Source organism: Lagopus leucura, unplaced genomic scaffold, assembly GCF_019238085.1.
Source record: "Lagopus leucura isolate 7727_CA_CO unplaced genomic scaffold, USGS_WTPT01 Super-Scaffold_806, whole genome shotgun sequence".
NCBI lineage: Eukaryota > Metazoa > Chordata > Aves > Galliformes > Phasianidae > Lagopus > Lagopus leucura.
In genome coordinates this window covers 526715-592825 of record NW_024962260.1, presented here as the reverse complement: position 1 = coordinate 592825, position 66111 = coordinate 526715, and the positions used below count along the sequence as shown (strand labels likewise).

At 47.1% G+C, this 66111-nt stretch overlaps 10 protein-coding genes and 1 long non-coding RNA gene across 13 annotated transcripts; 4 read left to right on the top strand and 7 right to left on the bottom strand.

Annotated features, from left to right (window-relative positions):
• Positions 1–7886: 7886 nt before the first annotated feature.
• Positions 7887–9615, top strand: POP5 (POP5 homolog, ribonuclease P/MRP subunit). Of its 3 annotated transcripts, none has more exons than XR_006177822.1 (7): positions 7887–7917; positions 7984–8126; positions 8196–8345; positions 8512–8595; positions 8664–8852; positions 8959–9015; positions 9114–9615. XR_006177822.1 is itself a non-coding variant. In XM_042865537.1 (5 exons), the coding sequence occupies exons 1-5, from the start codon at positions 7898–7900 to the stop codon at positions 8765–8767; spliced, it is 501 nt and encodes a 166-aa protein (XP_042721471.1). In that variant the 5' UTR covers positions 7887–7897; the 3' UTR covers positions 8768–8924. The 3 variants fall into 3 exon arrangements, 1 of the variants encoding a protein (XP_042721471.1); XR_006177821.1 differs by having other exon boundaries at positions 8959–9039; positions 9119–9615; XM_042865537.1 differs by lacking the exons at positions 8959–9015; positions 9114–9615 and having other exon boundaries at positions 8664–8924.
• RNF10 (ring finger protein 10) lies at positions 9255–25054 on the bottom strand. The gene is made up of 17 exons (XM_042865536.1): positions 25003–25054; positions 21341–21543; positions 20123–20322; positions 19328–19418; positions 18138–18322; positions 17925–18061; positions 16228–16388; positions 15586–15714; positions 15174–15432; positions 14829–14962; positions 14216–14333; positions 13807–13908; positions 13229–13363; positions 12447–12544; positions 12184–12244; positions 11878–12036; positions 9255–11601 (listed from the first exon to the last, which is right to left on the bottom strand). The coding sequence occupies exons 1-17, from the start codon at positions 25037–25039 to the stop codon at positions 11525–11527; spliced, it is 2286 nt and encodes a 761-aa protein (XP_042721470.1). The 5' UTR covers positions 25040–25054; the 3' UTR covers positions 9255–11524.
• A 1844-nt stretch (positions 25055–26898) lies between these two features.
• On the bottom strand, positions 26899–27547 carry LOC122176756 (dynein light chain LC6, flagellar outer arm-like). Its single transcript, XM_042865603.1, has 2 exons — positions 27368–27547; positions 26899–27270 (listed from the first exon to the last, which is right to left on the bottom strand). The coding sequence occupies exons 1-2, from the start codon at positions 27497–27499 to the stop codon at positions 27133–27135; spliced, it is 270 nt and encodes an 89-aa protein (XP_042721537.1). The 5' UTR covers positions 27500–27547; the 3' UTR covers positions 26899–27132.
• A 368-nt stretch (positions 27548–27915) lies between these two features.
• Positions 27916–29352, bottom strand: LOC122176757 (dynein light chain 2, cytoplasmic-like). The gene is made up of 2 exons (XM_042865604.1): positions 29157–29352; positions 27916–28110 (listed from the first exon to the last, which is right to left on the bottom strand). The coding sequence occupies exons 1-2, from the start codon at positions 29286–29288 to the stop codon at positions 27973–27975; spliced, it is 270 nt and encodes an 89-aa protein (XP_042721538.1). The 5' UTR covers positions 29289–29352; the 3' UTR covers positions 27916–27972.
• A 149-nt stretch (positions 29353–29501) lies between these two features.
• Positions 29502–31925, bottom strand: LOC122176706 (dynein light chain 1, cytoplasmic-like). The gene is made up of 3 exons (XM_042865482.1): positions 31815–31925; positions 31395–31532; positions 29502–30101 (listed from the first exon to the last, which is right to left on the bottom strand). The coding sequence occupies exons 2-3, from the start codon at positions 31524–31526 to the stop codon at positions 29964–29966; spliced, it is 270 nt and encodes an 89-aa protein (XP_042721416.1). The 5' UTR covers positions 31527–31532; positions 31815–31925; the 3' UTR covers positions 29502–29963.
• On the bottom strand, positions 29502–40309 carry LOC122176707 (dynein light chain 1, cytoplasmic). Its single transcript, XM_042865483.1, has 4 exons — positions 40243–40309; positions 39937–40074; positions 38922–39061; positions 29502–29961 (listed from the first exon to the last, which is right to left on the bottom strand). The coding sequence occupies exons 2-3, from the start codon at positions 40066–40068 to the stop codon at positions 38924–38926; spliced, it is 270 nt and encodes an 89-aa protein (XP_042721417.1). The 5' UTR covers positions 40069–40074; positions 40243–40309; the 3' UTR covers positions 29502–29961; positions 38922–38923.
• On the top strand, positions 32525–38048 carry COQ5 (coenzyme Q5, methyltransferase). Its single transcript, XM_042865481.1, has 7 exons — positions 32525–32675; positions 33045–33194; positions 33495–33719; positions 35216–35322; positions 36957–37045; positions 37243–37354; positions 37471–38048. Exons 1-7 carry the CDS (start codon positions 32525–32527, stop codon positions 37570–37572), a joined length of 936 nt encoding a protein of 311 aa, XP_042721415.1. The 3' UTR covers positions 37573–38048.
• A 2154-nt stretch (positions 40310–42463) lies between the features above and the next one.
• Positions 42464–44500, bottom strand: GATC (glutamyl-tRNA amidotransferase subunit C). Its single transcript, XM_042865881.1, has 4 exons — positions 44318–44500; positions 44073–44239; positions 43856–43959; positions 42464–43487 (listed from the first exon to the last, which is right to left on the bottom strand). Exons 1-4 carry the CDS (start codon positions 44498–44500, stop codon positions 43432–43434), a joined length of 510 nt encoding a protein of 169 aa, XP_042721815.1. The 3' UTR covers positions 42464–43431.
• TRIAP1 (TP53 regulated inhibitor of apoptosis 1) lies at positions 44450–45471 on the top strand. Its single transcript, XM_042865484.1, has 2 exons — positions 44450–44645; positions 44834–45471. The coding sequence occupies exons 1-2, from the start codon at positions 44499–44501 to the stop codon at positions 44915–44917; spliced, it is 231 nt and encodes a 76-aa protein (XP_042721418.1). The 5' UTR covers positions 44450–44498; the 3' UTR covers positions 44918–45471.
• Positions 45472–47083: 1612 nt separating this feature from the next.
• Positions 47084–48338, bottom strand: LOC122176870 (cytochrome c oxidase subunit 6A2, mitochondrial). Its single transcript, XM_042865827.1, has 3 exons — positions 48202–48338; positions 47858–47997; positions 47084–47340 (listed from the first exon to the last, which is right to left on the bottom strand). Exons 1-3 carry the CDS (start codon positions 48299–48301, stop codon positions 47254–47256), a joined length of 327 nt encoding a protein of 108 aa, XP_042721761.1. The 5' UTR covers positions 48302–48338; the 3' UTR covers positions 47084–47253.
• Positions 48339–48525: 187 nt separating this feature from the next.
• LOC122176888 lies at positions 48526–55248 on the top strand. The gene is made up of 4 exons (XR_006177869.1): positions 48526–48984; positions 53972–54108; positions 54459–54584; positions 55165–55248. It is a non-coding gene; the product is annotated as an uncharacterized LOC122176888 (long non-coding RNA).
• The last annotated feature ends 10863 nt before the right edge of the window (positions 55249–66111 follow it).

Sequence of the window (66111 nt, the reverse complement as noted above, 5' to 3'; positions counted from 1 at the left end):
GCTCCCCCAGCTCCCTTCCCTGGGCCAGGGGGCATAGCAGCCTGCTCTGCGGTCCACAGCTATGGCTTGAAATTGAGCCCCAAACTGTCCTTTTGATTTCTAAAGCTGCAGAAGTGAACGGGCAGGAGGTAAGAGCATCCCAGAGGAAACGAGGCTCCTCCGGCACAGTGCTGCAGCAGCAAAGCTATTAATAAATGTTTGCAATCTTTTAATCGTTCTGCTAAATTGCCATCGTGTTCCTGCAAACCCCATAGTGTGTCAGTGCAGCTGCCTCCCCCCGCCTGCCTGCCCGTGTTTGTGCATGTGATGAGGGGGAACATCAGGAACACGCTCATATCCGAGGGCTGCTGCAGCGTTAGAGGGAGAATGATTTTGACAAGTGACTTTTAAAGTCTTCTCGGCTCCAAAGTAAGCGGCCCTATTAGTTACATCTATTAACCACACTTTCACTTCTTTTCCTTCACCAGCGTATCCTGCTTGCTCACTGCAGATGTTGCACTTTTCTTCATGAAAATATCACACCAGATCTGTCGCGGCTTGGGATGCAGTACCTGGGAGGACGCATCTCTTGCCATATGACTGCACTGTGGTTGCAGTCAGTTAGCAGCCACTCTGCCTTCGAGATATTCTCAGCAACAGAACATTTTTGCCCACTTCATCCAGCCCACCACTGAGCTGAAAATCCTCAGGATACGACACAAACATGCATTGCTTTTCAGGCTTTTACTGCAGGGCCGGTTAACCAAGTGGACGAGAAAGATGTGATCCTATTTATGGTAACAGACAGCATTTCCGGATGAAAAGGATTAATACTTTTAAACAAATTGCCTATTCTCCCCTCCACGTGGCTGAAGCACAGCCATTATTGCCCAAGCTGGCGCACAGCAGACAAAGAAACCCTCCGACGTCACGGTGGAGATCAGCTTCATCCTTTGTCTGCTCCCTCCCCCAGCTCAAACTCTCGTCTTTGTCCTAATTATAATAGCGTTGGAAATTATCATGGTTTAAAAAAAGATGCCAGCTTATATAATATTCTTACTGCTTATTAATGATTTCAGAAGGGAGAGCGAGTTGCCTTGCACTGTGGGAATTATGCAAACTGAGGCTGAGCCGCACCTTGCTGGGCTCCACCAGTCTCTTATTTGGAAGCTTGATGCATGAGGATTACCATGTAATAACAGATGTAAAGGCTTTTAGTGAATGACAGGCCTGCCACACACACTTGAACAAGAAGACATGACAGGCATCACATGTCACACTGATTAGCCCTGGGCATTTTTCAGAGGCAGAAGACTGAAGGCGCAGTGACTTTAGCCGCCCGGCAATGTGATAATCCCCAGGGCGGCACAGCCTGACGAGTTTGATTGCTGTTTGGAATGGGAGCTTATGAATAATAATAAAGAAAACATCAGACTGGGTTTTGGTGACACACTTACACAGCGCTGACAGCCAGAAAGACAGTCTGCTTGAATGCAGAGTCCTTCAGTCCATTACTTAATCTAAAATTACTTACATCCTGTCCTCTAAACATCATCCTCTTCCATAAAGCTATAACGTGTGAAAGACTTAATAAGGAACTGAACTTGAGATTTAGTATGTGCTCCACATGAAATATTCTGTGTCTTTGTCACTATGGCATCTTTCAGTCAGAGAATGCAGGGTAGAGTAGGAGGGAACGTGAATGGGAGCAGGAGCTCTGGATGCATGCTATCAACTCCTGCTGTTTTATTGGAAAACGAGCTTCAGTATAAGGTGACACCATCAGTCTATGATGCTGAGATATCAAAAGACTAATTCAGTTTCTTGCCCCCACACTTACAGAGAAACACCTGCACCCAGCAAGCCCCCAAAATAAAAGAGCTCCGTACGTATAATTTAAGAAAATTAATTAAATAAAATGATTTTAAAATGATTTTGTTGATGTCTGTGATCTGACTCACAGATGCTCATCATCTTACAATGCTGATTATATAATAGGAAGTAGATGTGCTTCTCAAAGCAAGAGATGTGCATATGCAGCAGTGTGCATTAAAATACCGAGAGCTGAAGCTGAGAATGTGTTTTAGGGGATATCTAACAACCTCAAATCCATTTCCTTTTTTTTTTCTTTTTTAAATCCTATATCGTACCAAAAAAAAAAACAAAAAACAAAAAACCAACTCCACAGTTTTTTTACTTAAATGTCTGTCCATCTGTTTGCCACATGCAGAGCTGAGGGAGTTCTCCTTTGGCCAAGCAATTGGGGTAGGAAAAGGGGCAGAGAAGGGACACGTTAAATGAATCAATCCATCTACCGGAGACCAACTGGCCATGGCTTAGTTTCTCAACCTGCATGCGCACACTGGTTTGAAGCTGTGTACACCACAACGCCAGTTCTTCAAACAGCTCCCATTGCATCTCCAGCACCATCTAGGGCTTTGCTGGCAGGAAGAGTGCTCCCTGGCTTGGCATCGAGGCAGTCCTGGGGGCTGGCATACAACAGGCACATGCTGAAATGTGGGGAAAAGTGAGCTTCCTTAGGAAAGGTGGAAAATGAAACCAGATGCCACCGATGCTGAGAGAAAGAAGAAACCAGATCTGATCCTTTAGATGACTTGATGGAGGCTGCTCGTGTTCAGAGGCAGAAGGACCAAATTCAGCTCTAATTAAGTCACTAATGTTACAGTGGAACAAACATGATCTTTTGTGCATCGCAGGTATGAAACAGGGACACAGAAGGTCACACAGCAACAAGTGCTTGAGTTCAGCAGGTGCACTGTTGAGTTTTACCAAGGTGGTTTGAGGGATGTGCCCTCAGCGTTCCCAGAGCACTGCAGGAAGGGTGCCATGTCTGCCACCATGAGCTTCAGCTTGGGACACACCAACAGCAGGCAGAAGTCATCCCCAGTGCCAGCTCGAGCTCCAGTGCCCTCAGGGCACCTGGTGGGATCAGCCTAGCAAATGCAGCAAGACATTTTTTGTTTGTTTCTGTCTTCACAGTGTGCATAGTTAGGAAAAGTGACAAATGTTTACAGCCTTTAACTAAGGTGCAAACATGTCCTTAAAAAAAAAAATAAATGAATAAAATCAAGAAGCTCCAGCAAGCTTCCTAAAATAGGTCAGATGCTTCCCATGCTGTTTGTCTTCTTCAGCCTATAGCAGCCATGGCCCCCAGAAATGTGTTTGCACTTACTGGTCACTGCAAGTACCCCCAGCCAGCATGGCACAAATCAAAGAGCTGCAATTGATTTTTGCCCCACTCAAATCTGCACTTTCATACTGCACCCCGTTTTGCTTTTGGGGGGCTTTCAATTAGTGTGCTGGGCAGCTGGATGGATGGAGGCTGGAACAGAGCGGTGCGGAGGCCTCCAGCAGATTGGGTCAGGCAGAGCAGAGATCCACGTGCCCTAAGTGGGTGACTGACACACTCCTTGCACCGAGCTGACACCAGGACAAGCTGAGCCCCCCGGCAGCCAGCCACAGCCCCAGCCTTACCTCCTGCACGCCGTGCTGCTCTGCCAGAGCCATGCAGCAGGCACGCCTTATGTAAGGTTGCTCCGGGATGCCTGTCCTCTTGCTCAGCGTCGCAGCTGCAGAGTGATGGATGTGCTGGAAAATGCTTTTCATTTGTCTCTCTCATTAGGGAGACAAGAGCTCTACAGAAGGCATCTCTGATCCTATGCTGCTCGAGGCTGCTGGAGTTCAACACAAAGCCACGTAGAAAAAGGGCTGTACGGCATATGGCACTGTAAGCAGATGTACTGATGGGGCTGTGGCTTGCCCTGCACACGGGGATGCAGGGGAAAGAAAAAGCAAAGAGCAAAGATCTGCTCTACCCAGGTAAAAAACACATTTTGTTTCTTCACCTGATTCAAACATCACGGTCTTGTCTCTTTGGCAGACAGCACTGACCCACACCTGAGGTGCTGGTTACTCAAGACTTGCAGGTTTTTCTTGCTTTTCTTTCAGAAGCTTCCTTCACAGATAGGCACACTGGAGGGTTTTTGTTTATTTGAAATGTTTTCCCTTTCCTTTATCTGCGGTTGTTCCACGGGTTCCTGGAAACTTAGTGATGAAAAGCCTCTCAGCATCAGCAGTGAAAGCTGCCTCGCAGATTGCATCTCCTGCCTCAGTGCCTTTCAGCACAGCACAGATGAGGAGCCCTGTCTCATTGCCATGCTCTGAGATGTGCTCTATCTCAACGTACTGCTCTCGAGTGCAGGCTGGAAATCCAGTAGAACTCTGAGCCATTCCGAGGCTGATGTCAGTCTTTGCTGTAACTTATGGAACGCCGTCCTCCTCCCAATAGGTGGCAAGAAGAGAAAATCCTGCTAATGCTATTGGGTTCTTTGAGAAGAAGCATTTTTTCAATTAAACGTAATTAAGAGAAATTACCCTTTATCTTCAGAGACCAGAACAAAGAATAATTAATCCATCCTAACACCCCTGTTAAGGAGGCTTTACGTATGGTTTCTTCACATAGCAGATCACACGGTAACTTCTGTGGCCTGCTGCTCCCTCTGCTCTCATAGGCAGGAAGGAAAGAGAAAAGAGGATCCTGACCTAGCTGAACTGATACTCCAGGTTCTGCCTTAAGCAGTGAGCTCAGAGCTCAGCAGCAGCTGTTTGCTCCTTGCAGCAGCTTGCTGCAAACAAAAAGGGTGCTGCCCACAGATTTCCTATTTAGAAGCAGTTTTACTGCATTTGATAATTAAGAGCACATGGTCACCATTAATCTAAAGAGAATGATCCTGTTCTTGACTGTTCCAACAAAGAAATCTGCAAATTTCATTCTTTCATTATGCGTTGATTATATTTGCATTAGCATTTATATGCTAAGGTGATAAAAAAGGATAGCTTTATTCCTAAGTATATTGACCTGAGGGCTCCTGAGCTAAAAAGGAAGGAGGGGAAATACAGAAAATGAGAGTAAAAAGGAAGGGACCAAAGTGAGAGAGAACACGTCCCAAATATTCATTCCTTTAAAGCATCTACATGAAAGGCTCCAGGCCAACATGCTTACAGAATGCACTCTTCTGTGTCAGTGACCTTGTGAAGATAAACTGAACAAAAAGCTTCGGGCAGCATCACACAGAGGATTTAAGAAGCAGTTTTAATTTTAGGCAGATTGTTTTGTGTTCAACCACAGGGTTATCTGGGGATGCAATGTGCATGCAGTGGAACAAAACATAGCTGTCACCCTCATACCACACCTGATGGCAAGTTCAGCTCAGTGCTTCCAGGGGGAAGGGAAGCCATGGCTTTGGCTGTGCGAGGAAGATCAAATTGTGGTATCACCAGGATGGAGCACCAGCACGCCTAATTTTACTCCAGAACATAATTAATTACTTGGCTACATTATGTGTGAGCAACATACAAGACTGAGACTCCAACACAGTATGCTCTAACACGCTGGCTCCCTCTGCTCCCATTGTGTCCTTGCTCCCCATCTCCAGCCTGACAGCTATTTACCACAAATGATGTGTTGATTCCTTTTGTACCCCTGCTTCCTTGTCTACAAAATGCAAACATCCTACCTAAAAAGGACGAAGATTCACTAACTGATCTCTGTCTTTTCAGTGAACGCATATGCTGGTGATTTTAAATATAGCAAAAAGTTATGAATTCTAAGAGCTGGCTGCATGCAATAAAGGGTGTACATCAATCACACTGTTTACTGCAGCTTATTAGCACAATTAATTCCATACGATACAAATATGACTTAGCCCGTAATCTGGAGATTACATATGTTGTGTAAACCCAACACAAAGGTCTGGATCCCAAAGGCCCAGCTCTCAAAGGCCAACCCCATCTGGAGCCAACAGAACAGAGCCACTTCAGAGGACACCAGGGCTCCATTCCTACAGCAGATGTAACCTCCCCCATTTTCTAGCCCCATCCTGCTTTTCAGGATGATCAGGCAGGGCACGGCTGACAGGTTCAAAAGCCCCTCGGCCATTTCTGATAAGTGTAAGGTATTTGGTTCACCGCCTGGGTTGGGTGAATTTGGCACCTCTTCCCAAAACTCATCCTCCCAATATGCATCAGCAGCTTGAGTCCAAATCTACAACTGCCCACATGGCCACCCAGCATCTGGGCAGGATCCACGGGATATGGATGGAAGAAAACCTCAACAGGGAATCCTCTGAGGCCCCTGAAGCATCTGGCAGTGACAGCAACACAAGACCCAAAGGACTCTGAAACATGCTTTGTCCTGCTCTCTAAAACACATCAATTAATATCAGCCATTTGTAGCCTTTACTGTATTATTCTCAAAATAAAATCATTATGTGAACCAAGATCAGAAAAAATCAGCCCAGGAGTTTATTGGACTCACCCCTTTGTAGGACAATCATTGATGAAGCTATCATTCTTTATACACTGATTAAGAGCCTTCTATCCAAAGTTCTCAAAAAGCTTTACAAATCATTTCTAATGCACCTAGAGTGCATGTTACTTGCCCCTGTCCTAGCACACTCTGACCTCCATAATTTCTATTTGATAAGCTATTCCAAGGCCATATAGTCTCTCTAGGTCTGCAGGAGAGACACCCATCCTCCTTCTTCGCAGCTCTCTGCAGCCAATCTTCAACTCAAATTGCATTTTCCAAATTTTTCTCTCTCCAACCCTATTTCAGAAGACAGTTCTTTCCCACCTTGGCCATGTAACTCAGTGTCTCTTATGATTGCTTCTTGAATCACTGACACAAATCAATACAGCAAAGCTTGCAGAGGACAGGGCGAGGAGGAAAGAAAACAAACGAGGAGGTGTTAGAATCTTTTAGTCCTGGGCTGTCAGCTCAGCAAACCGTGAAGCCTGACCAGATCTGCACGCCTTGTGCTGACACGAGCGCTGTCTGCAGGGAGCTGTGGTGGCTCAGGGCTGCTCTGCGCATCATCCAAATCAACAACAGGGAACTGAAGGCCATATCCTACGTCAAATGAAGCAGGACGGCGCTCTCTCACCACACTGCTCTCTCTTTGCACTGTGTCTCTCCTAATCAGCTTTCTGGACCGAAAACTGAGGCTTTCACAATGCACGGGGCCGTGCCTGTAGCATGCACAGTGCACACGTCCTATTGGATTATAGGGCACAGTGCACTCAGGCGGGCTGCTCGTCCAGCCCCAGCTGTGCCTCTGCAAGAACAGGGAAACGAGGAGGGCAGCAGTGACAGCAATCTGAACAGGTCGGAAGGCAGGGAGGGGAACAGCACTGCACTGACAGCTGCCGGCTCCTCACTGCACAGCAAAACCACACGGGAACCCCACAGAGAGATGCCTTTGGTAGCACACAGAGATGTGAGAGCACAGAACGGAGCCCAGGCAGCTGTCAGAGCACAGAGCAATGCAGGAAAGGCCTGCTACCTGCACCACAGGCTGGCATATATCCACATTGCCTCTGTTCACAGCACACAGGTAAAGGCCTCGCAGCAGACTTGGTGCTTTTCTCCCCGAGAAATTCTCATTAACGCCTGCCTGAAGGCGACGGAGGGGAGTCAGGACAGAGCGGGAGCAGCAGAGCCGGCAGCCAGCAGCACCTGTGTACCGGGGCAGGAGTTTAACACCCAGGACAGAAATTGCTCTGCCTTTATCACTGCTTTGTCCACAATTAAGGCCGTTAAGGGCGACGTTTCCACTCCCAATGAGCCGTGAGGCGCGCGGACGCCCCTCGACGCCTCGCACCGCGCCTCGAGCGCCCCCGCGCGGCGGCTGTGGCGAAATCGGCGAAGCGCGGGAAGCAGCGCGCATGCGCAAAGCCACAGCCAGCCGAGGGAGGAAGGAACGCGACGCGCAGGCTGAGCGAGGACGGGAAGTCCTTCCTCTTTCCCCGCCCCTGCGCCGTGGCGATTGGCTGCGGTGAGCGGAGGCCGCTCGCTCATTGGCTGAGCATCATCCGCGCGGAGGGGCCCGGCGGCGGCATGGTTCGCTTCAAGAACAGGTGAGGCTGCGGTGTGGCGGAGCGGTGCGACTCCGCCGGCAGCTCACAGCGGCCTGCCGCCCGCAGGTACGTGCTGTGCGAGGTGCTCTCGGAGGACCCGCGGTGCCGGCAGTGCATCGAGGACCGCGCGGTGGGCCTCGCCGTCAGGGACGCCGTCGCGCGGGCGCACGGGGACTACGGGCTGGGCTGCTGCTGCGTGTCCTTCACAGGTAGCGGGGCGGGGCCGCGGGGGGCTCGGCGGGGCGGCGCGGGCGCTGACGGCTGCGTTCGGCCCGCAGTGAAGTACCTGAACGCGTACACCGGCACCGTGCTGCTGCGCTGCCGCAAGGACTTCCAGCGCCTGCTGAGCTCGGCGCTGCCGCTCGTCCGGCACCTGGAGAGCCGCGGGCAGCGCTTCCCCTGCGCGCTGCGCACGCTGCACGTGGGCGGTGAGTGCGGTACCTGCGGGGGGAACGGATCCGTCCGTAGCGCGGCCGCTCGGCACCTGAGCTGACGGAGGGGTGCCGTTAATGGGCGGCAGGGCGGCCTGCGCACGGGTGCCGCGTGCTACAACAACGCTCGGTTCCAAACGCGCCGCTCTCGCGGCTCCCGCAGGTACCATCAGAACCTGTCAGAAGTTTCTCATCCAGTATAACAGAAGGCAGCTGCTGCTGCTGCTGCAGAAGTGTACGAGTGAAGGTGAGTTCCTCCGGCCCCGCGGCTCTGCTCGTGGGGCTGCGGCACAACTCTGCTGTGTCTTTTGGCAGAGGAGAGGCGCAGCGTGCGGCAGGCGGTGCTGAGCTGCTCCCTCACAGAAGAGCAGGCGCAGAGCGGGGAGGAGGAGGAGGAGGATGGCACAGAGACAGACTGAGCAGCACTTGTTCGCCTTTGTTCTGGACCTGGCTATCATCAAAGCGATACCAAGTATCCTCCTGTGTTAAGTAAAGCAAGTAAAGGTGCTTTTCCTGGCTCTACTTAGATTTCAAGTGTTCTTAAATAAAATGCATTCAAAAAACCACAGAAGATTACATTTAAGTAGGTTTCTTGCCTCTTTTATTCCAGGATTCAAACCTTTGACTGCTCCAAAGGAGCGAAGCTCAACGTGATCTTTGTGCTGAGGTAGAAGTGAGCTTCAGGCAGTTGGTATGGGAAAGAAATGTAGTTATGCTCCCTCGGTACAGAGAGCAATAACTTTAGTTTTTGCCCTTATCTTCCAGTGCAGCTGTTCTTGAAAGGGTTGTCTGGTGTTTCAAGTCACAAAAGCACTGATTGTCTACAGGAGCATGGACTACAGGGAACACAAGGTGGAACTACATGGCTCAGCTCCATCCAACCCCTTTTAAAACTCATAGGTACAATTACTGCTTAGATATTTATTGAGGTTACACCAATCAGTTACAGGAAAGTAGCACTGCTGCTCACATCTCTTGAATCCATTGGAAAACAAAACACAACTTGAAGATCTGCCCAATGGAGGCTGCCCCTGCACACAGGAGAGCCTTCATTGCCTGCGTTCTTCCCTTGTTACAGTGCCTGTGAGACAGGGAGGTGAGTTGTACCAGCTCCAACTCCTCTTTCTTGTCAACTCAAAGAAAACTTGACTGTAACAGTGTAGGAGATAATAAACAATATAATGGTTAGACACTCAAGTAGTTACTCCTGTTCCATGGCTTAAAATAACTGTTACAAGTAAGAAACAATACCATTGTGAAAACAGTTAACTGCATACTTGAATTTTTTTTTTTTATTTAATGGCTTTCTGTGCCCTCACCAACAATTTTCCAATGTGCATTTGAAGCATTAACAGCAAGCTGTGTGCCACTCCTAGGCACTTTGTTTCTTTATATTCCCTTGACAAGCTGTGCTCTTTCCCTCAAGTGTAGTTAATTGTGACCAAGTGTGAAATTAAGCTGCTTTCAAAGAATGTTTTGCCAGTGTTTCCTCTGTTCTCCCCTAGTAATAGAAACATTCTTGTCCTCCCCAGTCTCCCCCCTCTTTCTGGCTCACAGCTGCAGACAGTTTTTTGTGCCCTTTGGTACCCGGGTGCCTGGAGGAAACACCTGTAGAAGGAGCCTCTTTTTTTGACATGAAGCAGCAATACACTGACAGACTTTTCAAGGTAGGAATAAAACCAGTGAACATATCAGTGGTGTGAGGATACCTAATAACAGAAGTTTCAAATCCATGGGATCCTTGCTCAAACTGGTCACAGCACAGAAGAGAGAGAGGGCAGAGGCTGCTTCTTAAAGGAAGCCCATAAGCTTTTGGAAAGCTATGTGAACACTCCTGGTACAGGTGGGGCTGAATATAACAGAAGACACCTGTCACTATGTTACGTGTTACTTCATAGCAGCTTCCTGAAAGGAAATCTGTAGCATTAGTATGATGTTAAACTTGCTTGTGTTACCAAAAGTGGTGTGACACTGTGGTGATACAAACTTGGAGCTCAAAAAGTCTGCAGTATTGTAAGTGTGCGCATATGATTTATTGCGACTGGTGGCCTTGACTGGTACATTACACCTACAGTTCATTTTATTTAACAAAATCCACACCACTTAACTCATTAGCTTCAAATCAAACCACAAGCAGTGCAGAATGCAACCACCCAAAGAAAGAGGGAGGAGGGGTCCAGAAGAGGCATGGTTATAGCCGAGGTGCTTACTGCAAATCAGCTCGCATCCCAGAACCAAGCAGATACAGAACTTTATCCCAGTGCAAGAGATCCATGTTTCTTGCTGAGGGATAAGAGTCTATACACTCCAGCTATCAGTTGTTCCTCCAATTCAACAGCAGCCAGCGTCAAAATGTAGTTCACCTATTTACCAAGAGCCCTAGGGTGGAGTGTTTGCTCTGGATGATCATCAGGTTACAAAGAATTTGTCAGCCGTGGTTGGCAAAAGGAGAAAAAAAAATTAGCAGCCTCATTCAACCCACATTAAAACAGAGTTAAACAACTGAGATAAGCCAGGAGTTCCTTCTACCACAGTGCCAGCATGCACTTTGAAATACACAGTTTCAGCAACAGTCACTTCAAAGCCAAGTAGCCAAGTTCTTTACACTCACCTCAGCTTTAAGCCTTTCAAAGCCAGGAGAACAGAAGGAATTCTTGCTCTTTAGAAGAAGAACAGATAGCAGCTAACACTTGAAAGCCAGAAAGCTCTTTTGCCCCAGTGCAGAGGAAACCAGTTTCCAAAGAAAGCAGTTTAATAGCTTTACTGAAACAGCACTCACAATCAGACAGACTTCTGTCTGTGCATTTCTGGGGGAGGTAAAGACTCTGCCTCTTCACTTAGGCAATATTGCAGCACTCTGGCAGTACCATTCAGATGTAAACACTTTCATACTGCTTACTAGGCCAAAAGAACTCATGTGGTACAGACTAGAAGCCTTGGCTGAATAATCTCTGGGTTTTTTCTTTCAAAACTTTGTTTCAGTATAAACCAATTTGGTAAGCTGGAATAAAAAAAGAAATCTTCAACATATACTGTCATGGTTTCCTCCTGAAACACCCTAGAAGCCCTGGAAAAACAAGTTTAGTCTGTTCAAATTTAAATACTTAAACTATAGCAGCAAAACAAAGCAAAATGAAAAGAAAACCAGGAGAGGAAACTTCTCTTGAATAGCAGAATCACTTTGTGTGAACAACAGAGGTGCTGAACAGTAGCTTCTGCTTCTGTTTCTTTCTTTTCTTCCCTCCTTTTTCCTCTGTGAAGAATGAAAAAGACACTGTCATTCTTCTTGTGGAACAGGGATAGCACACAAGAAACCAGTGCTAACTGAGATCTTCTAAGCTCCCTCTAAGATAACTGCTTTAAGCTACCAGAAGCCCTAACCAAGTGCTTCATAAACCACGACCTGATACTTTTCAGACCTGCTCTGCAGCTGATTTTTGATCCCCAAAATTGCTTCTCTTCCTTCTCCCGGAGGGAGAAATACTCATTTTTTCTTGCTTCAGAATTTTCAGAAGCCTCCCCTCCTCACCTGACAAATGATCAGCTGTGGACGGTTTGTCCAGTTTCAGGAGGGCAGCTTCAATAGCTTGGCTGAAGGAATTCTGGAAGCTGGGCACAGGTATGCGGTCAGAGCTGTCACTTTCTGCATCGCTCTCCACTGGCACAGGCAGTGCCAGAGTGTTCTCATCTGAAAGAAAGAGAAGGGATGTGTGAGACTTCCACAGTGCAAATGCCTTCCCCCCCCACTCCAGGTGTCTCTCATTAAGCTACAAAACGTCCTTAAGATTTAGATGCACAGTAAAGAAGCCAATGTAGTAATATTAAGTTTTCTTACCCTTTGTCTTTGGAGCAGGTTTGGGCCACGTTTCAGGTTTTGCCCTTCCAACCCTCAACATCTATCAAAAAAGTGGTAAGATCTGATTAAATCCCATGCATCAGAACAATCCTGCTTATGCCCTAAGTAGCAAGAAAACCCAGGAATACATTCAGCCTCCAAACCCTACATCTTCTTCAGATTTATCCCAGATTGCAATTGTGTTTTCAGACTCATCCACTAAGATACAAGTAGTTCTGACAAGATTTACTCTTGTCTCTTACCTGGGCAAAGGATGGGAATGGAGACTCTTCTTCTAAACTCCCACAGAGTGACGGGCTGGCCTGGCTGGCAGCAGGAGAAAATGGAGTTGGAATAGAATCTACCAAGAAAAAGAAGTTGGTTAAAGCCAGGTGCATTTTAGCAAAGGCACTTATGCAGCTCATAAATACGAAACAGAAATAAAGGATTTTATTATCTTCCATTTTCTCTCACTGGTTCCATCCCTTAATCACATAGAGGGAAGTTCTGAATTTGCTCAATATTTAAATTAAAGATTGTGGGATGGTTTTTTTTTTTGTTTTGTTTCATTTCTGAGTTTTGTTTACTTCAAAAACAGCACTTATTAATAATTTCTACTTAATGTTTTTTCAGAACTGCAAGATATAACATTTGGAGATGCATCACCAGATAACAAATGGGGTGCTTATCAGTTATGTTTTGCTATGTTTTTGCTACACCATGGCGGAAAATGAAGAAAGAAGAAATGCCAGTGGAGTGTTCCTGGCACACATGCATTTCTGCCTTTCCCCAACTCTGTCCCCTTTATTCTCTTCCGTGTCAGCAAAGATTTAAAAGATGCAGTAACTACAGTGTAGATATCGTTGTCATTACAGTACAGGAAAAAGCAAATCCCTTAGCAGTGTTAGTCATTCCAGTACAATCTTTTAGGCCACCTAAGAAAGTAGTCATTGGTCAGTATTAAGAAACCTTAGCTTGAACTGAGCAGCAGATCCCCAGAGAACTGACCAAGAGCTAGATGTAGTAAGTTTCTCCAGATGCTCACCTGTCTGAAACACAGGGCTTCTGCCAAGAGGAGAGAGACAGAAGCTCTGATGATCAGTGCTGGTAGTTTCTCTATGGCAAGAGGTAAAGGCAGGGAACTGCTGCAGATTCTCTAAAGCAATATGGACTTCTGGATCTAGAAAGAGGTTTCAATTAAAGTAGTACACAATGTGGGGGAAGACTGTCAAGCAAGTTGTTTCAGGATGCTAGTAGGTGCCACCTCAGAAATTTTCTTTCCATCCTCTATTTTACAAGCTCTGCTGCTGGATGGAAGCAGCTTTCAGGCTTCTCCTCCCCCCCTCCCCCACCTTCTACACTTTCTACTATAAAAACAGAAGTCAAAAATCCTGAGAGCTAGATGGAGACAACGGTGCCCTCAAATGCTCTCTCTCCAATAACATATAAGTATGCAGGAACGGAATCACATCATTTAGCACCCTAAAAACACTTTGTCACTCAGAACCATTTCTAAGTACACACTACAAACTAAAGGCCTTACAATTCATCCCACAGCTCAAGAAATCAGCTCAGCACTAAAGATGACCGTGAACCCACCAGTTACGCTCGAGCAAAACTTACACTTGCCCTGTTTCTTGTTTTCCTCTATCTCAATTCTGCGTTCCCGACGCCGCTCATCGCGAGCCTTCTTCTGCCGCAGGCGCTTCCTCTTCTCAATGTCATCTAGGAGCAACACGCAGCATTGGATATAAAAGAACCACACCAATGCTTTGGCAATGTTTCCTCCAGCTTTGTGAACAATGTGCTCAGTTATATTAGTAACAAGACATGCTTACAAACTACATACACTCTTGCAAGCAGTCAAGCCTTTTTATTCTTTGTGTAGTTGTCGTCACAGCAGTGAGTACAGGTTGTTCTGTCTTGCAGTCAGCAGCCAGTTATAAAGCTGCTACTTTTGTAATTTTTCCTGCTATGAAGGGATAGGAAAGATTCCCCCCTTACCAAGATTTTTAGAAAGGTAAATACCAACCTGAGAACAGCTCTAAGGTCTCCTTAGAGATGATGGGTGGCTTCAGAGCCAGTTCACAAATGCTGAACTCGCAGGTGAGGGGCAAGTGACAGAGGTAACGATGACGCTGTCTTATATCCTGATTAAGAAAAAACGTAGACATACAATTGCAAAATCTAGAGACTGCCATACTGATGAACAGTAGAGACTGAGTGCCCATCCTTCATCAAATCAAATGGGGGGGAAAAAAAAACAAACAACATAGCAACACAATAATTGTTTCATGAACTACAAAAATGTGAATGATGCCTTGGGTCAGAACCAAATACTCCAAAATCTCCAACAAATGCATCATACCCATACCTGGATGAGGTTATCCCAGATTTTTTATTTTTATGATAGCTCTAAGAACAAACCAACACCAAGCTGCAACTCTCTTACTCCTACAACTTCTTACCTTCTAGAAGAAAGCAAGCCAAACTGCAGCCATGCATCAAAAACAACTTAAAGTATTGCAACTTACACAGATGCCTTTCACAGATTAGCACACCCATCCATTTCCTTCTTATTACTGAAGAGAAACATCTCACCTATCAGAGATCAAATTGCTAAAACGTGGAAGTAAAATAACTACCTCTGTCATTGAGTATCCAGCTATCTCCACCACAGCTGCAGTTATCTTCTCCGGGCTCTTCTCCAAGCTGCCATATTCACGAACGAGGCATCGAACGTTCACAGGGTGAAGATACATGCACTGTCCATCCTCCGCTGCAACATAAGACACCATCAGTTGTTCTTCACCTGTTAATTTTTAAAAGGCTTCTCCCCACCTCAGTCCACTCAACTGTAATGAAAATGAAGTTCCTTTCTGAGGGTGTGGGAGTTTTACTGCACAGACTTTAGCTGAACCTAACAAAGTGACAAGAGCCCCAAAGGAGGCATCTCTGCCCCCATGACTCCAGGATTTCATTGCACTGACCTTGATAGAAATAGTAAAAAGGAGAGCTGTTAAGATGTCCGCTGCTAACTGTTTCTTTAGACTCCTGGTAGCTTGTTTCAGCTGGATTTGATTCTCCTCTAGTGTTCACTTCAGGTTCCCCTATGTTATCCACCTCATGTATTTCCTCTTCATCCAACACCGCCTCTTCTGACTCAGCAGGAGGCAAAAAGGAACTTGCTACATCAGAGCAAGGCTCCACAAGCTCCTCGTCAAACGCAGAGAGATACTCCACATCACACTAATACAGCAGAGAGCACACAGTTAGAACCACATCACCTCCTTCAAAAGATAATCACCGCCGCAAAAATCTTTGGTACCAGTTCGCCCTGCATTGCAGCGTAAAGTGGCAGAACTAGATATTAAGATCTGTCTGATCAGAGCTGTCACTCACCTTTTTCTCTTGGGAAACTGCAGGCTCCATTGGCTTGGAGCTGTCTAGGACCAATTCTTCCACAGCTGCACTAATTCCAGCAACACCACTGTTTTTATCCTGGTCAGCAGAGAGCGCCGCTTCTCGCTCCTGCAGGTCATCAAAAGAGAACAAAAGTCAGCTTCCTATTTTAGACAGGAGACTGTCACCACAATTATTTTCAGCCCTGGCCTATGCTCAGGTTTTCAAAGACCTTTAATCCATCTGTGATAAAAGGTGATCATTGAAGAGAGGTCCCCTCCCACTGCATGGCACCTAAAGGCTTTGAAAAAGAATACTCTACAGGTTTGCTCATATTTGTGGCACAGAATTTACCCCAGAAATTACTAGATTTCTTTTGAGAGCAAAACCCTTCCACATTTTTTGAAGGAATCCCATTTAGTGAAATGCATTCTATTATCACGTGAAGGCATCACACCAGGTACCTGGAGCCCAAAGGCTACAGCCTCCTCCAAGATTTCTATCACTCCTCTAGCAGCAAACATTACCACTTGGATAGCATGTCTATCACAGAGACCAGAACAATCACAGCCACTTCAGTGGCAGAATGCTCAGCATACTGTTAAAAATAAAGTTACTAAAAACACCCAGAAAGGCTCTCACCTTCAGTTCCTGGATGGCTGCCTCAATGAAGCATGCCTCAGGAGTATGTTTTTCCTCCTCATACTGCTTTAGCAATGCTGCTTTCTCCTCCAGAATCACCAGCTGCAAGACCTGCTCCCTGGATGCCAGGAGCAGCTTTGAATACTGGCTGTGCTGGTCATCTAACAGAAGCAGCAGAAACATTAGTATCTTCAAGGAGAGACACCAGTTTGAATAGGCATAGGGAATTACAATTTCTTCTGAAGTTTCACTACTGCTCAATTTTGTGAGTTAAACCACTGTGAGGTGGACAATACTTAGAATGTGCTTGATACAAACTCTGCACGTTACTGTTCTATTACTGATGGCACAAACTGGTGCCAAATGCCTGCCCTGCTACATGGATCTCTGCTACAGCACTTCTATCTGCCACTTTCAACCTGCCAATTCACCACCTGATTGCTTAGCATCAAAAAATTGCATCCAAGCTTCTTTTCTGTGGAAGCATCAGCCCTGTAAAGCCCACAGTGGTCACAGCTTCCTGAACATCCAGTCTGCAGCTTCTTCCTCTTCTCTGCATACTCACACATACTGCAACTGTTTTGTCTTAAATAAGGTCATAATCCCTTACATATTCAAAACCCATAGACTGTTAACAGTCTAATAATAATTAGCCCAATAACAATTAGTCTGATAATTAGGTTTTTTTACAGTAAGCACAGCAGAAATAATAGATAAACTAAAGAAACTTAGCAAAATGTACTCATCCTGTTACTAAAGTGCTTAACTATAAGCTTTACAGCAGGAACAGCAGCACACACTGGTACAGTCTGTATTCACTGCTTTCTAAGGTCCAACATGTGCATAGCTTTGTCTACACAACACCCCATTAATGCTGAACTTTCTGGGTTTGGAATAATCTCACAGCCAGTACTGGGTTTTTATAGAAGGATTTGTTCTTTTGTAAGAGGATTTAAAGTCTTTTACTCTCAGAGGCCAGGGAAATGTAAGCACACATTCTGCATACTTGGATACACATCATAAGCTGTGAAGCTTGACTTTTTAGAGAGCTTAAATGCATGCAGCTTTTCACAAACACGGCTGCAAAACGAAGTGAGCCAATACAGCCCCAAAACAGCAATGTTAACTAAAATCATTTAATCAAAGAATTTTCACAATATTAACAGATAAGTCGATGTCTTCGTCACACATCACTCGAGTGGAGAAAACTGAAGAAGTCAGGCAACAGATGTTTGCAGTGGGTCTGCAAGAATTTTTACTATTTCCCCAAATTGTTCACAGATCTTAGTGGATAAGTGAAGATGGTGAAAACCTTGTTGAAAAATACATCCTTGAAATAGTTCAGACACAGAGACTAAGCCGTAGAATTGAGGAGCCAGAAGGCAAAGTTAAGGCCACCAAAAAGCCAAAGCAGTCAGTGACACTCGTGACTAAACAGTACAGAATGCACAAAGTAATAACAAAAGTACAGGAAGCCTGCTTGCAGGAAAACAGAACTCATGTTTAAGCCTTACACAAAGTCAAGCGTGAGTAGAAGGATAATTAAGATGTGATCATTATGGTTTTCAGATGCTAAAACACATGCTTTGGTCTGAACTACTGCAAGATGGCAGCATGGAACTTTCATGGGAAATCTTTAGGCAAGTCCTAATGACAGCTCAGAACAGGATGCCAGCCAGCAGGACCGAGACACTCACCTCCAACATAAACAGGCTGCACCATATTCATCCACTGAGATTTGGGCAGTGCTATCAGAACACCTTTCTCTCTTCTCATCAGTTGCATTGTGATGACATCACCGATTGCATACTGACGTGTTGCCATAGCTACAACACTGCAATGCAAGGACGAGGTTAGCAGGGTAAAACTGACATTTCAAAAGACTTATCACTTAATAAATATCATCTCACCTCTTGAGATCCTTCTTGTGAACCGAGCCGTAACAAATAGGACATTTACTCCAGGTCTTTTCACTCAAGGAGAGATAATGAAGGATGCAGGCCCAGCAGAAGATATGCCCGCAGCGGGTGATCTTTGCTGCTGTGGGTGGGTACAGACAGATTGGGCAGGAGGGCACCTCATGGCTGCAGATTCGCTGAAACGGCACATGAGAAGAACAGCACAAGTTACAGACTTGGGAATCATTCTGTAGCACAGAAATAAACCACCCATGAGATCTTCTCTAACATGTTAGACTCCCAGCTCTTTAGGTTCTGCTCGTGTATCAAGAAATGAATTACACTGTGGACTAAACACCTACAGTCTATACACACAATAACCCACAAAGTCACCCATCTGGCATTTTTATCCTAATAACATTGAAATAGCAACTTCTTCTCATGTTTTCCTTCATTTGCCATCTCTTAAGAGTTAATGACATCATCTGAATTCAGATACGTGGAAGATAGCAAAGGAATCATGTTACCTCACTTCCACAGCACCCATGTGCAGTCCTGAGAGACTGAACTTACCTATTTCCATGAACATACTACTTTAGTCAGATGCTCTGTTAGCGTCTGGATGTTGCGGGGACAAATCAGCCACACAAGCATCTTACTTATCAGATCTCTCAGGGTCACACAGCAATAAACAAACATACCTGCCCATCACCTAGATAACACACCAGGACTGATCTTTGCAGACTGTAAGTTTCTACTTGAGGCGACCTAAAGTTATGGGCACAATTATCAGAAGATTTTCCACTTTGTTGCTAGGCAAGATGGGCCACGTATGCACACAATAATTCTTCAAAACTCTACACTGTAGTCCTGTTTCATGGACTCATGCCCAGCTTTTCTGTTAATATCTTGATCACAAGGACTGAGTCTATAGAATGTCAGATACTATTTTTGATGAGCTTCCATCTGCAAAAGCAAGAAGCTGCTAATTTTCCTAATAGATTTTAGCACTTCTCTTTTCCTGTCAAAGTACTTCATAACATATTCCATGACAGATCTTCCCCAGTATTGTGGGAGTGACAGAAAAGGCCTCAAGCTCAGAAGCAGCTGAGTTTTACGTAACATCACAAAGAAACAGTTAAAAACAAGTTGAGTTTCTAAATAAAGAGGGAGAAAAAAAGATCCATCCCATCACAACTGACCACTTGCTCCACAAAGTCCCAGTTGACCAAGGTATCTGGATCAGCAAAGTGGACTGTGTAGTCCTGTTCTTCAGAGACAACAAACTGGCAGCTGGGGAAAGGCAAAGAGACAGATGATGTACTCAGTTGTTTCTAAGAATTCTTTGAAAACTACCCCATAGGACTCTCAGAGCTTCTTCTTTGCACAAGACTGCTGGACGCAGTTGCTAATCTCTACCAATAAAAAAAATGATGTTCAGTTCACGATCGGATTCCCAGGATACAGGTATGTCTAACTGCAGTTAGAAACAGCATCACAGAGCGAGCCACACAGAGTGGTCTTAAAAAAAAACCAAAACAAACAAACAAACACAAAAACCAAAACCCATAAGAAACAGAGTGAGGGTCTTTGCTTCTGGGACTTACAAATTCAGACTGGCTTTGATTCAGCAATTGCCACATCCCTACCATCTCAACATGCTGAGTTTTGGAAGAAAGGAACATCTTCCGTAAGGAAGCTACATAGGTCCTCCCAAATGGAGTGTCAGATTCCACTGATGCTAGAAAATTAAGGTGGAAGTCTAACAGGTTTGTGCCTAAAGGACTCAATTAGATATCCTGTCAATAGGCAAAGAAGGGAACTTGATATATTTTTCTCTCTTCCAAGTACAGTTGTGACCTCTAAAAAGTACAGAGGTAATTTCACCCTGAGGAAGTCAATACAAGTATGCATGGTCAGACAATTCCCTGGCTCCTCAACCCTCGCAGCTTACTGTCTCTGTAGAAATCTAACAGCCCTGCCAGTCTTCCACTCACTTGGCCTGTAGGAAGAGCTCCTTGTTGAAAGGCTTATGTCCCCACTTGTTCCTTTTCCCCCAGTTGCCATGTCCATTCCCGTCAAAATGACCAGTCTGGCCACGGGGTTCAAAAGTGAAGTTCAGCAAGTGGTTCAGATTAATCTTCTTGGGACCAGAGAATTGGGCAGGACTGAACTCTGCCCGTTGAGCCTCTGCTACCTAAGAGACAACAGCATTTATTAGAACTTGTCAGAATTTACTGCAAAAGCATCAGTACAAGTGGATACCCAGGCTCCATCAATGATTAAGTACAGAACGTGCAGCACTCACTCACTTACCTTCTCCCATTCCCACCGTGCAAATCAAGCACTGCAGCATAAGAAGGGCATGAGAACCTGAAAGTTAGAGCTGAGCGGTCTTACCCCACACTGATCAAATGGAGGAGAGTATAAAATCAACCTCCGTGATGAAAAGTAAAAGCCAACAATACCCAGCAGCCAAGGTTAATAACAGAAGGAAGTTGTTCAGATCCTCACAGTATTCTCTCAGATAGCCAGCAATACAAGTTTGATTCCTATTTACACAGATCATATTTGTTTTTGTTAGTTTTCATATAACAAAGCAGAGAATGAGAATTCAAGAGACAGCCAATGACTTTTGACAGTTAGCACTTCAAGCAAAGGAGCGTTGCTCACCCACTAATACTGACATCAGTGTCTTCTGTATCAATGCAAAACCACCAATACTCTACAGTTTTTACACCCATGTCACCATAAGAAGCCTCAGTCTGGTTTTACTCCATCTTGTTGTCACCAAGGTTAATTTGATTACTTTCCCAATGATGCTACCATGTGCAAATCTGTACACTTAAATGGTTAGATACAATCATCTCAGACCTTTAAAAGCTAGAAATTGTTACCACTACACATTTTCATGGAGGACCTTTCCTTCACGAGATATGTACACAGCCTGCCTAGGTACCCATTCCTCAGATGGCAATTTCACTAGTTTTACTGTTCTTTTTATTGCGAGTCCCTCAGAGCAGACAGCACTCCTCTTCTGTTGTTGAGTGGGAGCAGAACAACCTTGCAATCTGGCATCTCACCGATGTGAGCACCTCTTATTGCTCCTTCCCTTCCCAGCCCAGGAGCTGAACACGGAAGACCTATCTATGCAGGTCAGCGATCCTCTCGTTCCAAGAAAGAAGGCCTTGGAGACACCACGTTACAATTCTCACCTCATCTCGTCTTCCACCATTACTAGAGCTAAAAAGTTTGCCACTTCCACCGCTACCGCCCCTCTGAGGGGGCATCTTGTTAAAAGCTTTGCTTTTCTGTGAATTGGAGCGACGGGACTGGCTGGAAAAGTTCTCATTTTTGGAATATGAAGTTTCTCTTTTCCGATTGTAGCGCTGTTTGGATCCATTCGTATTCTTTCCATCTGAAAGAAAAGAACAACACAAGGATCAGCCAGAGCCCCAGAGACAGCACCACCTTCCCCCCTGGTTTGAGCACTGCTCAGAAGGAGGTCATGCACACAGCCCAACAAACTGGTCAGAACGTAGGGAAGGACTGATCTCCTGTGATTCAGCCCTTACTCAAACAGTTCTCTTAGTTTTATTCATCAGCACGTTCCCTGGTGCGCTCAGCGATCAGCACCAACGCTGTGCCTCCATGGCCCAATACAAGAACTGACAGCAGCCGGGTCATTTTTCATTCCATTTCTGAATATTTGATATCCTTCCCTTAAATAAATGCAGCCACCCGCATCTGCCTTGAAGTCTCCCTCTTTTCAAAACTCCACTGCCAATTTTCACTCTGCCCCCAGCTGATGTGTTTTAAAAATTAATACCCTTTTCTTTCACAAGGCCAACAAACACCCACTGATGCTGACACCTCAGCCTCTCAGTGCACATTCCCAATATCTGAGTACTGAATCCACCACCCACACAACAAGGATGGTTTTCCTGGCAGTGTGCTGAGCACACAGCTGCCATACAGCACAGGAACCGAGCACAGAGCAAAACACTGCAGGCCTGAGGCTCATAAGAGCAGAACAATCAGTCAAGCTCCTGAGAAACGTTTCCTATGTCTACACAGCTACTTCTTAAATGGTTAAACTGAAGTCTAATGCTATGAAGATGTCTCCAGTAGTCTTAACCTACTGCTGGAATTGCCTCAAATACGCAGCAGGCTGCTTTCCCACCACCTGCCATAAGCTTTAGTGGCAGAAGAGCTCTGCTGATGAACTTAGAAGCTGAGCTCCCCAGGCTCAGCAGGTTCTCTGCACAACTGCCATCCCCATGCTGCAGCTACTGAGCACCACACACACCTCATTGGCCATGGCATCCAGCTCTGCTTTGTAAAACAATCCTATTAGTTTCTCCTTACCCACTCCGTAGCCCTTCCCACCCCTTCAGATGAATCTCATATGGCAGCAAACAGGTCAGTGTACCTCACAATGGCATTGCTCACACAAATCCCTCAGTTCAGAATAAAACCAACCCCACCAGAACCACAGACATGCAACTCCAACACCTGCTGTGCCCCACAGCCACACGCAGGCTGAAAGGACACAGGTTTAGAGTTATCAGGGAAAAAAACACACCAGAAGCTGCCAAGTGCTCAGGGTGTAACCGGGCCTGGTTTCATGATTAGATAGACCTTTTTTGGAGTGTTTGCAGGAAAGAGGCCATAATCAACACCCTTCAGCCTCTGGTCAAAAATCAAGTTATTTAGAGCAGGTTTGGACCACTGCTTCAGTTGTTTACAAGCAAAGCTCACTGCTTCAGAGCCCTCTGAAAACCACAACTGCAGCCAATGCCACAGAAAGGAACGTTCCTGTTTTGCCTGTAGTGGCTTTGCAGTTTTTCTGCAACCACCAATGGAGAAAAACAAACTCAAGAGGAGACGTTCAGTCTGAAGTGAGTTTTTACATTTCTCTACCAGGTCCAGGAGCAGCTCTCCTATGTGCTGCTAACAGAACTTCCTTCCCCTTGTCGTTTCAATCACATTAGTCATCATCAAGGGCACCAGTGTGTCAGCCAGCTGGTTTACATACATTCCTGCCACACTGCATCACTCCAAACAGGCTCCTCCAAGCTCTACGACTCACAGCAACAGCTCTTACATTTTACAGGAGAGTCCTCCCCACCTGTGCCTCTTCAAGAAGATCTTCACATTACAGCCTGACACCACTTCAAACTTGATTTTACTGATCCCTTTTTCCCCCTCCCAAAGTAACTAACCCCCATGAGGATTCCAGTCCATCAAGGTAGCAATGAAATAAGTCAGCAGACAACCAAGAGTTTAAAATATGCATCTGTAATCTGGAACACCTCTTTTTCCCCCAGCAAAACTAAGCAGTGCCATTCCTGCTGACCTTTACAGCAGGCCACGTGCCAGAGCTCTGCTTTGCATCACCTCTCCCTGCATTCCCTTCAGAGCTGCACAGAGCACAGGGATATCTGCCCTCACGCAGGGAGAAAAGCAAAAGATTCTCACAACAGCCACTCGTTAGTTTTAAGCAGGGTATGTTTGGATTTGGGGTTTATTTTTCCATCTTTTCTTGGCAAACTGGACACGGGCAGCAGCAGTGCAGGTGAGGTATTTTCTCTTCCCCTACACCCTCAGTTCTCCTTAACCTGTAATATTTACCCACTCATGCTCCAAGAGCAGACCTACAAAATGCTGTCTACATAACTTTATAGTGCTAGCAAGAAAACTGTTCCTGCCTTATGGAGTAAAGTTTAATTTAGTTTCTAAGGCCATGTTTGAAAGGAAGTTGGAATGCCTCTCCCATAGTCAGGAGCACCTGCAGCATCCCTATTAGCTCGCTTCAAGCCGTGCTGCAAGAGAACAGGAGGAGCTTCTCCGTGGTTTCAGGAATGTCCTTTCCTTCTTCTCCTCAGCTGGACACAGCTGCATCAGGTAACTGAGCAGCATATAAAGGACAAGAGCTTGGCTGGACTTAAAGCCAGCGAGCACTGGTGCAAAAGCATTTATGAAACAGGTCAGCCTTCTGTGGAGAGCATTTCAAAAGGAGACACCAGAGTTTCAGAATACCTCCCATACAGTTCTCAACCTGGGCAGGCTGCATCAGCTAGCCTCAGCCTGGCTGCTTCTGGGTGGATAAGGAACTTGAGAAAGAAAGCCTGTGTGAGAAAGAGATGTCAGTGTCTGCTGTGAGACAAGACAGTGAGAAAACAAAGTCACTGTTCAACACCACTGCGTTGTGTACACTCAGCCCAGGGCTGTTTGATCCCATCCAACCAGGGGAACCTTCTCATTTTAGTTTTCAATACACTCCAAGGAAGACACTCCCAAACATACATAAACTCCTGCTGAAGAAGTTGCTGCTTGCTTTACAGACCTCCTCAATGTGCCATATAGGCAGGGCCTCATCCCATAGCACCTCCCCACTGCAATTAACAGATGTCTCAGAGGCAGAACTACATCACATCAGATATTCTTTATAAGCATACAGTTTAAAATTATTAAAAAACAACATCTGTACACTTGAAAACAGAAAAACCCTACATATCTAGAGAAAACTACGCACAGGCTGCTCAGTGGGAGATCAGTGAATACAGCTGAACAGCAGGCAGTACTCAGCCACCTGGAACCTGAACACATTTACGAGATCTAAAAAGGAGCCAGCATCTTCAGGACACCTAATGCTGTGTGTGGGCTGCCTGAAGTATTTCTGCCGAAATAAACCAGTGAGGAAGGAAATATGGACAGCGATGGTGTTGAAGCAACCTGTAGGCACACACACACACACTTCCGGGACCACAACCACATGCTCTGAATGCTGCTGCCTTGCTTCTACAATTTGAAGAAAATGCAGGAATGGGGCTTCTGATCACCCTTAGGGGTCTGGGGGAGGTTCAGGTCTTACCTGGAGAAGAACCAGAAGAGGAAGCAGGAAGGCTCATCACCAACTGCTCCGTCAGCAGAACCAGCTGTGTACAATGACAGCTGTGGCACTTTGATTGCAACACCAGATACGCTGCAACATGTACTCTGACCTCTCCCAAAGATGGTCAGCAGAGCACTCAGTGAGGGACTGCTGCAGGGACACAGCACCTCCTTAAGCTCAGCAAAAAGGCACAGGCCTGAGTGCAGAACAAAGTCAGTGCTTCTTGACAAGCAGCAGCACACATGTGTTCTTAGTGCAAAACCAGAGCTCTGTCTCTCAAACAGATTGCTCCAATGCCAGCATAGATCATGGAGCTATTGGGTTGGAAAAGACCTCTCAGATCCTCAGCCCACCATACCCTCTGACCGTGTCCCTCAGTGCCACATCTCCCCAGCTCTAGAATGCCTGTCACAGCGACGACACCACCCCCAGGCAACCTGTGCCAGAGCCTTACAGCTCCTAACAACACGCTTTTCTTAACACCCAACCTGAAACCAAACACAACCCTGAGAGAAGAAGAGAAACCCTTGGAGAACGGGGCCGAGGAGGAGGGAAAACCATAACCACACCAGGCACCGAGCTGAACGCACGGCCGGGGTCCCTCCCCCCCCCGTCCCGAATCACGGAGCCCCGCGCAGCCCGAAGGCCCCGACGCCCCCCCGTCCCGTCCTGGCTCTTACCGCCTTTAGGCTTAGACTCCCCAGCGGCGGGCCCGGCCGAGGCGGAGCGCGGCGGCTGCGCTTTGCCGCCGGCCGAGGAGCCGGGCGCACCGGGGCCGCAGGGGCCGCTCTTGTCCATGGCGGGGGCGGAGGAGGGGGGCGCGCCGGGCGGGCTCTGCAGCATCAACGGGCGCCCCGGCGGGCGAGCGGCGGCCCTGGGCGGGGGGGCACAACGGGCGCTGGAGGAGCCGGCGGGGGCCCAGGCTCATGGCCCGCGGGGGGGACCGGCGGGGGCGGCGCAGCGCGGACTCGGCCTCCTTCATGGCGACATCTTCTCGGCGCTCCGCTTGAACCGGGGGAAGGCCGCGGAAGGCCGGGCCGGGCCTGCGGGGCTCCGGGCGACGACGGAAAGAGCTGCTGGCGGAGCCCCGCGGGGCCCGGCTCTGCCTGCCGCCCGCGCGGTCGGTCGGCGCCACGCAGGCACCCTACGGCTCCTCGGCGCCGCCCCGGCCCCGGCTCGGCCGCCGCCGCCGCTGCCCCGTAATGGCGACGAGTCGCCCGCAGCACTGCCGGGACCCGGATGGAGCCGGGCCCGGGCGGGGCGCGGGGCACGCGGGGAGTTGTAGTGCGGGGCCGCGCGGGGCACGCCGGGAGTTGTAGTGCCCAGTGGCTGCCGGGCCACGAAAGCGAGAGGTATCGGGGCGGGGGAGCAGATCGCAACCCGTCCTGGGGGCTCCCGTGTGAGCCTACCTCGATAGCACGCAGTAACTGTGACAAACGGTTGTGAAGGTTAAAAATAAAAACAAGTCCGTTCTGCTGAATTTGTGTAAGACTAGCAAATTGGTCCCCTGAACAATAGATAAATAAATAAAATGGGGATTCAGACTGAAATGACAACGGCTTCTTAAAGGGGTTTTAATTCAATCGAAAAATAGCGTTTGAATATCCTGAGTGCAAGCGCTGATCCCTTTCCTGTTATTTTCTGGGCAGGAACTTCAGCCTCAATGCAACAGCACTGGGCACAAAAGTACAAGGAGAGTTAACAAAAAGACTACATAACCATACATATGTTACCCTTCAGCAAAAGCCTTACAAAGGGACTGCTTTCATTTGTCCCCAATTCATCTGTTACCGTTCGATCACTGACCAAGCTGTGAGTATATTCACTGCAGGGCTCAGGGGGAAATAAGCAGCCCAAGCAACGTCAGAGAGAGCGCAGACAGCCGCACAGCTTCGAAAGGCAGAACGCTTTTATTGGGAAAGAAGCCTGCTGTAGAACACAAACAAACACAAGGAGGGGTTCCTTTTTCCATTTCGCCCCTAGGAACAACAAGAACACCATTCACTTCAGCGAAGCCCGTGCCCGGCGTCCTCCCCAGGTCGGTCTGGCAGCGGGCTGCGGGTTACGGAAGGCCGGGGCGGGACGGGGCTCGGGAAGCGGCCCCCGGCTCTAAGCAGACTTGAAGAGAAGAAGAGCGACGTGGCCCAGGTAGGCGAAGATGAAGTGATTGGTCTCATGCGTCACGCAGCTGGAAAAGTTCCTCCCCACAACGCAGTGCCACGTGGGGTTGTATCTCCTGTCAAACTCCTGCAGGAGCGGAGAAGGCGTGACCCGGCGGAGCGGTGCAGAGCAGGGCGGGGTGCCGCGCTCAGCAGCACGCAGAGCCCGGCTTAGTCACATTTACCCTCTTTATATGAGCGGCAACGCTGCACTCAGGGCTGTGTTCCTCCAGGGACCGCAGGGCGCACTGCACGGCCTGCTGCTGCATCTCCTCCGGCATGTCCGTGTCCTTTATCACCGCCTTCTGCTCGCCCATGGCCCCCTGCACCAACGGCACGCAGCCAGGAGCCGCGCAGTCCCGCGGGCGGACGCGCACCGCCGCCGCCTCAACGCTTTAACCGCCCCGGGGAGCCGCTAGTCCCGCCCCCTCCGCTACCCATTGGCCAACGCCTCCACCATTCCGCGCGCTCATTGGCCACGGGGCGGAGAGCGGAAGATCCTCGCGCATGCACTCGTTGCTATAGCGACATGAAAGAGCGGTCCCAGAGCCGGCCCTGCGCTCAGGCTGCGCGCACAGCGCCCCCTGCCGGCCCGCCGCGGCTCCCTCTGGGCAGGGACTGACTGCAGAAAGACGCAAAAACACAGCATTTGAATTAACGAAGGAACTGACTTCGGAAATAAAAACAAATAACTATTCTTTTTTTTTTTCGTGCCGAACACAACAGCGTCCCAGAAGCACTGTGCTGTCACCTGCAGCCTGCACAGCACTGCAGCTGCCAGCAATAGCTGCTACCCAGCCTTGAACAGGAGCACATTGAGGCCACGCACCAGGAAGAAAATGAAGTGCTTGGTCTCGTGAGACACGTAGCTGCCAAACTTCCTTCCTACAATGCAGTGCCAAGTGGGGCTGTACATCTTCTCGAACTCCTGGGGAAGAGACCACAGGGAAGTTAGTGCTGGCGCAGCCCTTCCCTTGCCCTGGCTGTAGATTTTCTGTCAGGATGTGTCTCTTCTCAATAGGCAGCCATTTGGAACAGGTGCTGTTTGCTTCAGAGACTGTTATATTTTGCAGCTCACTGCTGCTCAGACTACAGAAAGTCAAACCCACAGCACTTCATAGCTGAGCAGGAATAAGCTCAGGGACATCTCCCCAAATGTCAAAGTTTGGCCTCAGCCCATACCAGGTAAGGGTCAGCTCTTACAACCTTGGTTAAGCAGTTTCCTGTCTCCTAGTTTTCAGGCTCCACCAAGGAGCCACACAACAAGCTGCAAACCCTCTGCTCACCAGCACCAGAGTGTATTCCTTATGAGAGGGAAGGAAGACTCCCACAAAAGAAGCATTTGTACTCCTACTGAAGGACCGAACAGCTCCCTCTCAGAGCTGCGGTACCTTTGGATTCCTTCAGCAACTTAAGATGGCAAGGCAGAAGGAACTTCATGCACCCCTTGTTGCTTCTCACACAGCCATAAGGACACCAGGCCCCCAGGCCTCAAGCTGTTTGCATAGTTCAGCACAGGGGAGCGAATACAGAAGCTACGCTGAAAATTATTTCCCACTGCAAATTTCAAACCAGGCAGCCAGTGTTGCACAACTGCTACAGAAATGTGAACAGAACTTTAAGACCAATTCAGGCACAGTTCAAGTATTCCTCAGAGGAAAGCTATGACAGACTCAGTTTCCTACCAGCTCCAGGCACTGGGACAGGCCAGCAGATGCCCTCCTGTTGCTCATTGAGAGCAACAAAGAAATTTAAAACAGGAGGTACTGCGAAACAAAATGGGAAGGACCTGGAAAAGTACACATTCTAGATAAGACACATGTAAGGGTGACAAAAAGGAACAGAGGGAAAGAAGCACAGGGCCCACCATGCCCTGCCCCCGCAGAACTGGCTTTTCCAGGAAGCTCAGTGCTCCCCACCCCACCCTAGCTCTGATGTGAGCAGATCAAAAAGCAGGATATCGCAGCTATTTACCCTCTTTATAAGGGCAGCGATTTCTCTTTCAACGCTGTACTTCTCTACGGCCAAAACGGCACACTGCACAGCCTGCTCCTGCATCTCCTCCAGCATGTCCGTGTCCTTTATCACCGCCTTCCGCTCATCCATGGCCACCTGCACCCACACCCCCGGCAGGAGCGGAGGTACCCGGAGTCCACCGGCAGCCCCGCACCGTCTCCCTCCGCCCCGCTGCTGTTTAACCGCTCCCCACGTGCGAGCAGCGCCCCGCGGCGGTGCTGGGCAGCGGGCGGGGGCGCGGGGCATGCCGGGAGTTGTAGTCCCGCGGGCACTGCGGCCCTACCCAGAAAACAAGGCAGCAGCCAGGTGGATCTCGACGTTTATTTTCCAAATCAAATCTCCAAGAGGCATCAGCAGAAAAAGAAACAGCTCAGGCTCTGCAACAGTACAGCTGTCAGTATATCCAACAGTACGAGAGAATCAGAAAGGAAAAGGAGAGCTTTGGAACAGAACACTGTCAGTACTCACAGAGCATAAGCAGTAATGGACTGATACTGCAGATGGCATAGAACTCTTAAAGGCCACACTCCTCCATCAGCTCTACTAGCAAAAATGAAGCCTTTTAGAAAAAAAAAATAAATATAAGGAAGACTTTTTTTGGTATTTTTCATTTTCATATCCACAACGTAACACCTTCTGCTATATCATGATCCCTGCCATTGCCCTTGAAGATCAAGGTCTGCGTCCTCAGGAAGGCTGAAGGATCTGGGCACAGGAGCCAGCAGTCCTGCAGCCAGATGCGGTGTCAGAGAGAGAGTCCGTGGTTTAACCAGACTTGAAGAGAAGAATAGCAACTTGGCCGAGGTAGAAGTAGATGAAGTGTTTGGTCTCATGAGTCACGTAGCTGCCAAAGTTCCTTCCCACGATGCAGTGCCAAGTAGGATTGTATTTCTTGTCAAATTCCTGCAAAACAGACCACTAGATGCTAAGAACACTTCTAAACAGGCATTTAATTTCTGGGCAGGGCAATTAGAGGAGCAGCAGATGCTCTTGAATACGTTCTAAACAAGATAATCCTAGCATTGTTCACCTGCTGCTTAGTCAGACCAAAAAAAAAAATAAAAGAGAGAAAAACAGTGCCTCCCATCTGAGCAGACAGAAGCTCAGAACACTGCCTTTGCTCAGTGAAGGTACTCTTCTCCCTCCCATAATTCATCATCTAAAACTACAGCCTCCAAGTGAAGGCTTCACCACCAGTTTTGTATCCATGGAGACGAAGCCATTATTTGAACTCCTTTGTTCATGTCTAACACGGGTGCTGATGGGACTGTTTGTGGAAAACACTCTGCCAGAAGCTGTGTAATACCAGTGCTATCTACTCAGCTCCTACGTAGCTGTGTTTTACACCTATCAAGTAAATTCTCTAGAAGTCTCTAGCAGTTGCCACAAAAAGTACCTGAGTAACATTAGGCTAAACTCTCTCTTCTCCACTATCACAGATATCTCCAGCATCTGGGGAAAAAAAAATACCTTTCTGTATTATGAGCAGCATTTTCTCCAAAGGAAAGATTTTTTCTTAGTTTCATTGCTTTTCAGGTAGCTCTGCCATTCAAATTAGTCACTTCCACTAAAACTCTGATTTTTCCATTCACCTGGGCTGACTATGCACCTCATTCATTATGGTTAATTTGATATTAAAAAAAAAAACAGCAAACAGATTAAAAAACAAGCAGATGTTATTTACTTTGGTTTTAAGTTTTGGTGGTTTTTTTTTTTGTCTGTTTGTTTTTTTTTTTGCTTTGGTTACTACATAAGACACAATTACAGTAAACTTGCAGAAGAGGATGCTGCCACACAGTTTCTGTTTCAGCTGTACAGAACTGAAGAGATCCTGAAGATTAAGTTAAATAAAGCTGTAACTGAGAACTCCATCAAACAAGCCTTCTCTCAGAGGGAAGCTGTAGGGGTACTCAATAGAGCCACTGTATTTTGGCCCAGATTAGTCCCAGGGACGGCTCAGCTGCCACTTTTGTGTTCAACCGGACAGGAGACTACAGAGGTAAACGCTTAAGTGGGAAGTATTACAGGACAACAGCAAAAAGAACAGAGAAGTCCATGCAAAGGCAAGGAAAGCGATCTCAGCCTTCCAGAAAGCCTAGCTCGGGGAGCCGGTATCTCTGGAACTCGTTCCTCGAGCGCTACTCGCCCAGCAGCATTCCCCCCGTCGGTGTCACACACAGCACCGCAGCCCTTTACCTTCTTGATGTGCGCCGCGATGTCCTTCTCGATGTTGTACTTCTCCAGTGCCTGCGTAGCGCACTCCACAGCGTCCTGCTGCATCTCCTCCGACATGTCGGCATTCTTGATCACTGCCTTCCGGTCACTCATGGTTGCCTGCAGCGGGCACGGAGCGCCGTGCTGCGGTCACACGCGGCCGCTCCCTCCGACTCCCGCAGCCCGGCGCCGCACGGAGCCCGGCAGCCACCGCCCCGCAGCTCTTCCGCAACGCGAGGCCGCCGCCCCACGGAGCCGAGCGCAGGCCGCGCGCTGCGGCGCTGGAAGCGCCCGGACGCAGCAACTCACCGCGCGCAGCTCCCGGCCGGCCCCGATCGGGAGCTGACGCAGCCCAGTGCCCTCCCGCCCGGCAGCCCCCCCCACTCCCCATCCACCCCTTACCGTTCCGCGAGCGCGGAGCAGGAGCAGCCCTGGCGAATCGGCGCGCAGCGGACCGGCGCAGGAAGGGGAACGCGCACCACAATCAGCCGCTCGTGCCGCCGCCGCGCCGGTTTAACCGACCCGCGCGCGTCGCACCCGCCTCCCGGTGCCGCCAGCCCCGCCCTCTCCGCACTGCCCGTCGGCTATTGGTCAGCGCTGCGGCCGCTCCGCGCGCTCATTGGCTACGAGTCGGCACTCTCGCCGCGTTTTACTCCTGCGTTTTCTTTCGGACCGGCGTGCTCCGCGGCCGTTGCCATGGCAACGTATGCCCCGGCCGCCGGGGCGGGGTCTGGCTGTGGCCTGCTCGCGGGGCTCCGCTTGCCGGCGTGCCGCCCGTGTGGGGCCTTTCCCATTTGTTTTTCCTCACGGCTGAGCCGCCCGGACGCGGTTCCGTGAGCGCAGCGTGTGGGGCTCTCCCAGTAACGGCCTTAAGCGCGCTACTCCCTCCAACGTGACATAGAGCTCGGCGCCCTTGTCGTGTCTCTGAGGCGCTGGTGGTCGCGGATGGCTCCAGCGGCGCGCGAGGGGGAAACCGCTCGGTCAGAGCGGGTGAGCCCGGAGCTCTGCCCGGTGCGCTGCGCTAGGGGAGTGGTGCCGGGCCGGGGCAGCCGGGCGGGCCGAGCGCCGGTAGGACCCCGCGCGGTGGCGGAGTGGCGGACGCGCCCTCCAAGATGGCGGCGGGGCTGAGGCCGGGCCGCGCGCTGCTCTCCCGCCGCCGCGGGGCTCTCTGCGCGCTACTCAGCGCCGCCCGGGGGCTGGCAGCCCGGCCGGAGACGCATTTCGGCTTCCAGAACGTGACGGAGGCGGAGCGGAGGGAGAAAAGTGAGGGCGGCAGCGCCGGGGCCGGACAACAGTCTGGGGGGGCTCAGGGCCGGGCGGGGCTGGGGGGGCTTGGTGTGCGGCGGCGTCCCCGCTCGTTTCATCCCCGCTCATTTCATTCCCACTCATTTCATCCCCGCGGAACCACAGAAGGGTTACGGGAACAGACGCTGTTCCTCCAGAGAGACCTTTGTGGCTCAGCAAGGTCAATGGGATCCTCTCGTTTTCTCGGTATAAGGAGTTCTCGGGTGAACTTTCCCAGTTCAGCACGGTGCCAGACCTCCCCAAGGAGAGAAGAGTTTCTCCCGTCTGGTTTCCACGGGGCCGATTTTAAGTCGGCCGCATCTCATCCTCACACCTCTCTCTTTGCAGTTTACCAGGTGTTTGAAAACGTGGCCGAGAAATACGATGTAATGAATGACTCGATGTCCCTGGGGATCCATCGGGTGTGGAAGGACATCCTCGTGCACAAAATGAATCCTTCCCCAGGAACGCTCCTTGTGGATGTTGCTGGTGGAACAGGTAAACCCTCCTGTAGTTCTGTATGACCACGCCACTGTAAGGCTCTGAAGTTACCGCAGTAGTGCCATGATATGCTACCAGAAACTTTCCTTTTGCAGGAAGATGTGGAAATGTTTGATTTTAGTATGTTCCCTTTACTTAAATGCATACTTACATACTTGCATTTGCATACATGCTATATGTGTCATGTGTATGTGCTGAGTTTGATGTTCAAAGCTTTATGTTCCAATTTCATGGAGTTTCAGTATTTCCAAGTTGAGAAAACATTCTAAAAAACATCTCCTTCTCAAACCATTGCAGGTGACATTGCCTTTCGATTCCTTAATTACGTTCGTTCCATACGAGAACGCCAGCTCCAGCAGAAGCTTAAGCACCACCAGAATTTGTCGTGGCAGGAAATTTCTAAGAGTTACCAGGAGGAAGAAAATAATCCACTGGGGGATTCCCAGGTTGTGGTTTGTGACATTAACAAAGAAATGTTAAAAGCTGGGAAGCAGAAAGCGCAGCATCTTGGCTACTCTGAAGGTAAGTCATGCTTTGTACCATTTCAGTAACATGGTTGATAGAATTTGATGAGTGATAGCCTTCAGGTAATCACCACTTTGGGATTTAAAATATATAGCCATGGTTTATACCAAAGCTGTGCTTGAAAATTAGAAATTTTAAAAAATTAATAACAAATTCTCGAAATGAGTGTTTAGATTTCCACTTCCTTTCTCTGTAGAATGCAGCTTTAGAAACTCAGTTGTCTTCTTGTTGCCTGGTTTGTCCCGGTGCCACAATTCTGACTTCCTCTCTTCTTCACTCCCTCGTTCAGCACATACCCACTGGGTGTGTGCTGCCTTCTGCTCTTCATGTGATTCCCCCTTCTGCCATGGAACTCATGTCTGAGCTCGTTTGCTCGTTGTCCAAGGTCTGACATTTGCCCAATTTCAAGGAGCATAGTTTTTCTCTCACTCTTCCCATGCACACATTTCTGCATTCATATCTGCCAACAGTGGTGGCTGCGCGTGCTGAGAAGAAACACAAGAGCTTCACAGTGGCTGATGCCAGCAGGAGTGGTAGGGTGCACTGCATGCACCCAGATCTTGTTTGCCACCAGCAGTCCCTGTCATCTCTCCCCTTACAAACTTCTGCCCTGTGATTTTACTGCAGTGTATTCTGAGGGACATTTTGCTGTTGCTTAAAACCTGTTCTTCATGCTCACTTTTTGTCTTTCCAAACTGCTGGGGTTTAAATATAGCTAATATTTGCTTAATAATGTTGCATGCTCCTTTGCTTACAGTATTTTCTACAACTGTTAACATATTGACTTCATAAAAATGAAATTTGAATGCTTCCTGGCAACAACTCAGGTTTTCTGTTGTTCTCTGTGCCTGTTTCTAGCATACTGTCCTTTGAAACTGCTGCTCTCCAGTGCAGAAGGCTCCTGGTTGTTTTTTTTTTTTTTACTTTATTGTTATTGTTCTGCATCAGTCACCAAAAAGTGACCTTAAAAACTGTTAATTCTAAATTAAGCAGCCTTATTTATAGTACAAATAACCCGAACATCTAATGGTGCACAGATGGTCCTTGGGGTTTGGGAAACAACACGGCTGCAGCAGGGTCACAGGTTGAGTGCTGATGGAGTGTGGGGTTTTTTTATGTTCCTCAATCAATGGAAACTTTCTAGCAAAAAATTTTTAAGTGTTGAAGCCAGTTTGTGTCACTTTCCACTTCAGTGCAAAATTTGTGTGAAATCTTTCTGGCAGACCAAAACCCTGTGAGTGCAAGGCATTCACATGCACACAGAGGAATGCTTTGGCTGCTATGCTGCAATACAGGGCATCGAGAGATTTGTGAGTGAAGGCAAAGATGTTGTTTTGCTCCAACAGAAAGGCACATTGGAAGCACTGCTTTTCAGTAGCAATTTATTAATAATCACTTCCTTCTGGAATAGGGAAGTTCTGTTCGTTTTGGAGTAGTCTGAGGAGCAGGAGTTATGTGAAGTCTGTTCAGGATGTTCTTTGTTTTTATCTTAGGTTTGTCCTGGGTGCTTGGGAATGCTGAAGAGCTGCCCTTCGATGATGACAAGTTTGATGTTTACACAATTGCCTTTGGAATAAGAAATGTTACTCGCATTGATTTGGTAAGTTGCTACAGCTTTTACTGGCACAAAGTCCTTTCAGTCCATCTGACGTTTTTGTGGTTCTAGCAGAGGAAGCCAAGGAGGAACACCTTTAGATAAAGAAATGGCTTTGTCTACGCCCAAGACACTTAATATAAATAACGTGTAGTGTGCGGTGTGTTTGAACAAGGAATGCAATAAAATGCCCCACCTTTGTTATAAGAACTTAGATTTATACCTTTTGCAGCCAATCTTTCCAGCTTGGCAAGCCATGCAATCTCTTCCTAAGGCAAAAAGGGCTGAATGCTATATTCCCCACCTTTTCTTAACCGATGACACTGCAGTCTACATGTCCCAAAACTTCCTGAAGCACCTGATCTGTATCACGCCTCTGGTGCAGGAAGCATCTGACCCACTGTTGTTTCCCTGCTTGAGCCAGCAGAGCTCCCAGAGAAGAAAGTATGAAGCAGCAGGTTGATGTAACCTGCTCAGCCCACTTCTGCTCAGTGTCTTTACAGTTTGCCATAAAAAACAAGTACAGTTTTAATTAGTAAGAGTGGTACTCTGCAACTCTAAGTACAACTCTAGATACAACTCTGAGTTGTATCTGCCTTTGGGAATCACAGGCTGTCATGTGGATGATGACAGCTCAGAGCACCCCGTGTCTAGTTAGATCAGTTGCCTGTGTTCTGGAGGAGCATGTTACAGACCTTGGCAAAGCTCCTTCTGTGGAAGGTGCAGCGTTCAGATCCAGAGCACCTTGAAAAGTCTGCCCTTGAACTTAGCAGTAAGCTTTCATGGTGCTTCATCTGCACCCTTGGAAGCAAAGCTCAGTAGCTCGTATTTCTTTGAGGAAACCAGGTGCAGCAGTCTGGCAGCATGACTCCTTGGAGAGCTGATAATAACACACTCAAGCCTCTGATTCTGTTTCAGAGTTCCTGCCATATATCTGTACTGTTCATATTTTAATGTCGTTTCCTCAGGAGAATGACAGTTGGAGCCAGTGAGATGTAAAACCTGCAGAGGCTGTTGAACACAGTTTAGTTGTATTCTTGGTGGAAAAGACACAGAGTTATCAGTATAACTTCTTGGTGGTTCTTCTAATGCTTCTTGGTGTTTCCTTTGGTTATCTTGTTTTGAATACGGGATGGAATTTTCTAAGTAGCTAAATATTCTCTTCTTCCCTTTCCCTCCTTCCTGTTCTCTCACATTACTCCTCCAAAACCTAGAATCATTTCTTTGATTCTCTGGTGTGTCTTGCAGTTGAACAAAGCCTTTTGATTAAAAGTATTTGTATTACTCTTCTCATTTTCAATTCATTCTAGTTGAGTCACCTCCTTTCCAGATTTGGTCAGTAATTACAAGAGCTCTGTTGGCAAATGTTGATCAACTTAAGTGTAGGAAAAAAGAGAAGAAAAATTGCTTTCCTAATATCATAGTTTAATCTTAAAGCCTGGTATAAATCTATTTATGCAACAGTCAGAGTGTTCTGGGTTTTGAGGGTCTTGGAATGCTTCCCTACAAGTGAAAATTGGAGATTGCCAGTCAGGATTGTCTTTACTGCCCTCAGCTGATCACTGAATTGCTGTTATGTGCATGGTAACAGACAGGTGCTGTCCTACAGAAACAAACTCAGTTTGTCTGCTTTGTCTCAGGCACTTCAGGAGGCCTATCGTGTGCTGAAGCCAGGAGGGAGATTTCTCTGCCTTGAATTTAGTCATGTCAGCAACCCTCTTCTTTCCAGGTAGGAACATGGTGACACCTTATGCCATGCCATAAGACTCTTCCATGTACTCACATTAAGAGATGGAGATGCTTGGGGCCTTTTCATTGTGCATTTAAATCAAATTCAGACTGCAGAGGGATAAAGATACCAACTTTTGGAGAGGACTGATTTTAAATTCGTTTGTACTAATGTGTATTTGCTGTCTGTCTTTGCAGGCTCTATGATCTGTACAGCTTCCAGGTCATCCCTGTTCTGGGTGAGGTTATTGCTGGTGACTGGAAGTCTTACCAGTATCTTGTGGAGAGCATCCGGCGCTTCCCCCCCCAGGTAAGGCAGCATTTCTCTGCATGCATCAACGTGCAGAATTGCTTCCAAAATAATCGTGGTGGCAGCCGGCTTGTAGGCGTTCAGGTGGTTGTAATGATGGAACTGTTACTTTTCAGGAGGAGCTGAAGGCAATGATAGAAGATGCAGGGTTTTTAAAAGTGGATTATCAGAACTTGAACTCCGGCATTGTTGCCATTCACTCAGGTTTCAAACTGTGAGTCTGCTATGTAGTGAAACACAGCAAGTATGATTTTCCTGAGGGATCTGAAAGCCCTGGAACTGTAGCGTGTGCAGCAGATATTTGCTCAGCAGTCAGATCCAGAAGGACATCAGTTACTCTTTTTCCCTCAAGAGACCTGAGGGTGAAGTGAATTCTGTGGCCAGTTTCTTTCCCTTGAATTTCCCTTCCAAGTGCATAAGGGATGTGGACAAAACTGAGCAGTGCCAATGAATGGGGCAGCTTCAGTCACACCTGCTGTGGATACAGACTGTCTAGTCTTCAAATAAGATTCCTCCTTTCTCTTACTGAGGTTCAAGGAGGCTACTGTAGCAATGAGAAGTAACTTGGATTTATTAAATCTGTATTAAGCTCTGATTGTCTTTCAGCCATATGGACCTTAATGGACTTTTCTGTGTTCTTCTGACTTCTTTCAAACAAATGAAAAGCTTGTGGAATAAAACAGCTCTCCATCAACTACTTTTCACTTAACTTGGTATTTTTATCTTTCTAAAAGAGAGGAGATTTTTCAGAGAATAACTGCATAACTGTTCCAAAATCAGACTACATATGCTCACCTACATGTGAAGTCTTCCCCTCTGTCAATTCCAGATGTATAATCTCTACATGAAAACACCACACCTTTCTTTCTGTTCCTTAAACTAAACTGTTGAAGATGTGGTGCTGCTGTTGCAGGCTGCAGGGATAAAGAAAACTAAAAACCCCTCAAAACAAAACTAGAGGATGTACGAAGTGACAGCTGTGTAATGTAAGCACATGAAAAACCCTGTGTTCTGAAGACCAAAAAGGGCAATTGCTCTTAGCTCAGCGCTTCACACGAGATCAGAAAAGCAGCTCCACAGTTTGCATGGGAGGTTATGCATACTGAAAAAGACTCAAAACACAGACTCTTTTTTTCTACCTTTTCTCAGAGAAAAAAATCTTTCCTCTTATTCTTTCTTTGTGATGGATGATCTACTCATAGATTAACTTGGCACTCACATGCTGTGCATTTAGGAGAAAAATTGGTGTGTGGATGTTCCTTTAGAGAGGAATAGAGTTCAATGCAAGCACTAAGACAGCAGAAGGGTCGATAGAAATCTTCCAGGATGAACTGTTCCATTAGTTTTATTAGCAAATAAGCTTTGTTTTGAAAGAAAATAAATATGAGGAAGACACCTTTATAGCCACAATGAAAATACCAGCTACTACAGAGAAATCCCTGATCATTGACAATACAACACAAGACCTGGAGATGGAGGTCTGTGTCCTCAGCAAGGCTGAGGGTAGCAGGCTGCTTGGCTTGGCAGTGCAGTCCTGCAGCCACACTCAGTGCCACTGAGAGTCCATGTTTAACCAGACTTGAAGAGAAGAATAGCAACTTGGCCGAGGTAGAAGTAGATGAAGTGTTTGGTCTCATGAGTCACGTAGCTGCCAAAGTTCCTTCCCACGATGCAGTGCCAAGTAGGATTGTATTTCTTGTCAAATTCCTACAGAAGAGAGAACTACAAATTTAGCATTTCTTATGAGACCTGGCCTAACACTTCTGTTTTGGCACTGATCTGTCACTTCTTAGCAAGTACTGCATTCTGAGGATAGCAATTAAGGAGCAGCATATGCTCTTAAGTGCAGGGATCATCTGTTGTCTTATAACTATCTGCTGCTTACTTTAAAAAAGCTCACCAGGAATAAGACTGAAATCTGGTTGCTTCCTCCAAAGCCACACTTCACTGCTCGTTCTGAATCTGTGCAGATTATTTTAACTTCATTAGCTCTTATCAGCAAGGATGCTGAAAGGACTCTGAAATATTCTTTGCCCAAATCTTTACACCAGTGCCATGAGAACATTTTTTCTACCCATCATACCAGGAGCCTGCTATGAGATTATTTAAAACTCATCAGTGCAAGCCCAGTCTGAGCAGAACCTTCCAGCTGGTGGCTGTGTGCTGCAGTGCCTGTCCACAGCAGTGAGAGCATGCAGGAGTTTGTCTTCTGCTCAGCTCAGTCAGGCTCCAAGTAGGAGGCAGAAAATGTGACACACTGTAAGGAACGAACCATCTGTTCTGCTTTAGAGAGAACAGTTTGTCCTGCGTGCGGTGGGAAGGAAAGCCGAAGGGTGACAAGGTCAGCAAAGCAGCCCTTCTCAAATAGGTTCATTTGGATGGGGAGGCAATGGAAATAAAAGCTTAAAGTACTGCGAGAGAAAGGCAGAAGGACCAGAGAAGTCCATGCAAAGGCGAGGAAAGCGATCTCAGCCTTCAAGTCTAGCTCGGGGAGCCGGTATCTCTGGAACTCGTTCCTCGAGCGCTCCTCGCCCAGCAGCATTCCCCCCGTCGGTGTCACACACAGCACCGCAGCCCTTTACCTTCTTGATGTGCGCCGCGATGTCCTTCTCGATGTTGTACTTCTCCAGTGCCTGCGTAGCGCACTCCACGGAGTCCTGCTGCATCTCCTCCGACATGTCGGCGTTCTTGATCACCGCCTTTCGGTCACTCATGGTTGCCTGCAGCGGGCACGGAACCCGGAGCTGGAGGTGCAGCCACGCGCCGCGCGCTTATGCACACACCGCCGTTCCCCTCCCACCCCGGCAGCCCCCCGCCCCGTTCCGGCAGTCCTCCCCCAGCCCAGCCGCCGCCGTCGCCCCGCACTCTCCGTGCCCGAACCCGCTCACCGATGCGGGCGCTGCGGACCGGCGCCGATCGGAGCTGCCGACTGCACGCCGCGCCCGGCGCACGCCTCCGCTCCCGCAGCCCCGCCCCGAGCCCCACCTCCTCCGCGCTGCCCTCCTGCCATTGGCTGCCGCCCCGCCCCCCCGAGCTCTCATTGGCCAGCCGGCGGCGCTCCTCTCGGATTTTATTCCGGCGTTTTCTTTCCGCCCGGCATGCCGCGTGTCCGCGTCCGTTCCCATAGCGACGGGCGGGGCGGCGGGCGGGCGCCCGCTCCGAAGCTCGGGAACCGCGCTCCATCGATCTTCACATTAATGTGCCTATTTTCTGTTTGTCATTGTCTTTCTGACCGAGCGACCTCTGATAAAAGCCTTTTGCCCACGTCTACGGAGATCGATCAGGTCCGGCTCTAAAATCGGCTCCTTTAACGAGCGGAACCCATCGGGCCCAAGTTTGATGTCAGGCAGTTTGGCAGCCATTGCCATCTCTGCGCCGTTCTGGCTGAGCGCAGCAGTGAGGAGGCAGAAGGAGCCCTGCTGCTGACAGCCTGGAAAGCTTTGGGGTCCTGGGGCCACAGCGTGCAATGAATGCGCAGAGCACCACAAATGGCTCTGTGTGCGCTGGCAGAAATGAGGCACTGAAGTGTCTGCCCTGTGCCTGCAGTGACCTTCAGAACCAGCCGTGGGCTCTGAGGAGGCGGTGTTTGGTAGCTGCAGGCACATTTCTGTGCTTTTATTAAGAACTGGTTTGCTGAAGGAGCAATGTGATGACAGCTGCAAGAACTGTCTGTGGGTGAGACGTGGGGCTGCACAAACACGAAAGCCAGAGATACGTGGCTTTAAAGAAACACTGTACAGCTTTTCCTGTTGATCAGGAATGTGAAAGCGCGTTTCCCTCAGGCCAGAACTGCAGGGGAAGGCAGAACATACATGCAAGGAGATGGCAGCTGGAGCAGAGGACATGCCAGAGATGTTGGGCAGGGGATGGTGCCTGTCAAGAGACTCCTGCTGCAGGTGGAGGTTGGACAGCCAGCACTGTTCAGCCGAGGTTTCTTTTCTTTTTTTTTGCTCTGTGTTGAATACCATATCAGAATGATGCTTTTCCTGGGGCTCCCAGTTTCTACCAAAACTTCAAATAATAATTATTAGCAATAGAACACCCTCAGTTTTTGTGTTTCCATACAACTGAAGAAATCTCTGCCTTGAAATGTCTTTGTAAACATAGCATCTATCTACCAGGGCATCTAGCCCAGTGTTACGTTACAGATCTGCATAGCTATGGAGAAAACATAGCAGGTGTAAGTCAAACCAGCTCCATGGTCTCCAAGGGAACCCGGAACACCTATAGCAGCTCAGAATATGGCTTCCTTTCTTTCTTTTTTTAACCAAAAAGACTTTTCTCTTTTGGCTGTAGCAATCCACTGAGAAAAAGTTGTTTTACAGGTTTGTATTATGTTGGCCTCACTTTTGTTTTTGTTGTTTTTTTTTTCTCAATTGTATGTAGCAGAACAGTGTAAGGATGTGAGCCAGGGGCGCCTCCTCTCCTCTGGGTGCAGCCCACCCCGGTGGAGCTCAGCCATCCCACAGGGCAGCACCACCTCATTACATGGAGCTGAGGCACTGATCAATGCATGCTGCCCCACAGGCACCTCGTCCACCCTGTGCAAGGGTTCCTAAAGTGCAGGTTGTGGGGATCTGAGTCAGGGCTGTAATTCCCTTATTAGCAGGGACATTGTAACAAACCCCCTCATTAAGGAAATAGATGCTTTCAACTTGTAAGACAGTTTGAGGCTGCAGGGAACAAGCATTAGGCAGTCTGTCCTCTCACCAGGGTGTGTGGTTAAGGGAGCAGCAGAGAATTGGAAGCTTTAAGCTCAGCCCGTGCTGCATGGGGAACGTGGGATCACCTTGATCCAAATTGCTTTGATTGCTGCCTGATGATACACTGGGCTGCTGGCTCCTGCAGCCATGCTGTTCAACTCCTCTCCCTTTCTTTATGTAAATAATGTCCCCATTCCCTCTGACAGGGAAAAGACGACAGCCAACATGGACAGAACACGCAGGGATTTCTCAGGGTGGGAATTCTCTGCTAACGTGTGTGCGTCATATGGTGCACCTTGAAGTCTGTCCTTGTGATTTATATACAAACACAACCTGGTTTACAGTTTGCAGGGTCGGATTCTTGACAAGTCTGACACAAGCTCTAATTTTCAAGCTTTGCAGTGAATTTGACAGTGGGAAAGAGACTTAGTTTATTAATTACGTCTTGTTTGTAGGGATGTAGAATATAGAGCACATAGGAGAAACAATTACAATTATGGCTGTTTAACGTCTCCTCTACCAAGCATCACATGCACAAAGCTGGTGTTGTTCATTATACAGAAATACAGAGAAGCAAAGTGGGAGTAATTTTTTTTTTTCCTGCAATCAGATACAGAACACGCATTGTGTGAAGTGGACGACACTGAATTCTGATCTGAGGAGGAGTTTCTGCCTTCAAGGAGTTTGTGCCAGGAGCTGTGGAAGACCCTGCCGTCCTGGCACATCTCAAGAGCCACAGGAGCAGACTTAAAACTGCTGACCAGCAGTATTCCATTACAACAACTTCAAGGGTCTTTTCTAGCACTTCAGAAATTTCACTGTGGCTCAGCATGTCGTGATCTTTTTTAGCGCATGGCATTACAGCCGGAGGAAATAAATCTGGATTCTTAAATCTGTATTTGGAGGGGCACCACATGGGAAGAAAAAGATTGGTTTTAAGCCTTTAAGTCCAGTTACTGTGGCCTGGAAATGAATGGTCCGGGCTATCTGGTTCTGGTTTGCTGAAGCATTCTTCAAATGTGTCACTGCCTTTCCTCAACAAGCCTGACCTTACCTTGTCTCTGATTTGTACAGGTTCAGTAAGGAAGCTTCTCAGCCAGCTGAGAAATGTCGGATACAACCTTCCCTTGTTTTCCTAACAAACTAGTTCAATAAAACTATCCGTTTTAACCTTCAGTTTTTAATGTTCTCTTTAAAGCCCTTTCATGAACATCAAGTATTTCAGCACCAAGAGAATTTACAGAAGGATGGGACAGAAAGTTTAGCAGAGCAAGTGTTCTGTGGATCCAAATTCGTACTGGGGTATTTCAGTTGTGACCACACATAACACAGTTTTCCCAAATAAAATACGGACATAGCATTTGAGTTCTCTCACTACGAACCCTTCAGGACAGTATCTCGTTCTTCCAGCTCTGGTAAAGGGATGTTACCTGGCAGAAAACAGAGTTGTGTGAGACCAGCTGTCAGTGAGCAGTGCAGCTTAATGCAACAGTGCTCCTCAATGCAACAGTGCTCCTCCAGTTCATCCTGAGCGCATGCAGACAGTCTGAATTTGTGAGCACGTAAGGAAAGTCAGGAAGTTCTGTTTGACTTCCTGTAAGCAGTGATGTGCAGAAGAGCTGTAAGGTAACATTAAACTGCTTTTGGCTCAACAGCTTGCAGTGTGCCCCAGGTTTTGTGTTTGTTAGCACAGATGACTGCAGTCATTCCTTACTTTGGAAAGCAATTTGTGATGGCAGGTGACGCTCCTCTGGTTAACTCAAGCACGATACAAAGGTTCTATAAAAGAAGGCGGTACCTGGTGGGGCTACGAAATATTCCTCTACTTTCTCTCTGGCGTTTTTCAGCAGCTCTGCCGTGCAGCTGCCCTCTGTAACGTCATCTTCCCGGAGATACAGACACCTGAGGACAGCGGCCAGGGGTCTGTGCGCTGCGCAGAGGGCCGGATGCGAACGTGGGCGACTCCCAGCACCAAGGCGCCCGACGGCCGCACAGCGCAGAGCCGCGGCCCTTACCTGTCCTCCAGCACCGAGTCCATCGGCTCGACTCCCTCCGTGTTCACCTCCCGCAGCCGCTCAGCGAACCGCACCGCCTCCCGCAGCCGCTCAACGCCCTCGGCATCGCGGAAGTCCACCAGGGCCAGGCGCTCCAGGTGGTCGAGAACCTCCACCGTGACGCCGTCCTGCAACAGAGCGGAGATGGGGCTGCTCAAACCGTTACCACCCCCAACGGAACGGCGCGGCCCCGGGCGCTGCCCGACCTGCGGGGGCGACGCGGAGCTCGCAGTGGCCGCCCCGCATCCGAGGGCTCGCACCGTCCCGCCCCGCAACCACCGGCACAAGCCCAACACCCGCATCGCGCGCCACCGGAAGCGGCTCGTGACGTCATCGACACGCGCCGGAAGTGCGTCGGAACGGTGGCGGAGGGGCCGTGCCGCCGCCATGAATAGTGTAGGGGAGGCGTGCACCGAGCTGAAGCGCGAGTACGACCAGTGCTTTAACCGCTGGTTCGCCGAGAAGTTCCTCAAGGGCGAGAACGACGGGGACCCCTGCGGGCAGCTCTTCAAGCGCTACCAGCTCTGCGTGCAGGTGCGAGCCCTGCAGAGCCGCCGCCTGCACGGACTTCAGCGTCCGTAACGTTAGGAGCCCACCCGGGGCAGACCTGGGGCTGCTATTTCTAGATGATGTTTTGAACCGAAACTTTTGTTTCTCAGCACTGTAAAGCGCTGTCTGAAACACGCTTCCAACATAACTTGTTTTGTTCTTGTTCTTTCCAGAAAGCGATCAAGGAGAAGGACATACCCATCGAAGGGCTGGAGTTCATGGGCCCGAGCAAAGGGAAAGCTGAAAATTCCTCTTGACTTCAGCTGACCGGAGGGAGTCATTAATACGAGCCTGTGGGCTGAGAACGGTGACCAGCCAGCAGCCGGGACGCACCTGGATAGCGTTTTGCTAAGCTGCTTCCTCTCTGTAGCATTCTAGGAAGTGGGGTGTTTTCTATGCCTGTAAAAACAAACTGCCACGAACCAAAAGTCTTCATGATGTGCTACCTGCTGCCTCCTTTTCAGTGAATTGTGGTGGTGGTTCGGCTTATAAGAGTGCAGAAAGATGATTTAACTAACTTCTATCGAATGTACTTTGTAATGGGAGATGTTGAACTTATAGTTAATCTCTGACCCATTTCTCTTGCTTATTTATATAACACTTAGAGGTGTTTAACAAGAAGGTTGATTTACTTTGCCTCATCTCTGTGGTGCTGAATTTGGGTGGAAGAAGTCTGGTTTATACGATCCCAAAAGACAAGGGGCTAAAGCATTGATGTTGCCATTAACAGAGATAGTGTAAAAGCACTTTTGTTGGACTTGCAATAACTGAAATGAAATAAATATAACAAGTTACATTTTGTTCAAGTGGATAAGTGTCTGGTAGCGTCTGATTATGATCTCCAAGAGGAACAAAGGCAGCCTGTAACAGAAGTGAAGGAACAGTTAATGCAGAGCCCCCACTTTCTTCGGCCTTTTCTGAGGTACTGAAGTAATCCTGAATTTGAATTCTTGCTCCTTTGGTGTAATGTATCACTGCAGTAGAACTGCACAGGCCTGGCCATCTTTGTACACGCTACCAATGGAGCACCAGGTTGGCTACAACTACTGTTACATTTTTCATTGAGATAATTAAAGTATGTGTTGAATGAGAACAATGGTGAACTGAAGTTTTACAGCTGGTAAGTTAAAAGCCCCAGCAGCTTGTCCTGCCTCACCTCACCTGCTTACGAAGCTGCTCCTGGACTGTGTGCACTTCACACCTTGTAAAGCAAACTAAAGGTACTGTTGGTCTTAATGCGTTGGCTCGTAAACTGCAGAAACTCCAAGTAAGTTATTCAGCAATTTGGTAGTGGATGCTGAAAGAGTGAGATGGTTGGCTGACGTGCCAGATGCCCCATCTGAGTGTTTGTGTCACTCCTGTGCAACTTGACTGAGTAGCAGGCACTTTGTTTTTTCCTAAAATTAGTATCTGAAATTCTCTTCCTTTGAATGTAGAAAAGTAAAGGAGGCTTCTCAGCAAAAATAATAGGCTGGTGTGTATTTTCCCATCTAATTGTGAAGTTGTTAGGAATTACTCTTCTCCAAGTATTTTCTACTTGGTCCACCACAATATTATAGCAACAAAGGTTCTTTCACTCCTGCAGATCTTGCAACAGTTAGAGATAGGGTGCAGGAGGAGAAGCACGAGCTCAGGACTCACCCTATGTCATCCCATGGCCCTGTGAGCACTGTGGCAGGAATGGGCAGAGCTGTCCCCTCTACACCAACACAGATAAAAGAGGCAAATAAATATTCTATACTGGGGACAAAACAGGAGTAAATTTCTTAATTTTCTTGGAATTATAGTGAGGGGAAAATGGAGAACGCCACGCTCCTTGGCTCTTAAACGCTACCTGAAGGGCAACTCGGGTTTTACTTCTTTATTTTTTTAATTAAGAAGTTAGGAGTTCTCAAACATAAGTGCTGGCCTGTCTACCCCACAGCTTCTAAGTAATAACTGTGAGCAATTAGAGGTTTGAGGCTTGTGCAGCTCAGAAACTGCAGCACTGGGGATCGTTGTGCCCCATGCCCTCAGCAACAGCAGTAGCTCCAGCACGGTCACATAGCCTGCATTAACAACACTCCTCGCATGCACGAGGCAGCTGGCAAAACAGTCTGTGCAGAAATTAAGTGTAGCACTTACAGAGTAAGCTGTTAATGCTTACTGCTGGCTCACTCAGTATAAATGGAACTGAATTTATAATATTAGACTAATAGCCGTTCATCTGCACATGGGATAACAACAATCAGTTAAACCAGACAAAATCCATTATTTGATTTTATATCCTTTGTGATGGATGTGTGACTTGTTAGCATTACCAGATATGGGAGCAGGTATTTTACACTCAGTCAAACCCCCCTGTTTCTGTGCTGGGGAAGGTTCAACGCTAAAATTAGGAATTTTTAAGGAGTCACATATTAATAAAAAAGTCAGAGCCTAAATTCAGGCTTGGAACTGTTTATTTAAAGGACTTCTACAGAAGTACTGGTGGAGACCAGACCACCATTCAACTTCACTGTAGAAGGAATGCAGATCTTCTTAAGTGATGGTTCCCACAGAACAGCCTGGTCCAAACACAAGAAGAGCCAAAGTTGTGGCTGTGGTTGAGATTTTAGTTTTCATCTTCATAACCGGTTGGGAGAGCATTTGTATGAGGGTTATGGAATAGAGTTTTGTTCCCATCACCCCAGGGAAAAGGCTGTTGGAAGAAAGAAGGAAAATAAGCCTTTAGCAATTAATTGAAGGAGCATAGCAAAAATGGACTCAACACCAAACACAGACTCCAGCTTAAGCAAGCTGGTAGCACTCCCAGGCTGTACAAAGCTAGAGATAAAAAAAAATCTCCATTAGCTGACAGCTGTTGTCTCCAAACAGCAAAGTCACTGCTGTGATTTGGACATCCACTGTGCTGTGCCATGAGGACCCCTGCTACAAGAGGCTGGGATCAGCTGTTAATGTGCAATGTGTATTAGCCTGAGGTAAACACAGCATCTCTACACCTGAGATGTTGTTCCGGGAGACATCACCAAGGCTACCTGGGGCTGGGAGGTGCACAGTGGTACCAGAGCTGCCAGACACTGCCGAGCTGGGAGCAAAGCCACGAGTTAAAAGCACGGCTGTACACACAACACCTCGCTCAGCAGAAGCCTGTGCTCCTCCAATTTGAAACTCTGGGCACTCGGAGCTCACAGAACACAGCAGGTAAACAAACGCACCTTGGTGCGGATGCGGAGATGAGAGTAGCGGATGAACTCGGGCCGCTCGTGCTTGTGCTGTGCCTTCAGGTAGCAGTTCAGCATACAGACACCGACCGCAGGCAGCGCCACGACGAAGCTCAGCGTCTTCCACAGGCGGGCTGGAGGCGGTACGGAACACAGCAACAGTGACCGTCCGCGTCACGGCGGGACCCGAGGGCGCGTTAAGCGTTAACACGTGAACGGGGCCGCAGCGCTGGCCCCTGCCAGCCCCCAAAGGGCACCCCGGGGGCAGCGCGTCCCGGCCCGGCGCGGAGGGCAGCGGCGCGATGCGAACCCGCGCTACGCCCCCTCGTCCCCGTTACCTCCGCCGCCTTCGTGCGCCACCGCGGCCGCCATGCTCCGGGCAGGCACTGAGCCGGGAGCGGTGGGCAGCAGCCGGGACAGCCCTCTGAGCGCCGCCATGTCCTCAGCGTCCGGAGCGCCCTACGGAACCGGAACCAGAACTGATGTCACTGCAGCGGGACGGAGCACGCGCGGTGTTCCGCCACCGCCTGCCTGACCTTGAGCTGCGGCACGCTTCTGCGCATGCGTTGTCGCAGGGCGGGAGGATCTTTAGTCACGTGAGCGTCCTCGCGCTAAGTCGCTGAAGGGTGGTGAACGGGCGCCATTTTGGTGCTGAAGGGTGATGCTGATGTGTTGCTGTTAGAGGCTTGGGGTGTTGCTGTGTGAGCGGCTCTGGAGCTGTGAGGATGGGATTGGAGAGCCCTGGAAAGAGGATGGGAAGGGGCCCTCCATTGAGGCTGTGCATAAGCAGTGGCAGTCAGTGCAGAGCAGTGAGGAAAGGAGCCAGCTTTAGGAGGTGTGGGCATAGGGCTGGTTGGGCTGGGGCACAGAGAAGGCTGCAGTGTGGCTGTGGCTGATTTGAACTCATCCTGGGTGCTGCAGGTCAGCACAGGGTAGAATTGGTGTTCAGGCTGATCTCCAAGCAGAAGAAGGGAAGGTAACCATGTATGGCACTGTGTGCAAATGAAATGTAGAGGAGGAAAGTTTCCTAGTGTTCCGTGGCTGAGATTCAGAGTCTGTGCTCAGTGCAGGCAGCTTCAGAGATGTTCCTCGTGTCCTGGGTAACATTCCCTGCCAGTGAGGTGATTGCACACTTTGTATTTTGCGCTTTGTATTTTGATTGCTTTTAGGCAACATCAAGAGGGCATCTGTTGTGTTTCTTAAGGTTTTTGTTTGTTTGTTTATAGGTATGTATTAGGGACCAATCTCCTCACTGGGATATAAAAGTTATGTTGGTCATAACAGTAAAAATATGCCTGTAATTAAATATATTTTTGTAGCCACTGGTATATTTTTAATTATGTGGACTCCTGGGATAATTCTGCTGACATCGTAACATCTTTTGGATTAACAAAACATCTCCAGAAGAACTCTTCATGGTAATTAATTTGCAAATGTCTGGATCCTATTTGACTGTGGTTCTTACTGGAGCCTGGCAATAGCCTGTTTGACCTTTGGTAGAAGCCAGGTCGATGGAGGGCGCAGTCAGAGCAGCAGCCTGCGAAGCTCCAGAGGGCTCATGGAGAACAACTAAAAAGGGTTCCTGTCTGTCCTCCCCTGGGTGTGCTGGTGGTTTCATTACTTTCTGATTTAAAATAGTACTTCCTCAAGCTTTATCATCCCTACAAATAATCTCTATCTTGGGCATGTCAGGAGACTAATGGGTCTGATTCACCTCTTCTTTAAATGTGGTATAAATGGGGAGTGACTACTTAAATATACAATATTTAAATTTTTTTATTTAAATTTTCATATACAATATGAAAAATTTTCTTGTGGATAAGAAAAGCCAGGCAGGTATTTGAAGAAAGCAAGCTATTCTAAAGAGAATTGTGAGGGATGTTCTGCTAACAGTTCTGAATGAAACATGCTGAACTGTGCAATACGTACTGGTTGTTATCACCACGATGACTGCATCTATCATGACAGCATGTGTCTTAATGAAGGTGTGGGGAAAATACTGGTGAGCAAACAGGCAGCTCTGCCATCGACTCTGGCTGCCTCTGATCACTGAGAACCACTGTTTGGACTCACTTTTATGCGCTGTTTCCTTACAGAAGAGACTTAGGCCATTTTCTTGTCTTGCTTTTCCCAGCTGCAGTGCTGGGTAGCAGGGAAAAGAGGACGTGGGTAACAATACGAATCTCGGGGTGAAATGTGATACGTGAAAGCCTTCGATACTGTCAGCTGGAGTTGAAGTCTCTGGGAGCAATGCCGGGCCGGCCCGCCTGGTGGCAAACTGCTGTCACTGGCAGCACCTCTCTGCTGAGCAAGTTTGGAAACAACGAGCACGCTCACTGGGATTTCAGGCTGTAATCTCATCTCTCTGCGTTCTGAGGCTTTCAGCAGCCTGCTCATCCCTCTATAATAGCAATGCTTCCTGCATCAGATATTGACGGGGCACTGCCATAACGAATGTGGAGTTTGAGCTGCAGAGATAGTGCCCGTGTCTCAAACTTCACAGAGTTTCTGGGGGGGTTCTTCATCTTCTCCCTGTAGTTCTGCGACAGCGGAAATCAATATTCTGCCATCTGTAAATTCTTTGTTCCCCTTTTCACCAGGGCTTTATCAGCTTTGTAAGTGAGGGGGGGGGGGCCCCGGGAAGAGAGCGTTTAGAGGGCCATTGTCCCTTCTCTAGGGAATGATCTGGAAGTACTATGCAAATCTTCATTTGAAGACTCTGGGAACCGGGGGAGGGCTTTAGCTGCGAGCTCAGTAGGAGGGGAGCTCAGTGTCCCTGCTCGCACACTCCTGCTTACTGCAAGTAGCTGGGAAGAGTTTTTTGAACTGGCAGAACAGACGTTTTGCGCTTTGTGCGCTTCTGTGAGGCTTTGCTGTCCTCCTGCTTTGTGCTTTTTTTCCCTGCCTACTTCTAAAGTTTTGCATAAGAATTGGGAAGGGGGGGGGAGATCGAGGAGTTACTGTTACTGATTATGAGGTCAGGAGGGTGCAGCACCCCTCCTGCCTGCCTTCCTTGCACGTTGATCTGGAGCCTCCTACCAGGCAGTGGTGCAGCTGCAGTGTGCTAGTCTGAGTTGCATGTCAGCATAGCCTGACTGCTGGCACTGCGTTAGCATAGAGCACAGACCCGATTTCAGTGAGCAAACGGTTCAGCTGGTAAGGAATAGTGGAGTGAAATAGTTTGCAGTTCTCAAATTAGCACATTGTAGCCAGGTCTTAAAAAGCCCTCTCTTACTGGGGCAAAGACTCGCAGCCCAGTACCTGCTTTATGAAACCCTGCAGTCTGTCCTGGCATGGCTTAATGCTGTGTGTCACCTGTTTTGTATTAAGAGAGGATCACACTAACTGCCAGCTTCCTGGAAACTGCGTAGGGTCCTGCTTAGGCCTCTTGGAAAGGGAAATACCCCTGCTGCACAGACACGAGGGAGAACAGGGCGGCGGGGGAGGGAAGCATGGATTAAATCTGGGCATTTTGGGGTTTATGCATGTTAAAGGCCGTCACGGACTTTTTACTTTTCTCACCTTCTTTTTCACGGCAGTAGCCCTGTTTATTTTCACTGTTTATTTTCAAACGTGGAGGGGTTTTTGTGTTCCAGCAAACTCAAAAAGAATGACTTTCTCCAGGGCTGTCATTATTTCAGTGTAATGCTGTTCTCTATATTCATCCAAGAAGATGCAGCCTTTTCAAAAATCTCACCTTCAGTCAAGGGAATGGAGGACTCCATACCACAAGGCCTGGTTCTCTTGGCTTCCACATATCCAATGCTATGTAAGCCTACCAGTTTGTTCTGCAAGGACTTTACTGCTTTTTGGGGGGTGTATTGCAGGCGTCCTCTTGTGTCAAGCTGGGTCTAAATTCACTCTTTTTTTTTTTTTTTTTTTTTTTTTTGTAACTCCGGAGTGACTCGGCTGATTTCAATGAGTGCCCTGTGGAGCTGTGCTAGCTGGAAACCAGCCTCACTCCTGCAAGGGCTGCAGCTACCTGTGCACGCTTCCATATCCGTGTAGGTGCTTTTCCAAGTACACTTGTTTGCATGTGGGCCAGCGCGTGAATGCACATTCTGCTCACCCGCTCTTCCCATATGCATGCAAACACACGCATTCTCAAGTGCACGCATCCATTCCCTTTCTCTCATACACGTTTACGCATATACACAGACCTTTTTGAAAGCTCCTGTGTTCAGAAAGGTTTTATTTATAGGTCCTGCCTGGTTGTGAATGTGAAAGGGAGAAAGCCCCTCAGAGGGGGCCTTTCATGTGTAAATCAGCCCAGGCTGAGAGCATTGGGGTCACTGAGAGGAGGATTTCTCTCTTAATTACTCAGAGAGAAAGCAGGCAGGGGACTTTCTCAAACTAATAGGGTTGTTCTCTGCTGGGGAAAGCAGCTTGAAATGCCCAATTGCATCAGACTTCGGGTTCTGAATCACAGGACTCCTCTTCCAGTAACAGAGCTTGTGTGTATGTGGCACTAAAAACAAGTCAGCTTCCAAACCAGCTTACTTATTAAAGATGGTTATGTTCAGTCTGATAACTGTGCATTCTGTGGAGGCTGTCTGCAAAGTAGAAAAATGTTGTTTGGAGATTAGTGCCGTGAAAGGGGCTCTGAACTTGGTCTTAAAATCAGCACTGAGTTCCCAGTTCAGCCATAGAGGGCCTTTGTGGCCTTTGACAAGAGGCTGCCCTGTGCCTAGCTGTGAAACAGCATCATTCTTCCAGAATGGGGCTGTTGAGAACAAAAGGTATGGATTGTGATGCTCTTGGTTTTCGGGCTGAGTTCTAAGGTGACTCTGCATGTCTGAAGAGGTCGGTCTTTTACCTGGAATGCAGTGCAAGCATGTGGATTTCCCTGCTGAAGTTTCATGGTTGCTGTTCATCCACCAACACAAAATCGAATCTGGAAATCCATTGCAGAGGCAAAGCATTCCCCAGTTGTGACAGAAACCAGCCAGTTCTTTACAGGAACCACAGGACCTGCTTGTGCAACCACAAGACAGCATGAAATGCAGCTGCAAAATGCAGCTGTCAGCAGTTGCAGGGAAGAAATCACTTGTGTGTGTGATGTGCAAGTGCACGCAAGCGGATTTGCATTTATTTGTTTATTCAGCTTCAATTAAGGTTACACCGTGTCATTTGTAGCTGCTTTTCATATGGTCTCTGGCTTTCTGGATTGGACATAAATGCTTTGAGAGGTAAATGTTCCCAACCTGTGCCACAACCCTCCTGGAGCCCCAGTGCAGGGCTCTTGAAGCTGCATTAGGTCAGCTTGCCTGGGAAGGCCGAGGTTGAAGGCCCTGAGCACCTGTTTGAGGAGCGGTGGGGGCCGGCAGCCTGAAGTGCCTGCAGAGGTCAGGGAGAAATGAATGGGTCATTTCTTTTGCAAATGAAGAGCTCCAGCCTGGAGCAGCCTTAGCAGGGCCCAGCATGTGGGTCCAGGCTGTTCCTTTTATGAGCTGATGGAAATGGGGCCCGAAAGGACTTCCCTGATAAGAGTTCTGTCGCAGCCTTTGTTATCTTTGCCTCCCTCAGCATGCACTGGCCATAGAATATGGATTGGGGGTTATCCTGGCTACCAGCATGGTCAGGAGGATGCAGGCTTCATGGCAGCAGAGGAAACCAAAGGCTGCAGGGTATCCTTATTGCCATTCCACTAGGAAAATCTTGTATTAAGATGTAGAACACATGTTTCTCTCTGTGCTAGTGCTCCTTCTCATCCAATCTAAGGGCTGCTTTAAAGTAATGCACTTAACTTAGTATCAGGGATTTAAAAGCCTTGATTCTCTTCTTTCTGATGGTAAATTTTCACTTACTTTGACAAGTCCTATGAATACCTGATGCATCATTTTCCCTGTAAAACACTGAATAATAGTAGTATCTTTTTCTTAGAGGTGTTGAGAATTTGGGATCCTTCATGTATGCATGTGTGCTGTTAAGTAGCATGCTCTTATTGGTGGTCACAGTTATGTCATACGTTGTAGTTATGGTCAGAGTTACTGGTTTTGTCTGCTTTTTGCGCAACAGTGTTAATTCTTTCAATGTGTTGGTTTGGAATTCTCCTGACAGCAGATAAACAATGTCAGTTCTGTGTTTCCATTTGCTTTTGCTTTGCAGACCACCGTGAAACTTTTTTTTGCTGTGACATTGTAATGGGAGGTGGAGACACCTCGAGGAGAAGGTCGAAACAGACAGCAGCAGTTGCAGGCAGTAATGTCTGTCTATGACTGGAGAAAATCCGGCCCCAATTACAGGTTTGTATGATCTCTGTATGCCATCTTCACTACGTACAGGTATTTAAGGCAAGACGTGACACGGAAATAGCTGCTTCCCCTGTAGCAGCTCCAGGAACAGCTTTCTATTACTGTGGAGCAGGGGAGGGTGAGGGTTTTAAGGGAAGGTGGCTAAGGTCACAGTAGCTATGCTCTGGGTTTTTCCTTGCTGCTGTAGTGCTACAGCCAGGGCCTGAGGCAAGCAGCTAAGAGTTAGAGAAGTCATGGGACTTATGCTGAAGATAAAAACAAACTTAAGCTTAGACGTTATTTTTTGACCTCTGCTGTATGTGAAGGATTGTTTTTATGGCTTTATTTCCGTTTTCCTTTAGAAATGTCAGGAAGACTCTCCATGTTTCAGATCTGTTTCGGTACGTTTTCACTTCATGATGCCGAGTACTGACGCTCTCAGGAGGTTGCAGAAAAAGGACATAAAACCATAATAAGTTTTCAGAGAGGTAAACACGCTCTTTATTTCTTCGAAACGTCAGCCAGGCTGTAAGTGGTGCTGAAAGAGAAGATGGATGTTTCTGAGGGCTTAGGGACAGTTTTGTGTTTGGGGTAAGGCTGAGGTTAGCCATGGCGCCTGCATCCAGGCAGTAATTTGACAGCAGACATGGGCACACAGTAATGCAGTCTCTGAAAATCACAGAAACCTGCTGAGTTATTGTGAGCTGGAGGAGCTTTTTCTGTTTGTGGGCACATGAGTCTGCCTGCCTCACATTGTGAACACAAAACTGAGACGTAAAGGAGGCTGGCAGATATTGCAGAATGCTGATGGAAGGGGGGAGAGGGCAGAAGAAATGGTAAAAGTTTGTAGATAAAGGGCTTGGTGCTAGTTGTGAATTCCTATCAGGTAACTGGTCTTCAAATGGAAGCATTTGTTAAGTAAAGTGATGATTTAAGGTGGGAGTTGGATAAATATCTGCAAAGGTTTTTGAACCCTATTTGCAGTGTGATTGTGGGATATGCTAATAGAGAAAGCAGTTTTACTTGCTAAATAGTCTTTGTATTTGTTTATGTATCTAAAATACACAGAGCAGGCAGTGTGTATGATACCACTGAAAGAGGGAAGCAGGTAACACTATGGGGTGTGGGCACATAATATCCCACAGATAATCCTGTCTGCAAAGAAGGCATGTGAATTTCCTTCTGGTAACCCCCTGCCCCCCTACCATCCTGTGAGCATCACTGCTGGGTTATCTGGGGCCTTGTACCTGGCTGCTGGCTTGTGTCCCCTGTTCCACACACCCACTCCTGTTCCACCATGGACAATGCAACCTGCTTTATGCATACTGGCTTTCTTGGATGCTGTGTGTCTTTTTTCCTTTTACTGGGGCTTAGGTAACTTGATGTAGTTGTAGGCTGTCCTTGGCAGTGCCTGCAGTCTGTGGCTGAAGTGATGCCTTCCACAGAGCACAGCCAGCAGCTCCTCTTGTCAGTGCATATAGTGCATATCCCTTCTTTGTGCCTGTCAGTGCTCTGCTGGAGAACATAACAGGCTCTGCCTGGCAGGTCTGGGGCAGTTCCCCACACAGGCACACCCTGATTTCCTACCACAGCTCTAGCTGTTCCACAGGATTGTAGCAGCTTGAAATTGGTGCTTTATTTCAGATTTTTTTTTTAACTTTTGAGAGTCTGTTGGTGAGCCTTGAATCATTCCCATGCTTCAGCCTTGTGTGTTAATTTCCAAGGACGCTCAAGCTGCTGATAGATGTGTGCAGAAACAACCTTCGACCATTCCTGTAAATCACTGTGTTCTTCATCAGTTTCATTCCGGGCTTTTTCTTAAACTGGACGCAGGACAATGGACACCAGCAGGCACGGCTCCCAGTGACTGGGTTATTGTCACATATCCAAAAGCCTGGTGGGAGGAGCAGACATCAGGTCTGAATTCATCCTGCCGGGGAGATTCGGCTGAGAGAGGAGGAAAAGAAGGTCAGAGGAGGCTCCAAGGAAACGGCTTTGGTTTAAAACGTTTCATTAATTTTTTCACACTGGAAATATAAAGTGCAGAAATACAATTGCTTGGCAGAGAAACCACATTTATTAAGTCCTGTATACATTCAGTACTCTGTACAGAAGGAGACAAAATATCTCCCTGGCCAACTTAGCAGAATTACAGGTCCCTGTCATATATGTGACTTCTTTTTTTGCTTCCCAAAATAGCTCACATAACCTGGAGCTGTTTTTTATCATTGATAAATGTATTGATAAAGAATGTTCTTTTTCTAGCAAACCATTGCGCTCTTCTGTAGTCACACAGTCTTTGCAGAGCAGCCTACCTTTATCTAGGCAGTGTATCAGTGTCAGTCCAGCTGGGAACACTACCGGGATACTCTCCTCATATTGTTTCCCTTCCCTTCTGTGTCTGCCTTTGATTTTTCCTGTTGTAACTCTATAAGATAATCACAGCCAACCTTTTCGAAAGGGTTATTCTTCTCCCTGTTGATTTGACAAGCTTCTTTTTGGAAAGATATTTTGCACCTGCCACTTGAGCTTTGTAACCTCGGGATGTTCTGCCTCATGCAGGCAGCGCTGGGAGTTTGGGTTCGTGCACATACCTGCAAGAGATAGCCAATGCAGGGTTACAGCAAATGTCACCAGTTGGAAGGCAGGAAAGGAGCTGCCAGTAAGTCTCATCTGCTTTCTTCTTTTGGGGCATAGTTTGGCCAAAAAACTGAGCAGTCAAAATGTCACAGATGTATGCGGGTGGGTTTCTCCTGGGAAGCCAGGATTACTTTACATTTATTTTTTAAATGATAGGTGAAAAACTTGGAGGGGTTTTGTTATTACATGCCAGTGGTAATTTAAAAATTATTCTGGCTCTGAAAGAAATGTTTCCCAGCAGATTGCCAAAACAAAAGCAAGCACACAATGCCCTACAAAAAGGTCAGTCCTGTCCAGGCACTGAAACACCTGAAGTACACACTGTCAGCCTTTCGCACTGCCAACCCCTGTGGTACATTTGTACCCAGGCTCTTGTCAGCACTTCACATAATTTTTATGTTCTTTACTGACTGTACCGGGCAGCGTGTTGTCAGGCCCTGCATGCACCAGCCAACTCTGCAAGCTCCTGCAGGTCCAGCTGCATGTGTTCAAGGTCTGCTCTGATATGGTGGGTGTATCCTGGGACCAGAGTGCTGAGAGAAGCTTGCTGGGGGCTCTCTGCTTTCCTTGAGAGCTGTGACACAGAGCTGTCCTTGTCTGGGGGTAGGCTGTAGGTGTGTCCAAGTGTCACCCTTCCTGATTCTGACTTGCTGACTTGACTTTCTGGCTTGGCCTCGAATCAGCAGGCTCATTTGATGCTTCTTGGACTCCTGGTTAAACTTGGTTAGTCTCACCAGACCTGCTCCACTCTTGTTTCTGCACTGTGCCTACTGCTGAGGTCTCTGCCTGCCCTGCTGTCACAGTGTGCCAGGCTTCTCTTGTGCTCCTCTGCAGCTCCCACACTGCTCTGCTCCCAGCATTGACCTCAGCCTCCCTGCAAAGCATCTCTATCTGGAAAGTTAGAGAGCAAGTGGGCAGGAGTACAGGAGATGCTGGGAGACCATGCTGGTTTATTGCTATGACAAATAAAAGAAACGTTGCATTAGTTTTGCCTTCCATGTTTTCCAACTTCTTAAAAAGACAAACCCCAAATTGGGTCTGTTGGCAAGGGCTTGGAATGCTAAGCAAACAGCCGGCAGGAGGAGCTCTCAAGACATTTTGCTTGATCAGTTTTTGGACAGTCCTAGCGGTATATTTTAAGGGCATCACTTTAGAGGCACTTTCTTGCAGAAAAACTGACTTGATTGAGCTGCTTTAGTGGCTTTTATTTTACATATTTGTAATTCCTCCACACCCCCATTTTCCCAGGTCCCTTCTTTCATTGTGATCTCTCTCTCAGTCGTTGATTGAGAAACTTACTATTCAGGAAAACATTAGGGATCATTTTGGTTCCTGGAAGGAGGCAAATGGGTTTTTTAACTTCCAAGAAAGCTAATGAACAGCATCCTAACCACAGAGTAAAGAATTCCTAAGCAATCCTTATCTCTGAGTAGAAAGATATCAAGGAAAGATAACAATTTGGATTCCTTACACCCTATGAGGGAACCTCTAAGCAAAGGAGCTCTGCAATGCATCAGTACCACTCTGAGTGTTCAGCTGACAAAGTTCTTCAAATAGCTCTGTCTCCTGGTATACAGTTGATCTTTTTCTTCTGTAAGAAACAACAGTCATTCTCTGTGTTCCCCCTGCTTCTTAAATCCAGACCCAAACTGAGTGGGCCCTGTAGCCACGCCTCCACACCACCTCTGAAAACAAATCCAGATTACTATTTTTTCTTTCCTATGATGGACTTTTTTTGTAAGTCTGGCCTTTGTTTAGTTATCCAAACGGGAGCTAAGTGCCTTCTGGTCTTGAATATTGCTGTAATAATTATTTGGAATGCACCAGAAACTATTGTAATGCATATCAGTGCAAGTTAAGTCAATAGAGATTCTTGAAATTTATCCTGGTGTTCAGAGAATGGAATTCATGCACTTCAATTTACAGCTTATCAGATTTAATGAATTCACAGTAATCTTTTATGTTCTTGTTTACACATTTTCTTCCTATTCAACCATAATGTATGTGATTTAGAAAATGCAGAGCTGAAAGGCAGTGTATGGGTCAGATATGTCCCACGGAGCACAGCGCTGTGCTTCGGATTTCAATCACATTTGCAAAGCCTCTGTGCAGAAGTGCTACTTTCTGACTCACTTGATGCACAGAAATCCAGCTTGATTTTTCAGAACTCTCTTTGCATTCTGGAAGCTAGAAAAGTGTACTGAGGAGCAGAGATGATGTTCTTTAGAGTCATTAGATGATAATTATTAAGAGACATTATTTTATTTTTTGAAGGTGATTTTTCAATGTAATGCCATATTTTAGTTTGAAGGCTGGTAAATTGGAAACCATTGGATCTACCTTTTCTGGAAGTCATTTAGTACATCACCAAGAAAACCTCACATAAACCTTCCTTTTCCCAGGATATCAGCATACCATCTGAAGGTTATCCCACTGTGGTTCATTCTGTTCAGGGTTTGAAGGACAAAAGGATCACATTGATTTCCATGATGTTTAAGGCTAAACACGTGATGTTCTCACCTGGACATTATTTCTCCCTGACTTTATGAAACGTGACAACTTGAAAATGCTCCATCTGATCAATTGTAAACATTCAGGTAATTCCCATCATTACTGTGGGAGAGTATCACTACTCCGGGAAAACAGTAGAAACCAACATGGAAAAATGAGGTAGCAGCAGTAATTTAGATATCACTGATTTGCAGATCAAGTGATTGGGCACTAGCACTCATTTGTGTCCCTGGCATACCAATACATTTTTTTCTCCTCTCTGAGAACTGGAGTTATCACATCACTGAAAGATCTGTGGCTGGATAAATAATACAGAGCTTGTATGCAATCTGTGCAGAACTGAAGGAAAATAGATCTGAAGTTCAGAATGGAGGAAAGGATGGTGGACATGCAACAGCTCTACTATGAGGGTGCCCTGCTACAGCAGGAGTGAAGGTATGCATGGAAATGCTGATAGTGACATCAAGAGGAGGTAGATGGGGCACTGTGCTGCTGTTGTAGGAGGGAATGAAGGATTCTCAAGGAGAGTAGGAAGAGGATTCCTGAAGGGGAGAAGTATTGGCATCACACCAACCTGTGTGCAGCCTGCTTGTGAGCACATGTGTGCTTCAGGTGTTAGAGGAGAGGCTGAGAGAGGGCTTTGGAAAGGTGGCACGTGAGGCATCTGTGAAGCAGGGGGGAGTGTTAAAAAATGAGAGAGGCCCTCAGAGTAAAGGGAAGTGGGGTGAGACTGGATTCGTTCTGAGGATTTGTAAAAATGGGGGGGAGGATAGCCCATGGTGGGCTTGAGGAAGGTGAGTGTCCTGGCTTCACAGGGCCCAGCTTTGAAGTACTGCCTTAATGCTGTTGAAAAACAAAGGAGCCTTAATGGCTTTCAAGTACTGCTCTATTTTCTGAACTCATTAGATTCTCTTCTTTCCATCTTAGTACTGGATGTTGAAGCTTATTAAGCAATAACCTAACAACACTGCTAGTATTTCCACGTTCTGTTTCTTTAAGAAGTTCATAAGACTTGTCACACTGTCCCTGCAAAGCTGTCTCTGCTGCACTATCTAATCCAAAATACTGTGTATGAGATTTATGTTCTGTGATAAACTTGGACCCCACCACGTTACAAACAAACAGATTACTTAATGTTGTCCTTATTATTGAGTTTGAAGGGCTCTTCTGTTTCGTGGAGTACATCACCCTCAGCCCACAGCTGTGGTCTCCACGGCTCTGTGCCTCACACATCTACAAGCTTGGGCAATCTGGAATGAAGAACTTCCTCCAGAGGCACTTTAATACTTTGGTGGATTCATTGTGTTCTTTGTGATAAAATTGTGCGTGTCTGAACCACAGTAGAAGATAGGAGGCATTGTGGAATTGACCAAAGGGTCCTTGATATGTAAATAATAGGTTTCTCCTCTCTTGTGTAAGTCCCCTTGAACTTGATATTTTAATATATAAGGCTTCCCCGAAACTCTGGATCCATCTTGTAAGGTTCCTAGAAAAATAATTATACACAAAATCACCAGACTTCAGATTCACCCCATGTAAACCTGGCAAACTTGAGCCTGAAAACCAAGAAGACTGAAAGTGTAATGCCAGTCACACCCTGTACACAAAGACTACAGGCCTAACCAGAGCAGGAATTTGCTACAAAATCTCTCTGATCTGAAATCAAGCAGAACTCTGGAAACAACTGCTAAATACCCAAGGCCAGAGACCTCTCGTCCTCAGGCCAGTTCTTGTGTTATATGGTGATCTAAAGCTTGTTCTGTTTCCAGTTTATGGAAAGATTGCTATTATTCATTGTAGCAATTGAAATATTTTGCCTGGTCTTTGTTGCTGTTGTTAAAATGAGTCTACATGTAGCTGAATTAATAGTTCTTCTCATAGTGACTGCAGGACAAAAAGACATCACTATCTCCCCATTTCCAAGCGAGAAGTTCACCTTCCAGCTCTGGGTGTACCCTTGGGATGGCAACAGTGACTACCATCACTAATAGTATAGTTTATACTGTCTAGATAGCCTTGGGGCAAAAGATCAGCTTAATCATTAATGAATTCATCTTGAAGTTACTTGCCTTGAAAAGGCTATCTATCGCTCAGGTGTGACCAAGCAGTCTGGTCTCTATATTGTTTCTCAACTCAGACCATCACCATCAATTTCACGTGTTCATTGTCTGGTTCAGCTGACACTAAGAAGTCATTTGCTGAATACTGGGGTTTTCTTCTGATTTTGTATCCCAAACACAGCTGTAATTCAGTGTGACTCTGGTGGAGGGTCACTGCATTACTCCAAGACCTGTCAGATATCCAAGTATTCAATGGCAACAGCTGAACAGAGACAGGCAGAGAGGAACACACTGAACTTCTCAGCTGGCTTCTTATTTCCAGCCCCACGCTCTGTACTGTTGTACTGGGTGGTCAGAATCCTTCAGTTCTTCTTCTTTTTGGTTTGTTAATGCTAGCAGATGGAAATCCAGCTCAACTTTCAAAAATGCTGAATAATTTATTAAGAACAAAATTGTTGGGTTTGAGAGCTGGTTCCTTCTCTTTTTCTCCTTTTTTTTTCTTTCCTCTCCAAACTGACTTTCAGAGGCAAAGTTTCTAATTACAGGTCAGAGAAGCAGGTTTAATCACACAGCAGAGCCCTTGATGCAGCATTAGAGAGTGTTATTTATACACCTGAATTAATAGGGATGCAGCATTTCAGTAGAGAACAATAAGGTGGTTTTCAATTTCACTCTTTTTTTTTTATGTGAAACAAGCCACATCAGATTAATCAGGCTTTTTGACCTAATTTATTCAGATTTTAAGTAACCAACGAGTAAGTGCTGTGCAGACTTGGAGCAGAAAGAAGCAGGAATAGAGAACTGCACACGTAGCAAGGGCATATCAGAGAAAGCCAGGAGGAGATCAAAAGAGGAAGCCTTTGGGCAAATTAACCAGGGCAAAAATACAAATATGCTGCTGTTTGTCCTAGGGAAGACTTTTGGAGAATGGTAGCAGCCACAGAAACTGGAGGACAGCCTGTGGTGTGTTGATATGCACCCAGATACCTCAAAGCTTTGTTCTTGTAAGACCAGGAATAGGAGTGGTGAAGATGAAACCTGAAGCATACGAAGAGTCCCTTGTACTCCGTGCTGCAGGGAATGGGATCCCTGCACCATCAGCACTTCGAGTCAGCTTTTACTGGAGGTGTTGGTTCTGTAGCACTGAAAAGAAGTGAGAAATCCTGCATGGGATTGTTCCTGCAATGTCATGGTCTCCAGTGTGACTGATTTGCAGCAGTATGGAGGTGAATTTTCTCAGGTGTTTTGGAACTCAGGCTTCCTGTGCACTTTTCTCCAGTTTCATCTCTAACTCGTGTAGGTTGGCTTTATGTGTTTCACTCGGCTGCTTGGAAAGTCTATAAACATTTATAGGACTTTCTTGGACTTTTTCAGGGTGAAAAAGTGGGAGGCTTGTGACTTTGCATTTGATTCTCTAAGTTATAGGATAAGCTGGGCTGACTGACATCCTGATGTCCGGGTAGGTAGTGTGTCCCACTGATCCATGTGATGGGAAAGGCCCCCAGCACCAGGCTCATGCCTTCCAGCAGGAGTTTTCCTGTGATTCATTATCCCACAGTGTGCCCAGGGACCTGGCAAAGCTGTGGAGCTCACCATGACCCAACAACCCATCTCATCTGCCATGTGAAAATCCTAAAGCACGAGAGAGAAAAAGAGAGGGAGTCCGTGCTTCAAAATAGCTGAAATGCAGGTTCTGTGGGTAGGGAGCAAAGGATATCAGCAAGAGTACCCAGGCTTATGCTCTATATGTGAGACTTGACATAGCCTTGAGCTCCTGTATTTTGCTGTGAGTGATAGATGTCTAGATGCCATACTCAACTAAGGGACAGATGACTGCAGTGCAGTGAGAACCTATATGGTATATATTAGTTAAAAGGTTAAGGAAAAAAAGGTTATCTACTTTTGTAAATTTATTTTCAATCTGAAGATTTTTTTGTGTGTGTGTGTTTAGATTACAAAGTCTGTGAACCTTAATCTCATGTATGTCTGCAAATCATTACCGTGGTGCTGGAATAGCATGTGCAGGAGTAGAAACTGGCATGGAATGTCACAGTGCTGCAGCTCCCTCCACCAGGCTGGGTCTGGAGCAGTGTGCTGGGATCCAAAACTGGGTTACAACCTGGATGGAAACTCAATTGCAGAAAAAGGTTCACAGATGTGAGAGCAAGCAAAGCCTTCAGGAGAGAAAATGGGAAATTCTGCTCCCCAGGACACAACAATAGCCACTCAACTCTACTTTGTGGGCCTTATGTTGCCAACAGGAGGTTTTCTGCCAGGCTGCAGAGATGCAAGATCTGTGCTGCTCTCCCTGTGACATCCTTGTTATTACTGTCACATGCAGACGGCTGACACCCACTGTGTCAAAGTCAAGGTTTGGTGTTGTGCTGCAGCAGACAGCGTGCTGGGTGTGTGATAGTCAGACTGCCCTTCCTGTGGGAGGAGATTTAGAGGGAGACGTTGCTTTTTGGTGTGCAAAAATAGCTATCTACCAAAGCTGGAGGATTTCAGAGAGGGAGGAGGCTTGTTAGGGAAAGGATTAGCAGCAAGTACATGGATGGTCATATTTCAGGACAAACACCTGTAAATCAGCCTAAGCCTGTAAGTAGCAAGCTATTAAACTGAGTTCACCTCTGCAGCACTCGCCCTGTGCCTAGTCAGCAAGGCCAGCTACCAGCCCTGAGTGGTGCTACAGGCTCAGCCTTTTCCCATCTTGTGTACCGTGGAAATGGAGAAGCTGCAGATGTTTACAGCTGGCAAGTCAAAACACTTAGTGATGTATTAAGGAGGTGATGCCATAATACCTCCTTTTTTAATACATATTTCTTCATTTCTGCTTCTTTTCTTGTTTCTAACCCTTTGTAGAGTTCTGAAATTATTTTCCTTCTTGTTTGCTTTTGAGAGGCTTTTTTTATTTCTCAAGAATTTGTTTTTGACACAGATTATAGGTCAAGTCTCCCTGTCCTGCCCCCTCTGTTCAGCAGAAGAGCTGTTAACAGAAGTGTGGTGCCTGTTTTCCTGAAGGTGATCCATACTACTCTTCTGGCATCTCGTGCCCCTTTACTCCAATTGTAGGATGAGAAATCAGGATTTAACTTGGCTTCTCTATTACTGCACTGGCAATGCATTTCAAATATTGGGTTTTAATCGTAGTTTAAAAGGTTTTTTTTCCTTTATTAAAGAAAACCTGTGAAGTTCTATCATTGTTATTATGTTGTCGCCACTAATTTATACGATACTTTGGTTGTTACCTGAGCTAGCAGAAGACACCTTCAGAGAAGGTATTTAATGTAAGAAGACGTATAATGAAGAGCCATTTGGATTTCTCACCTGTGAGGGAATTTCTCTCCTGCAGATAAGGCAGGGTGAATATCTGCAGTGAACTGAGGCCCCAGCTCTGACCTCAGCACATGGGCTGGTCCCAGAGGGTCCAATAAACCCCTGATTTCAGTAATACTACATCTTTGCTTCAAGCAAAATATATGCTTAAATGGTCTACTGATCTACTGTTTAACATAACTGTCTATTACAATTATTGTTATAAATCCCTCGTTCTGTTATTTGAATACTAATGTGAAGGTGCCTAGCTGGGCAAGATCTGAAACTGTTCAGAGCACAGTGACACCTTTAGGTCTGCTGGAGAGCAGCACAGTTGAATGCCTGTGTAATGTGGAACTCACAGTGCAGCTCTGGATAACTGCACTGGACACACTTCCAAGTGTTTGTGGCACTTCCTTATGTTTTATGTTTTTCTTGAAGAAACAAGCTTGGCTCACCCAATTGGTACTTGTGAAGTTCAGCAAATTATGGAGCTGTTTTCTTTTCTCAGATGTTCTCAGGATCCTGCAGATATTGCTGCTGATCCCTTTGTTTTGGGCTGGCTGCTGTATCTGCCAGGTCAAGACAGTTGTTGTTCAAAGCCCAGAACAGCCTGTTGTGAATGATGAAGAACTGTTGTTTCCTTCGTATTTACAAATAACAAAATGTAAAGGACTGAGGAATTTGTCTAAGCTGTGATTAGATTCTAGATGGATGATACAGGTGCATCTTCACACTGGTGCTGTGTTTGCCTGCCTCTCAGTGGGGGGATTCTGGTGGCACCAGTGTTGCATTTTCCAGAAGGAACTGGAAATGAAGAAATGGGACAGGTTGGACAATGCATGTGAGCCCTGTGTGTTACTGGAAACTCGTCTGAGCTCACAAAGACAACTGCTGCAGATCTAGAGGGTTCTTAAACAGCACCACCTCTCCCACCATCCTCCCAAGGAAAAATGGGCGATTTGTATTCAAAGAAACCAAAGTGAATGTTATCATCCCTGTTTTACAGATACAGGAACTAAGATTCAGAATAGAGATACAGAAACTAAGATTTCAGCAAGTTTACTGGGAGGAGATCAGGAATCAAATTTTGTAAAAGGATGTTTTTGTAAATACTTGTCCTGTGTCTTCACTGGTGTTTGGAGTTCCTTCTGGCTTTGGAGTTTGAGAATTAGTGGGAACAGCTGAGGTGCCTCTAAAATGCTGCGTTCATCTCTTCGGGGCTGTTCAGGTAGTCACCTTCCTTGCTGAAACACATTGCCTTACCTTCATGTCAGGAAGCAGGATGATAATTTCTAAATAAACTTTCATTAATTGTAATGAAAGCAATTTTGGAAGAGGAGAATAATCAGCTGTGTCAGAAAAAAAAAAAGTGTATGTGTGTGTATATATATATATGTATAAAGTTCTGCACGTACAGAACAGAGACAATCAGGTAAAACCACGCACCCAAATTCTCTTGGGTGATTTTGGGATAGTCTGCACCTCT

What these genes read in the sequence shown, in the direction of transcription:
- LOC122176707 (XM_042865483.1), bottom strand. Translation starts at nt 40,068, where the DNA reads ATGAGTGACCGAAAGGCGGTGATCAAGAACGCCGACATGTCGGAGGAG. An exon ending in TCGCGGCGCACATCAAGAAG is followed by an intron (nt 39,062 to 39,936) that starts GTAAAGGGCTGC and finishes TCTCTTCTGTAG; the next exon opens with GAATTTGACAAGAAATACAA.
- LOC122176870 (XM_042865827.1), bottom strand. Translation starts at nt 48,301, where the DNA reads ATGGCGGCGCTCAGAGGGCTGTCCCGGCTGCTGCCCACCGCTCCCGGC. An exon ending in GGCGCACGAAGGCGGCGGAG is followed by an intron (nt 47,998 to 48,201) that starts GTAACGGGGACG and finishes TACCGCCTCCAG; the next exon opens with CCCGCCTGTGGAAGACGCTG. An exon ending in ATCTCCGCATCCGCACCAAG is followed by an intron (nt 47,341 to 47,857) that starts GTGCGTTTGTTT and finishes TTCTTCCAACAG; the next exon opens with CCTTTTCCCTGGGGTGATGG.
- LOC122176706 (XM_042865482.1), bottom strand. Translation starts at nt 31,526, where the DNA reads ATGAGTGACCGGAAGGCAGTGATCAAGAATGCCGACATGTCGGAGGAG. An exon ending in TCGCGGCGCACATCAAGAAG is followed by an intron (nt 30,102 to 31,394) that starts GTAAAGGGCTGC and finishes TCTGTTTTGCAG; the next exon opens with GAATTTGACAAGAAATACAA.
- TRIAP1 (XM_042865484.1), top strand. Translation starts at nt 44,499, where the DNA reads ATGAATAGTGTAGGGGAGGCGTGCACCGAGCTGAAGCGCGAGTACGAC. An exon ending in GCTACCAGCTCTGCGTGCAG is followed by an intron (nt 44,646 to 44,833) that starts GTGCGAGCCCTG and finishes TGTTCTTTCCAG; the next exon opens with AAAGCGATCAAGGAGAAGGA.
- GATC (XM_042865881.1), bottom strand. Translation starts at nt 44,500, where the DNA reads ATGGCGGCGGCACGGCCCCTCCGCCACCGTTCCGACGCACTTCCGGCG. An exon ending in GCTCCGCGTCGCCCCCGCAG is followed by an intron (nt 44,240 to 44,317) that starts GTCGGGCAGCGC and finishes GCTCTGTTGCAG; the next exon opens with GACGGCGTCACGGTGGAGGT. An exon ending in ATATTTCGTAGCCCCACCAG is followed by an intron (nt 43,488 to 43,855) that starts GTACCGCCTTCT and finishes GTTTTCTGCCAG; the next exon opens with GTAACATCCCTTTACCAGAG.
- COQ5 (XM_042865481.1), top strand. Translation starts at nt 32,525, where the DNA reads ATGGCGGCGGGGCTGAGGCCGGGCCGCGCGCTGCTCTCCCGCCGCCGC. An exon ending in GCATCTTGGCTACTCTGAAG is followed by an intron (nt 33,720 to 35,215) that starts GTAAGTCATGCT and finishes TTTTTATCTTAG; the next exon opens with GTTTGTCCTGGGTGCTTGGG. An exon ending in TCCGGCGCTTCCCCCCCCAG is followed by an intron (nt 37,355 to 37,470) that starts GTAAGGCAGCAT and finishes GTTACTTTTCAG; the next exon opens with GAGGAGCTGAAGGCAATGAT.
- LOC122176756 (XM_042865603.1), bottom strand. Translation starts at nt 27,499, where the DNA reads ATGGGCGAGCAGAAGGCGGTGATAAAGGACACGGACATGCCGGAGGAG. An exon ending in TTGCCGCTCATATAAAGAGG is followed by an intron (nt 27,271 to 27,367) that starts GTAAATGTGACT and finishes CCGCTCCTGCAG; the next exon opens with GAGTTTGACAGGAGATACAA.
- POP5 (XM_042865537.1), top strand. Translation starts at nt 7,898, where the DNA reads ATGGTTCGCTTCAAGAACAG. An exon ending in ATGGTTCGCTTCAAGAACAG is followed by an intron (nt 7,918 to 7,983) that starts GTGAGGCTGCGG and finishes TGCCGCCCGCAG; the next exon opens with GTACGTGCTGTGCGAGGTGC. An exon ending in GCAGAAGTGTACGAGTGAAG is followed by an intron (nt 8,596 to 8,663) that starts GTGAGTTCCTCC and finishes GTCTTTTGGCAG; the next exon opens with AGGAGAGGCGCAGCGTGCGG.
- LOC122176757 (XM_042865604.1), bottom strand. Translation starts at nt 29,288, where the DNA reads ATGGATGAGCGGAAGGCGGTGATAAAGGACACGGACATGCTGGAGGAG. An exon ending in TCGCTGCCCTTATAAAGAGG is followed by an intron (nt 28,111 to 29,156) that starts GTAAATAGCTGC and finishes TCTCTTCCCCAG; the next exon opens with GAGTTCGAGAAGATGTACAG.
- RNF10 (XM_042865536.1), bottom strand. Translation starts at nt 25,039, where the DNA reads ATGAGCCTTCCTGCTTCCTCTTCTGGTTCTTCTCCAG. An exon ending in GGGACTTTGTGGAGCAAGTG is followed by an intron (nt 18,323 to 19,327) that starts GTCAGTTGTGAT and finishes GTGCCGTTTCAG; the next exon opens with CGAATCTGCAGCCATGAGGT. An exon ending in AAACAAGAAACAGGGCAAGT is followed by an intron (nt 13,364 to 13,806) that starts GTAAGTTTTGCT and finishes ACCTCTTTCTAG; the next exon opens with ATCCAGAAGTCCATATTGCT.